Source organism: Hyperoodon ampullatus, assembly GCF_949752795.1.
Source record: "Hyperoodon ampullatus genome assembly, chromosome: 1".
Taxonomy (NCBI): Eukaryota; Metazoa; Chordata; class Mammalia; order Artiodactyla; family Ziphiidae; genus Hyperoodon; species Hyperoodon ampullatus.
In genome coordinates this window covers 95,658,132-95,730,220 of record NC_136914.1, presented here as the reverse complement: position 1 = coordinate 95,730,220, position 72,089 = coordinate 95,658,132, and the positions used below count along the sequence as shown (strand labels likewise).

At 40.2% G+C, this 72,089-nt stretch overlaps 2 protein-coding genes and 1 pseudogene across 3 annotated transcripts; all 3 read left to right on the top strand.

The window, feature by feature from the left end:
• Nucleotides 1-27,289: 27,289 nt before the first annotated feature.
• On the top strand, nucleotides 27,290-29,200 carry LOC307060877 (ectonucleoside triphosphate diphosphohydrolase 7-like; the record flags this gene model as incomplete). The annotated part of the gene is given in 4 exon segments (XM_079715713.1): nucleotides 27,290-27,658; nucleotides 27,660-28,382; nucleotides 28,384-28,717; nucleotides 28,721-29,200. Coding segments are annotated over 4 exon segments (1,791 nt in total). The 5' UTR covers nucleotides 27,290-27,404.
• Nucleotides 29,201-43,620: 14,420 nt separating this feature from the next.
• Nucleotides 43,621-44,729, top strand: LOC307057772 (polyadenylate-binding protein 4-like; the record flags this gene model as incomplete). The annotated part of the gene is given in 2 exon segments (XM_079711032.1): nucleotides 43,621-44,671; nucleotides 44,674-44,729. Coding segments are annotated over 2 exon segments (1,107 nt in total).
• Nucleotides 44,730-64,170: 19,441 nt separating this feature from the next.
• Nucleotides 64,171-70,078, top strand: LOC307057764 (nitric oxide-associated protein 1-like; annotated as a pseudogene). The gene is made up of 5 exons: nucleotides 64,171-65,148; nucleotides 65,389-65,405; nucleotides 65,846-65,982; nucleotides 69,276-69,395; nucleotides 69,845-70,078. The product of its transcript is annotated as a nitric oxide-associated protein 1-like (transcript).
• The last annotated feature ends 2,011 nt before the right edge of the window (nucleotides 70,079-72,089 follow it).

The window sequence follows — 72,089 nt, the reverse complement described above, 5'->3', positions numbered from 1 at the left end:
AAATGTAAACACAGCCCACATTGCCTGAGACTGAGCCTGGATTAGCTGAATTGGTAAAACCTGAAACCAAAAAAAAAGGGAAAGAGGCCTTTTAAAACACAAACTGCTAAAAGGATCTCTTGCCCAAACTCTAGTAAATCACATCCCTTCTGCAATTATTTGTCAAGGGCAAATACAGATCTTAAGTCTTCTCCACAAATAATAAAAGATGTTAGCCATCTGAGAAAGTAAACTTAATTTATTTCAACTTTACTTATAAACTAGTGACTTTTGTATTGTACCTGACTCATGACTAAAGTTTTAATATGAAAACTAAGAGATCTCTGGTTGTGTATATGTCTATATGGGTACATTATAGATATTTTTCTACCTCTAGATGGTATTGCCAAAATTAATTTGTAGAAGAGCTCCACTTAATTGGCCTAAACAAACAAGCACTTATATTAAAATTCTAAAAAATATAATAAGAACCCAAAATTTTTTCAAGTTCTAGGATAATCTTTGATAAATAAAAGCTAATTTTAGGCTTTTTGGTTTAATTAATACAGGTACGTCTTCAGAGTTACAAGCATTAAATATAATGCAGATAAAAAATTTTATTCTACCTAGTTTTCCTAGTCAAACAGGCTTATGTTGTCTCCATTGCAAATTTTGCTAGCAAAAAAAAAAAAAAACGAAAGAAAACCTTAAGATAATGAATAGCTGCTTTAATGACTCATGAAATTTTCATAAGTAAACTAAGTATGACTGTTAAAAACAAGTGAATTAAATAGATGTAAATTAGATAAGAATTTTTAGCTGAGCCTTTTAACAATAATTGTTTTATGATATGTGTATTTTTCTAAATTCTTTGGTAATTTAATTTACAACCTTAGAGTTTTGCTAAGTTAAATTAAATGATGGGAATTCATTGGGTGTCTATATCATTTCCAAATAAGATAAAATACAGAAACATTAACTGCTAAACAAGTTTAAGTTTACCTACTTTTGATGTGTTATGTTTGGGTCTATTAGTAGATATAGCTTGTGCTTTATTGAAATACTGTGCTGTGAAGTGGCATATATTTCTAGAAATTATGAAATGTATTTATGTTTGTCAAGCCGCAAAATGTTAATACAGTTCACAGTTGTTTACTTCTTTATTTCCCCCCGAAATTAAGATTTCAAAGGATTAAGAATTCTAATTAATATATGTAGTTAAAGGTACCAGAAATAAAAAAAGAAGTATTATGTGTTTTGGGCTAAAAAAAGGTAAAGAGGTGCTTTTGTTAAGGAAAAAGAAAGCGATTTTGTCCTAAAGCTGGCTATTTCTAAATGGGAAAGAAAACAAGGGACAAATAAAATGAACATAGAAAATTATAAAAGGTTTATGAAAAAAAGAAACTTTAGGAATTTTATGTGTGATCAGGACTGGCTAAGACTGAAATGAATTTAATTAAGTAAATGAGTTTTAATATCAAAAGTAAACGTGCAAAATTAAAATTTGGTATTTATCTCTGTTAAAAGGACAAAGTTTTCTTCGATTATTGGTCTAGTCTTAATAAGAAATTGTAAAAAAAGTTTTCTTTATCTTTAATCTGTCTAGAAAAACAGATTCTATATTTTGTCTTTATCAGATTTTTGATCACTTAGAAGACACACACACACAAAAATCTAAGTCTTTTCAATATTAAAAGAACTAAGGCTTTTTACAACTATTTAACTTTCTGTATTTGCCAGGGATGTCTTTGCCACTTTGATTAAATGGGCAGCTCAGTATTCTTTCACAGTGACCTATGATCCTATTTGACCAAGTGTTTTAAAAACGTTTGATATTTTTGACAAACTGCACAAAAAAACAAATTCTAAATGAAGTCTTATTGAACTGGAAATAATTTTGGGGTTTTCCAGAGGGCCCCTGGAACACCTCAAAAATTTATTTTCTCTCCTTATAAAAGAGATACTAAATTAATTAGGCTTATTTTGTATGTTAAATTATATAGGAAGCATTGTCAAGTAAATGATGATAAACCTTCTTAGGTCATATTGTATGGGTAAATGTTATTAACATAAATGTTCCAGAAAATAACTGAAATTCCTAAGCTTTGGATATGTCTTAGTATAATGTTAGCCATAATTCTAGTTGTTATCTTAAAATGATACGTGTCTCAGAGATAACTAAATTTCTTTATCAGTTCCATTATAATGAATCAGATCTTCAATAATGGACATTTTCAAGTCTTTTATCATCTACACACAGTTACTGTTTTACTCAGATGCTTTTACAAAAGCTTTCTGCAAATGTGTTTTATCTTGAGGGGAATTCATGGAAAGGAATCTATCAAGTATTCTAGAATATAAGTTTCTGATGACTTTCAAATCATACCTGGGTAAGAATTTACAGAACCCTAATGGAGAAACTGATGGCTTCAAAAAATTTCTAACAAAAGATCAAGTGGAGCAAGAATTAATTATGGGACCAAATAAACTGAGGAAGATAATTATAATTTTTTATGATTTATTAACATTTGAAACATTGCTGATTTAAAAAAATTTTTGTTTCTCCAGATTTAAGGAGACTTTTTTCTCTTTTCTCTTAAGCTGTGACTTAGAACAATTTGGTCCATTATAGGTTTCTAAGCAGCACTGGAACATTTATCTTTTTCTCTCTACTGGATCCCTCCAGAATTCAGAAACTCTCAGTGAGTACTCTTATTTTCTTGGCAATATAGTTATTTGCATAAGTTCAGTAAGAATCTGTTTTTCTTATAACAAAACACAATTGGAAACATTGATTATATAATATTATCAACGCTTTGACTGGAATGTCATACTGGAGAGAGACATGCCTAGACTCAGATATGACCAGACAGCTTTGAGAAACTAAGGTTGACTTTATGTAGCCAATAAAGCCTCTTGGAAAAACAGCCTAGTACCTTACTTTCAGGGTTCCCAGCAGCCTTACCAGGTGAATAAGGAGGGTCATTTCCTGACAGACCCAGGAAATAGTTTATTTTGAGGACCTCATGAAGAGAGGAATTCACCCAAGTCTATACCTATTGCAGGCAAAGTCTGTTGGCTAATGTTTGGCTTGGCTTCTTAGCCTTGAGAGGCTATTAAAAATTCAATCTGAGGGACTTCCTTGGTGGTCCAGTGGTTAAGACTTTGCCTTCCAATGCAAGGGGTGTGGGTTTGATCCCTGGTCAAAGATCAAAGATCAAAGGTCAAAGGGAGCTAAGATCCCACATGCTGCACGGCCAAAAACCAAAAACAAAAACAGAAGCAATATTGTAACAAATTCAATAAAGACTTTAAAAATGATCCACATCAAAAAAATCTTAAAAAAAAAAAATTCAATCTGAGATTCCTTGTAAAAAGTTCCAGCAAAGCAGATTTAAAATAGTCTATATGGTCAATCACTATTCTTGCTGCACTTAATTAAACAACCAGGCCAAGGTTATTGAATCTAGACTTATTTTGCAAACAAATTAGTCTAATTTGGCTATCTTTGGTAAAAACTGGGGGTAATTTGTAGAGAGAAAATTATGTTTCAGCAGAAACTATAATACACACTTGTAGACACCAAATTCTAGTTCTGTTCATTGTCTTTGAGGGTTTTGTTATTTACCTGTAAACTAGACTATATCCTGAATTCTTCAAGTTTCCTCCTATATCAGGCTATTACTCTCCAAATTATCCTTTCCAAATTTGTCCTATTTTTTTTTTTTTTTTTTTTGCGGTACGCGGGCCTCTCACTGTTGTGGCCTCTCCCATTGTGGAGCACAGGCTCCGGAAGCGCAGGCTCAGCAGCCATGGCTCACGGGCCTAGCCGCTCCGCGGCATGTGGGATCTTCTCGGACCAGGGCACAAACCCGTGTCCCCTGAATCGGCGGGTGGACTCTCAACCACTGCGCCACCAGGGAAGCCCAAGCTTGACTTTTAATATGTGAGATTGCCAAGGAAGTTTTAGAAGAGGGAACTGTTAAGGCCCAGGGCAAGCCACCCCAAAATACGCCTCAATGCCATATTAATTATTTTGAATTAACTTTACTTAAGAAAGAGCCGATGCAAGAGTTACACTTTGACCCTCCTCTCTGTCTCCCTGAGAGGAGGAAATAAATCTATCATATGAAAGATGCATTGCATTCCCTGCTTCTTGAGGTAGAAGGATACTCTTACCATCAAACATAGGGAATTCAGAGCTGAAAAGCCTGTATAAACAAACCTTGTTACTTTAATTTAATTTACTACCCCAAGCCAAAGCTCTCTTTAGATTCTTTACTAATTAAGCTCCCAGAGCCTAAGTTTCTTTGTCAATTCCTCACAAATTTATTGTTTCTTTGTCTAAAATGTATAAAATCTGCCTGCTTTGGTCACTTATTAGGTCCCATTTCTGTGAGAACTCCGTGCACAAGAATGAAAATTTCTTTTTCTCCTGTTAATCTGTCTTGTGTCCATTTTAGTTTTAGTCCAGCCACAAGAACTCAAGATGGGTAGAGGGGGAGATTTAATAAATGTGTTTTTATGGTTGTTCGATTTGCAGGGACAATGGTCATATTAAGGTAATCCGAAGTGGACCATGCTGATGGACCAGAAAGGAAATTGGAGAAACCACCTTCAACTGCACACTAGATGAACTTCATTTTTCCCTTTTTCTCTTTTCCTAGTTTCTATGCATGAGATTTTTTTTTTTTTTTTGCGGTACGCGGGCCTCTCACTGTTGTGGCCTCTCCCGTTGCAGAGCACAGGCTCCGGACGCGCAGGCCCAGTGGCCATGGCTCACGGGCCCAGCCGCTCCGCGGCATGTGGGATCTTCCCGGACCAGGGCACGAACCCGTGTCCCCTGCCTCGGCAGGCGGACTCGCAACCACTGCACCACCAGGGAAGCCCTATGCATGAGATTTTTTAACCCATATTTTCTGAGATGAGTCGTGTAAGTGGGCAGTGACTGATAAAACAACAACAAAATCCTTGTTTTTTGGCTTTTGTCCCTTGAGTTAAGCTTATTGCCCAGGTGACCTATGTATTGCATTATTTGGTTGGAATAAAATCAGCATTGTATTCAATTACCACTGTTCCCTGTTGAATATCCATTCTCACTCAGCAGCCTCATCAGCCTCATTCTTCTCAGGCAAATGTGAATTTCACTAAGGAAGTAGAGTCATTTTTGAGGGCAAGGTTTATTCTCCTTCCCCATTTCCCTAAACCTTGGATATATAATATATGTGTAACTGGTACAGTGTTCTGCACAGAGCAAATAATGTGAGACACTGGAGCTGACTTTAGCCAGAGCTGGTAGAGTCCAAGAATCATGCAGGTAAAAATACAAGATTCCATGTCTCTTTTCAATACAATTTTCCTCCAGGGTTAATGCAGGAATTTGCCTTTTCCCTTCTTGTAGAACACTGATTCTCAACCCTGGGTTATTTTCCCCCAGGGGACATTTGCGACTATGTCTGGAAGCATTTTTGGTGTCACAACTTGAAGGGTGGGTGCTCCTGACATATAGCGGGTAGAAGCCAGGGATGCTGCCAAACACATCCAGCTCCCAACAACCAGGAAATTTTCAGTCCAAAATGTCAGTAGTGCTGAGATTGAGACATCCTGTCTTAGAGTTTGATGTAACATAAAGAATAGACATAGGGACTTCCCTAGTGGTCCAGTAGCTAAGACTCTGCGCTCCCAACGCAGGGGGCCCGGATTTGATCCCTGGTCAGGGAACTAGATCCCACATGCTGCAACTGAAAGATCCCTCATGCCACAACTAAGACCTGGCTCAGCCAAATAAATAAATATTAAAAAAAAAAAAGAACAGACATAGCAATAACAAAAGTGACCTAAGTTTAATTTAGAAAGATAGTGTTTTCCAGATAGAGGATTTTGAGTCAAGTCCTGGGTTTAAGTGCATTCCAGGGCCAGGAAACTGTGAGACCATGAGGCAAGAGGTGGCTGGGAGAGTGTGTAGTGAAAAGAACATGGCTTTGGGGGATGGGCTAAACGTGAATTTGAATTCTGATTCCAACACTTACTTGAGCTTCTGTTTTCTTATCTGGAAAAGGGGGATAATGCTCAACCCATGGAGCTGCTGTGAGGAAACTGCTCAGCACAGCACTTGGCACATGGAAACCACTGAAATAGTAGCTACTGTTACTTAAGTACCCCGCTTAGGGAGGAAGAACCTGAGTCCTGAAGAGGCAAACCAACTTGCCCAAGGTTATAGAATACATGCAAAACAGTCTGGACTAGAAGCCTGGTCTCCAAATTCCCAGACCTCTGTTCTTAAATGGAATAGAGGCAATGAAGTGGGAAGTTGTATAACATAAATGTGCCACAATTACATTATGTCCTGTAGTTATTTTTGGCTTAAAAGTTTTATAAAAGTGATGTATGATTTTCAGAAAGTTAAAAAAACTACACAGAGGGCTTCCCTGGTGGTGCAGTGGTTAAGACTCTGCCTGCCCATGCAGGGGACACGGGTTCGAGCCCTGGTCTGGGAAGATCCCACATGCTGTGGAGCAGCTAAGCCCGCGTGCCACAGCTTCTCAACCCTGCGAGTCTAGAGCCCATGCTCCGCACAAGAAAAGCCACTGCAATGAGAAGCCTGCACACTGCAATGAAGAGTAGCCCCTGCTCGCCTCAACTAGAGAAAGCCCATGCGCAGCAACGAAGACCCAACGTAGCCAAAAATAAATAAATAAATTTATTTTTTTAAAAATATACAGAAATATATTTAAAAAGTCAAAGTCTTTCCCATACTAGCCTCCAGAGGTAACCAATATTAACCTTTTGGAACACAGTCTCCGTAAGTATGTGGTGTATATAAAATCACACACACACAGAAACACACCCCTGTCCTGTAAACTTGCTTCTCTCCTTATATTTGTTTTTTACGTCAATATATGTAGTTTGTTCTTTTTAAAAGCTACACTTAAAAGTATTTTATTGTGTCATAAGTTATCCAGCTCTATTGATCTGTATTCAGGTATTAGGAGTCTCGTGGCTGAAACTGGAAGAATCCCAATTCAAACTAGCCTTAGGTAAGGAGGAAATTGGCCCATTTAGTCATATTTGCAGAAGAGTGGGGGGATGGGGGGCCGTTAGCCTCAGAGGGTGCCTGGGACCAGGGCCTCTAACCCATCAGGATTCCCTGTCTCTTCATGTCTCATCTCTGTTTATTTCAGCATAAACAGCTTCCTTCATAGACTAGCTTTACCCCGTGTGGGAGGCAGAATTGGCGGCTCCAGATCATATCCTAGCAGCTTCCTGACCTGAGATGATTCTTTTGTAACAGCTCCAGGTGAAAAACATCTGCCTGAGTCACAGCCCCACCGCCTCACTACCTGAAAAGAAAATGACCCTTTTCTGGGCCAAGACAGATCGGTTCACGCTGGATCACACACCCACCCTTCAGGCCAATTGCTGTAGTCACAGGAAGTAGGGTGATATGTGATTGGTTCAGCTGAGATGAGCACTGGGTGCAATGTTCCCAGAGGGAAAAATTCAAGAAGAAAAAATATCAGTAGATGTTAACTATAGGTTGCTTACAGTTTTTAATGATTATAAAACTATTTCAGAGAATATCCTTATAAATACATTCTTGGCACTTGAATGTTTATATGTATATATACACACGATGAAAATAACTTAAAAATATTTAGAAGAAAATTATGCTCATGTAGCATACACTAATCATCTGTTTTGCCCAGCAACTCTTCCTTCTTCTGCTCCAAAAAAGCACTGTTTCTGCTTCCCACTCTCCTTCTCCACTCCACTCCAGACTTCTGGCTGAATGGAGCTGCCGCCTTCTTACATGATCCTGCATCCTGACCCTGGTGATAGGCTGAAGGGTGTGCACCTGGTCTAAATTAGACCAGTCATGACCAGTAATAATTCCCACTACCCTGTTCACAGAGGTTGGTCTGCAGTGGGTTTCTGACCATTCAGAGTCCTTCCTCAGAGAAGAGCCCTTTTCCTTTTTGGTGGTGGGATTGAGAGTCTCTGTCACTGAAAGCTGCTGGAAGCCATTATCCCTCACTACAAAGAAAGACTGCGGTAGGAGAGCATGAGCCCAACATGCCACGGGGAGCAGAGACCCGAGACCCAGAGAGTTTTGGTGGAGCTCAGCATTCCGGTTCCAGGCCATAGCGTCCCTGGGGCACCCCAGTTGTCTACCTTGCCACGGCTTATGCTTAGTTGGTCAGCTTTTCCTTTGATTCTGTGAACTGGCATGCTGTCCATTCAATATCCCCCCAACACATTGTTTGTTTTTAGTAGTTTATGTTGGGTTGTCATCACATAAACTCGGCTACTAATAAATTCAAGCAATTCAGAAGTGTGTGAGGTGAAAGACTTTCCCTGTTCTAGTCCCATTCTCCTCTCCTAAGTAAACAACTATTGCCTACTACAGTGAGCTTGGAAGACTTTTATGTTCAGGAAAAAACTGGTAATAATGGTATTTCAAAAAGAAACTCATATGTGTAAACTTGTATTATAAGGATTTTATTGCAGTACTGCTTTTATGACACTGAACTATCACTACTTCTGTTTTCCATACAAACTTCTATTATAAAACATATACACATATATATTCTGTAAACTTGCTTTTCTCCCTTGTTTGTTTTCATGTTAATATATGTACCTTCCTCCTTTTAAGAGCTACATAGTATTCCATTATATTATTGTCATAATTTATCTAGTCTCTATTGATCTATATTTGGATTATGAGAACTCCCTTGGTTGAAAGTTGAAAATCCCAACTGAAACTAGTCTAAGCTAAAGAGAGAATTGTGTAGTTGGATCCTGGATATAGCAGAGTGACTAAGCACATGAGCTCAAAGTCAGGTATCTGTGTTCATTAAGCAAGTTACAATTTAACCCAGTTTTCTCACCTGGAAAGTGAGGATGATAATAGTACTTATTTCATAGGGTTGTTGTGAGATGTAAATAAGATACATGTAAGGAGCTCAGAACACCTGAAATGTTGGCTATATTATATAAAACTAGACCTTTAAGGAAAAAAACCCTGTTTTTTGGCCTTATCCCTGGATCCTATAACAATATATCATAGATATTTTCCCAAGTCTGTACTTCATTTTAAAGAGAACCGTATTGTATTCTATAATATGGACATACAATTACCTATTTATACAATACTCTAGTGATGGACATTTCAGGTACTTTTCATTTTCCACCATTACAGATAATGTTGCACATACATATACACATATATCCTTTTTTATTTGTGCAAGCAATCTGTAGGATAAATTCAAAAGACTGGAATCACTTAGTTAGAAGATTTAAAAATTTAAAATATTGAAAGAAACTGCAAAGTTTCTTTCTGAAAAGGTTGTGCCTAATTACACACTCCCTGTGGTGAACTAGTGCCTAGTCTTTTCATTTTGTGCAATGGAAGCAGTGCTGCCCAAATATGCTCACTCAGAGTTGTACTGAAAACTCAGATTTGTATCCATCCTTTGTTGAAGAAATCTGTTTTTTTACCCTCTTAAAAATGTTCTCATTATAAAAGTGATACGTAATCATTAGAGTCACCCAAAGTAAGTGGAGAAAAGAAGAGCCCACCAGTCCATGGAGAGTTCAGAAATAGAAGCTCCCAGAGGACAGAGTTCTTGCCAGTCCTGCTCATCATGGTATCTTCAGTGCCTGGGACAATGCCTAGCACAGCGCATATTTGTTGATTAAAGGAAGAAAAAAATAGCCCGGGAGGCTTCACAAAATAATGACAACAAAACCACTAGCCTCCCTGAATTCCTTCCTTCCCCCGCAAACAGGCAAATAAATACACAACCCACACACCACAAAGGAAACAAGGTTCTGACGCTCGGCCAACAGTGAACTGCAATTTTTTTCCTTCATTATTCTGAAAAAAGGAATGAGACTGAATGTCCAGATGATCTTGAACAAACTCCTGGAGCATATCTCAAACTTGGTTTAGGTCTTTTGTTAAGTATCCAGTTTATATCTGATTATTCCCTCAATTATGCCATGAACATTTGTGGATATCTGTTATGTACTGAGCACTGGGTCTACAGTAATGAATGAAACATAGCCCTGTTCATGCAGAGCCTATAGGATCATACTCTTAAGTTCCTCTGAAAAGCAAACAACTCTCAGTTCTGGAAACTAAAAACCCGATGTCTGCTATAAACTATAAATTCCATGAGGCTAGAACACTTACCTGTCATCTTCTCTACTATATTCCTAGCTTGACATACAGCAGGTGTTTAATACCTATTTGTGGGCTGGCTACCTTAAGTCAGTTCTGTTGGCTTCTGTATTCTACGGCCAGATTTAGGAAGGTAAGAGTATTCTGAACAGCAGGAGAGTCTGAAATTCAGGCGGTAAAGCAGGTTGCAACAGTCAGAAAGAAATCACTCTCATTCAACCTCCAGGGACAGCCACTTCCTCACCAGGTGCGGGACGTGGCTCACCTGGCCACGAGTCTTGACATAAGTGATCTACATCCTAGTTTATTGGAATATTTGATCAACTATTTATTTTTAAGAAAGCACTGTTTGTCTTTTTTTTTTAACGTATAAAGTTATTTTGACACACTGGGTTTTTTTTTTGTTTTTCTTGACTAAACCAAAGACTTTTTCTGTCTGTGAAGCCCAAGTATAAAATACATATTCCTAGAGTTTGAACTAGTACAGACTGAGGTATAACTGGACCAATGTCCTTTACAGACTGAGGAGCAACTGGGTTTAGAGTTGCCCAAAATGGCATTGTCTCTCTGGATCTGATCAGTAGACATCAAGTTGGTAATTATCACTAATCACTGGTTTGGCATTAGCTTTCAGGTTTGTAATTTCCCCTTCTCCCTTGAGAAGTTGGCAAGGATGGCAGAAAGCTGGAGTAGATAGATGAGAGGTAAAACTAACAAATTTCCTTGGAGGATGAGGAATTCTTTCCAATAGTCTCTATCACAGTGAAGGTGTTCAACTGAGATGGTAAGAGAAACCACAGGCCAGAAGGATTAGAGCTGTGAACCTGACACAGGTACTTGTGGCCTTGGTTGGCTTTCTGCATCCTCAGATCTGATGAACTGCAGCTTGAGAAACGTGGGCCCCATCTTTTGCTCTGCCTTCACATGCCCTAGAGTAGAGCGCCCTATGTTACTACTTTTATAAAAAGCTGGTGAGGGCTTCCCTGGTGGCACAGTGGTTGAGGGTCCGCCTGCCGATGCAGGGGACACAGGTTCGAGCCCCGGTCCGGGAAGATCCCACATGCCGCAGAGCGGCTGGGCCCGTGAGCCATGGCCGCTGAGCCTGTGCGTCCAGAGCCTGTGCTCCACAACGGGAGAGGCCACAGCAGTGAGAGGCCTGCGTACCGCAAAAAAAAAAAAGACTGGACCCTTCAGATCATCTCCATTGATGAGTCTAAAATGCAAATCCCACTAAAATATATGGGATAAATATTTTCCACCATGAATTAGATTTGAATATTACATATTTCAAAGAATAAAAGTAGATTTAAAAAGCAGAGCACCAAAAATAGGGCACAGATTACAATCATGTTAACATATAGAAATGTATAATAACAGTGATCAGAGGCTTTGAGGTATTATACTTGACTATTTAATATTCAGCAGACTTTTTTGTGAAATTAAGTTTATACAGTATTATTTTGTATGTATGCATAGTAATGGCCATTTGCAATCACCAATAACTGGATCATTTAAATGACCAAAGTATATAATCCCCCATAATTCTGTAAAGACTGTCTTTACATAAGGAAGTTCTGTTTTTTTCTGTATTGAAAGTGGTAATATGTTAATATACATTTTTTTAAGTGATACACAAGAAGTAGGTGGACTGTGGAATTTTTTCTTATAGAAAAAAGTTAAAGTGACCTGTGGATCAAAAAGATTGAGAACTCTTGTTACAGGTCTCCTTTCCCCTGTTGCTCCCCAAACCCCCAATTGGGATTGATCCTGACCCACACTGAAATATTCTCTTAGTCACAGGGTCTCAAAGGAAAATAAAGGATCAGATAAAGAAGCTAAAGATATGTTGAACTTCCTCCCAGCTCATTCCTGTTCTTGTCCACAGACTGTCTCTGACACCATCGCCCATATTTATATTATATTGTATACACAACTAGATGACACAGACAAGATATAGAAGGAGAGCAATTTAGAGACACAAACGACTCATTCTTATCTACTCCTATAATGCCCAGATCCAAGCCTTTGTTTCTACATTCTCCATAGTTGGGGGAAGCAACATATCTACATGACATTTAGAAATATGACCAATCACATTTGAAAGCACATCTGAAATCACATCTGAAGCATTTGCCAATGACTGGATCATTTACACTGCTAAATTACCATAACTCTCACAGGCTATCTTTAGAGCAAGGAGTTTCATTCTTCTGTCTTGAAATTGAGATAATATTCAATTTAATGTATCTAGTAATTGCATTCACTATAGTATTCTTAATCCATAGAACTGAAATTACAGGCAAAGTTTATGAAGTTCTATGATCTAAAATGCCACCCTTTACATTTTAAATTTTGTGAGAAAAAAAGGCAACTGTTTCTTAGTACTCTAGCATATTCAAAAGTTGATTTTCTTATTGTAGAGAAGAGATCATGTTTACACATTTATGATAAAATTAGATTCCATAGTTCTGTGGCTTTTTTTCCTGTCTCCAAGTAAAACCAGGTTTCCTTATATGGAGAAATAAAAAAATTAAGGAGGAAATACATCAAAAATTAACAAAATTAAATAATTTTACACAAATGTTTCTTCAAGTATATACTACTTTTATAATTATGATAAAATATGCCTTTTAAAAATTCGCTTTCTTAAAAGAAAGAAGAAATATTACATATTAAAAAGCCAGGAAATGAAAGGAAATTTTATTTGAACCAACAAATCTAAGGGCCAGAAAGAGCCCACCAATAATCTTTCACAGACTTTTGCCAAGTGTTCTCCCCGTCACGGAATAATTCCTGGCCAGTGCTGAGCCACCAGGGGGCAGCAGCTCCCTGGGAACTGGCACTTGCCGGCAAATCATGCAGCTCAGCGTGAAACCAGCTCAGTCATGTGTCTCTAGTGCATTGCCACTGGCCTGGGAGAGTCACATTTCACTTGCAAACTGCTTTTAAAGACTCCTGCTTTGATTCTTTGAAGACACTGTTTCTATGAATAACACCGAAAGAACGGTCCAGTTGGAGCTCATGCGGGGTCAAGGACCTAGGTGAAATGCTGACAAATAAACGGTTTTACCCTCTGGAGTAGGGGTTAGGCAAATGCTCTCAGATTGTGGCTGGAAAGGGTGGAATTTGAAAAGCTGCCAGAGGAGGAGGGTGCAAGCTTAGGTGACGTGAGCAAAAAGCTCTGACCCGACAGGCCTAAGAGAAGACGGTTCTTCCGTGGTGGGCAGGTTTACGAAGAAGCTTCCAACCTTTCTTGTCTAGGTTTTCTGCCTCCTGTCCCTCTCTGGTTCAACGTCTTTCATGCTGACTAAAACTTCTGCCCTGGTGACCATATCCATTAATTCAGAAAATCTGTAATATCCAATATTAGCTTGGCTATTTAGTTTCCAAAGTCTTTCCTACTTTATAAACCACTTTCATGTATGTTTATCACCCACTATTTGAAATGCTTTGACTTTTGACCCTGACTTAAATTAACTTTTGTTTTTAACTGGAAATAGAGTCCATATACTGACCAAAAGTAATATAAAAAAAAACAGTGAAAGGTTGGGGACCAAGTGCTAAGGACATTGCATTGGCCTGGCAACACAGAACAAGCTGCAGGATAAATAGTGTGATGTGGGCAGAATGGAAGTGTTAGATTCTGGGGTATGGAGCTCAGGAACGCATTCCTTTCTGAAAAGGAAGGGCAAGGTGGCACTGTAGAAGCATTTGCCACTCAAAGACTTTCACAGGCATCCATGCACGTGAAATTGACAATGAATAGTTGTGAGACAGATGACCCTAACTTGCAATGTCATATGTTAGTCTTTGGAGGAGTGAAGAAATCCTTTGTTTGCCATAACATTGCTTTATTAGGAAAATAAATCATAAGTTGCAACGTCTAGGCCATGGAGAAGAATATCACAAAAGCTGCATGTGTTACATAGTTTTTAGGGCTGTGTTGTTTTACATACTTAATATACATATAATTGGAATTTTTTTGACCTTCGAGAAGGTGTCATTCAACTCTGCCTTAGCAGAGATGACGGGAAGACTGGGACCTCCATCTGTTGGTACATGACCTCTCCTTCTATGTGGTCTCTTCAGTAGGGTAGCCTGACTTATGTGGTGACTCAGTGCTCCCAAAAGTTCAAACATAGAAGATTCCAGGCCTTCTTTAGCCTCAGCTGCATTTTACTGCAACTTTCTGTGAATCTATTTAAAATTCTGTCAAGTGGATTACATATTGGAGTTTCAAGCTGTGATCAGCAGTATGGAAGACAGATCCAAGGCAGAGCTAGGAGTAGGAAGAAAGTTTTTTTATACACAGTATCACTTATCAGGTAGCCTATCTCATACGACTCATTTTTAAAAATGAAATTGAAATACAATCTATACGTGCAAAATCTAGTGTAGAGCTTGAATTTACACACACATACACGCGTGCACACACACACACACCCATCTTCTTTACCACCTGAAGGATGCCACCTGAAGGTATTCATCATTCTGACTGCTATCACTTAGATTTTGTTGACTGGTCCATTTTTATTTATATTCATCAGCACTTTCAGTGCTAGCTTGGGAAAGAGAAAGAAAACAACTCTATTGATATTGCTGCTTGTGAGAACTCTCAAAGCAAGAAAGAAACCAACCTAAGCAGTGGCACTCTTTCTAAAAGGAATCAGGTGTTCTTGCTACTGAAGACCTGCTTTCAGTGAGGTTGAGTGAACAGCGAAGCAGCTCTGATGGCCCAAGCCCTGCGCACCAGGCTTTCACATGCAGTATTTGATTCCACTGCTTTCCAGTGCTGGCTGGTGACCACAATGTCTGTGCCACATTAAATTTACCACTCAGCTTTTTTTTTTTTTTTAATGCACCAGTGTAAAAGGCTGATTGTATAGCTTCCTCTCACTGTGTCACTGTAGGATAAGTCCAGAATTAGGATGGGCTCCAGTAACAGTGTTGATCAGCTTCTCAATGACATCCTCAAGAACTCAGGCTCTTTCCACTCCTCCACTCCATTGTCCTTAGCTTCATCTTAAGGTTGATTTTCCTTAGAGTTGTAAGTTACCTGCCAAGTTATCAGGGCTACAGTGCTTCCTTATTGAGGCATACCTGGAGAGAAAGGTGGTACCAAAGGGGGTTGGGGATGTCCTGGAAGCCATTAGGTATGAAACACCAAGTTAAAGGTACAGGAGGATGCAGATGGTACCTCAGTGAGCGCAGCAAAGTCCCTTGATCTTTTGGTATCATCTGTCATCCTCACAGAGATACACAGCATCTTGCCTGGGGCCTGAAATGTCTGCTCTTCCCAGTACTTTGGAACAAGGAAGAAAGCTTAATAGTAACACAATTGCTGGGGCTGTATTTATTTATGCTGACTAAGGGCTGTCCCCTCTCAGTGGCAGGTGATTGGATGTCGTCCTTGGGAATGAGGTCAAGCTTCAAATTCTCGAATAAATATTTTAAATCCAAAGAGACAGAGATGATGCTAATGGGAATTCTCCACGCTTTAAACTTCCTGCAGCTCACTCATTCACAGGTGCACTTCACTGTGCACAGGATCTATAGCCAGGAAATGCCAGGCAGGGCTGCTTTATTCTCTAAGGGGAAAGGTAACTGCCAGAGCCAAGGGTCCTGAGGCTGGGACTGTGCCCCACCTTTGCTGGGTGATAGGCACCTACGACTGACATCGGTCAGGGTCCTGCCACAGACAGATGCCACACCAACAGAGGTCAATGGAGGAGGAGGGTTTAATATAAGGCTATTTACAAGGTGTGGGTAGGGTTAAGGAAACTTAACAAGGGATGCTGAGACCCCTCAGGGCTAGAACACCCCCTACCCCAGGTCTAAAGAGACAGGGGGAGGGAGTAGTTACAAAGCTCAGAGACAACAGAGAAGAAGGACTGAACAGCTGGGTCCTTCAGTGGAGGAATGCAGCCAATCTGAAGCCCAGCTGGAAGGGAGCCAGGGCACTAAATACCCCAACCCTTCTCTTCTCCCTCCTCTATCTTCTGCTGTTGCCTCCCATTTTCCTAACCCAACTCAAAGAGAGAGCACCAGGGACCCTTGTTGAGAAAGTGGATCTGATGGGAAAAAATGGAAAATACCCAGCACACAACCCTTTCATTCATCATTGCACAATTGGTGTCTGCCCAAGGAGGGGACTTTCTACCCACTGGGTGAAAGGAAACAAAGAAAAAATTAAGTACCAGTGGTACCTCTTGAGAATGCCAACCCAGGCTCCCACATACGGTCAAAGTGGATTTAACCTATTTTCTTTTCTGCCTCTGAACGCCCCGGGGTCCCAGCACTGTTCATCACACAGTAGTCGTGCATGCAGGTTTCACAAAACAATTCTGCTCTATTTCTGGGGGTTACTAGGGTGCCACTGATCATCATCACCATTGCCCAGCCCATATGTCTAATTGTGAGGGTCATATTAGGTTTCAGCTGAAAGTCTATCTTGGGGAAGCTTTCAAGTTAACCCAGGCAACACTGATAAAGATATTAAGAAAAGGTGGTCAACATTCCCACCCAGTCACTGAATACACAAGCCATGATTAAGGTGTTTACCTATAGTGCAGACAAAAGAAATGGTGGCACTTTGAGCAAAGTGGTGAACAAGGGCATCATGAAGGCTGTTACCTACAAATTTCTCTCCATCCCTCAATCATGAAGAAGTGGACTTACCCCCCTGCCTTGAAGCAACTGCTGGTGCTTGAAATCTCAGACTAGAAAAGATCCTGTCCTCAGAAATGCACAGATCCTGTCTTCATTTAAAATTTTAATAATTTGTTCATTTTTTTGCATTAATTTTGATTTGTTAGATTATTGCATTAATGTATTATTCATCTTGATTGCTGAGTTTTTTGGCCACCCCTTACTTGCCTCACTCTAATCCTGGCCCTGCAAGGGCCTTGCTTTATGAAACTTTCTGGTGAAGTTTCTTTGGAGAGCTTACCTATTGCATTGTGATTAGGAATTGGTTTAGAAACTTTTCAGGAATATAGTTAGTTTATAACAGAAGTTACAATTCTTTTTTTTTTTTCTTGGTGTTTTGGAGGCCGTAGGTGCAACCAAATACCTCCAGTACCACAGGGTGGGTCTCCAACTCCAGGGCTATCACTGCTTCTCCCCCAGCTCTAAAACTTTGCCCAAGCCAATGGGCATTTTTTATACAGACCAGAACTTTGTTTAACCCTGGGTGGGAATTAAATTCAAGTTATGTAAAAACAAAAAACATTTTAAAGTCTCCCTATTTTACTTTCATCCTGGACTTTGGTTTCTCAAAGTGCCTTTTTAACAAACTCTGACAGAAATTGATACTGCAGTAAGCTAAAGTCCAAAACAAACAACCATATAGGAGAAAAAAAAGAAAAAAAAAGAGCACCTAGGTTCAGCCAGAGCAGAATGAACAGACTCCCAGGAAGTAAAACCCAGTTCTTTGCACTAAGCTCACCCACCTCCATATCTTATCACTGAAAGTCAAATCCTAGCAGTTAGCCCCTGAACCCCTGTCCCAGGCTTTCCGTTGTTAACGGTCTCTCCTAATTCAGTGCCAACCCCAAGGCTCCAGAGATGCCAGATTTCATCCTGTGTCCCTCCCCCTTGACAGCCTGAGCAGGGGCTTCACACTAACATGGCAGAATAGAAGGTTGGGTGCCAGGACACTCCCCAGCTACTTGAATGTTTGAGGGAGATGCACTGGATTCTCTCAAGCAATAGATCAGTAGGCAGGCCAGCAGGGAAAAAGACAATAACATAATTTGTACTTGTACTTTCTTAAAAGAAAAACAAAAGGGACTTCCCTGGTGGCACAGTGGATAAGACTCCATGCTACCAATGCAGGGGGCCAAGGATCGATCCCTGGTCAGGAAACTAGATCCCACGTGCATGCCGCAAGTAAGAGTTCACATGCCACAAGCAAGGAGCCTGCCAGCCACAACTAAGGAGCCCGCCTGCCTCAACTAAGAAGCCTGCCTGCTTCAACTAAGAAGCCCACGTGCTTCAATTAAGGAGCCGGTGAGCCACAACTAAGGAGTCTGCAAGCCACAACTAAGGAGCCCGCAAGCTGCAACTAAGACCCAGTGCAACCAAATAAATAAAGTGTTTAACAATGTCAAGCCCATCCAGCCCTACCAGCATACCCTAGCTGCCTGTAGCTCTCAGACTGTTTGATACGCTGGTGCTGCCTGCAAGGCCTGGGTATGGAGGACCCTGCTGCACTATGTCTGAGTATCTTCCCACTGCATAAGCCCACTGACTGCCAGCATTTTGCCTCTGGCCTGGTGTACACCCTGGATCTTTGGCCATTTCCATCCTACATCTCCCAGAGCCCAAGCTGCTTTGAGATGGCACAGGGGTGACCTTTGAAACTGGCCCAGGCTGGGCCTGGAACACACCATCCAGACCCAGAATCAGCCTAAAGGACCAAGCTTCCTGGGGCTGGGCAGTGAAGCCTTGTCAAGCACCAAGCTGGCTATTCCCCCAGAGGCAGAGCACGCTGCAGCCCTAGAGGCCAGGATTTGAGTCCCTTGGAACGGGCTGACCTGTCAGATTAACAGCTGCAAACTAGGGGGTGCAGGGAGCCTCTTCCAAGGACCTCCTCCAAGCCAGCCACAGGCTTTGTGTACTGGTCTTGGTACAAACTATTCAAATAGTAAAGCCTTAGGGTGTTCTTGCTTCTCCTGCTAATGCAGGATCCCAGCCCCCTGCAAAGTTCTCCCCTCTCCTCATCTTAAATACTTCTGGATGCCCACAGGGCACTTCTCTTGGGTCTTTAGTATTAAATCAGCTCAATTACAGTGTTATGTCCCTGGACTCTGCTGCCAGCATCCTGCACTGTCCCCTTGCACTACTGAAGTTCAGGGCAAAGCAGGGGGAGAGCACCTTGTCTCTTAGTTTAAATTTTACTCTGTTTTTAGGGTATTTAAGAGTCATGTAGTAAGCCAAAAAATAGCCCCCAAAAGATATCCACGTCAAATCCCTGGAATCCGTGAATGTTATCTTATTGGGGAGAAAAGGTCTTTGCCGATGTGATTAAATGACCCATCTTGAGAGGAGGTGCTTATCCTACTGGGCCCTAAATGCAACCATATGTATCCTTATAAGATAAATACACAGAGGAGAAGAGCCAGACATACAGAGGAGAAGGTAACATGAAGAGAGATTTGGAATGATGAGGCCACAAGCCCAGAAATGCTAAGGCAGCCATCAAAAGATGGAAGAGGCAGGAATGGATTGTTCCCTAGGGCCTCCAGTGGGCGTACAGTCCTGCTGACATCTTGACTTCTGACTTCTGGACTCCAGAACTGTGCCACAATAAATTTCTGTCGTGTTCATCTACCCAGTAATGGTAATTTTTTACAGCAGCCTCAGGAAATGAATAGTGTTGCTTATATTCTCTCACTGTCTGACAGAGGTTTTTGTTTTAATTGAGTGAGTGTTCTTTAACTGAAAGCTCTATTAGTTGTTGCTCCCAGCACTCAGCCATGAATATACGGGGATCCTGGGATGAGACACCAAACTGACTAAAAATTCCTACATGGAAAAAATACCTTAAATACAGTAAAAGACCCTAGAAAAATACTTAAAACAATTATGACAGACAAAGTGCTAATTTTCTTCACATAAGAACTCTTACAAAACGATAAGAAATATACCAACAGAAAAAGAAACAAAATGGATGAAGGCTATGAATAGGCAGTTCACAGAAAAAGCTTTTAAACAAGGGAAGACATGCTCAAAATCATTCATCATTAAAGAAGTGCAAATAAAACCAAAGCATCATTTTTTCACCCATCATATTGGCTAAGAGTTGTACTGCTTGATTCTTTTTACTGCATCTATATTTCTCTGTCAATAAAATATTTTAAACAAACCTACATGTTAAAAATAACATATAACAATAGATTCTGAAACCAGAAACCTGGTTTCAGATCAAGACAAATTTTCTCATTTATTCAAAATCTACCTAAAATCCAGCTTTATTTCAACCCTTCTGAGATCCTTAGGTAAATGAACTCTTCCTGCCATAAGAAGTCCATGAGTATTACACAGAATATGTTTTAAGAGAGGCAAAGCACCCCCTCCATCATCTTTCTCCTCTTCCCTGTGCTGCCATCAAGAAGAAAGTTGGCATGGAAGAAAGCTGGCATCTAGGACTCTTACTGGGTCAAGTCTACTAGCAATTAATGTACGTTAAAATGTCACTCGTTTTGGGTGTGAGAAGACTGAAACTCTTTCAGCATTCTCTTCTCTCCATGCTGCAGAACTGGAAGATGTCAGGGCCCATTCCTAGCTGTGTGTGTGTGTGTGTGTGTGTGTGTGTGTGTGCGAGCCCCAGGTTGCAAAATAGTGAATGGACATAGGGTCTGCTTCTCCCAACACTACCCAAGGCCAGCCCAGCCATCCCTTGTCTCTTCTCTTCCTTCAATCACTGACAGGCCAGAGTCTGTTCTCCTTCCTGCTTCCCTTTTGCACAGACACACACAGTGCTCACTACCCCAGCAGTAGTCTAAGCCAGCTCAGCACTAGGCAGTGAAAACAAGTACCTTCTATCTTGCTGCCTGCCTGCTTCTTTCTGAACACTCTCTGTGTCTTGCTGGATGTATCAGATTGGCTTTTTGCCTGAAGGTTCTGAGTCCTAACCAGACTGGCCAAAAAGGACTGATGCACGCATTTCAGTTCAGATCACCCAAGTTCTTCTCACTGAGTTCCAGGTCCAAGCCCAGCTAGCAATGAAGGCACACCAGCTACTCCTGGGTGTAAAGCATCAATGCAACTTCCAGACCCTATTTGCTAAATGGGGAGGAGACTTGCTTAGACGTGGCTAAGCTGGCCTGCAGCTGAGGGGACTGAGGAACATAGAAGTGGACTTAGATTTGATTTAACCCACTGCCAGGGCATAGCAGGGGCTCAATAAATGTGGACTGAGGTGATGACTGAGGTTGGAAAGACAAAAGAAACACATAGTGAATACTGTTTTTCACAATATAAGAACATGTCATCAAATACTACATTATGAGACGCAGCCGAATTTATTAGGAGATTGTACTAGTTAGGATAAAGACTATGCTACTGCAACAAAAACATCGACAAATCTGACTGGAAGAGGATAGAAGTTTATTTCTCTCTGGTATAACAACAACCATTTAGTCTAGGCTACCAAAACAGCGCTATTCTGCAAGGTCATTCAGAATCAGTGCTTCTTCCACCACTGCTTAGGGCTACAGTCCCCAAGTTGTCCCAAAGTGCCTCAGTGAGCTCACAAGAGCACCATGGGATGTGTCAAATTTTTGAGAAAAACATAGTAATCCTCAATATCTGATATATACCACATAAACTACTAGCTTGAGGTAGTTCAGTGTCAACATGAGAGAGCACTGCTTTCCTTTAGATGACATGAGATATTTCTGAATCTAGGTTTTTGGTGGTTGCTGTGATAAAAAGCAAGTCCTCTAAGAAAATCAATGTGGAACAGGGAATGGGGTAGTGGTGTCCAATCTGATTCCAAGGTTTGAGGAATTGTGCAGTGCCCCATAGGTATATACATTCCATCACCAAGTGACTGCAGTTGTTTAAAGTAAAATATTTTTCTTTCAGTTTATGCATATTACTTGTTACAAATGTCTACTAAATGTTGGGAGACAATTCTCCATGGATCTCTCATGGTTTTGCATCTGTTGTAAGCAGAGGCAATGACTGCCTTTCATCCAGGCTGTCTTTTCAAGGATGCTTGTACAGGTGGCCCTCGAACAACATGGGGGTTAGGGGCACCAACACCAGTGCAGTCAAACATCCATATATAATTTTTCACTCCCCCGCACCTTAACTACCAATAGCCTACTGCTGACCACTTTACCGATAATACAGTCAATTAACACATATTTTATGTTACTTGTATCAATATTATATGCTACACATAAACTATTATACAATAGTACTACTATTATATGATAATAGTACCATTATACAAAATATATGTATACTATATATAATATTATTGTACTCTTACAATAAAGTAAACTAGAGACTATGTCAATACAAGTTAATGTCATCTGTTTATGAGATTATCTGTCAGTACCTAACATCCATATTGTTGTATATATGAAACACTGTAGATACCATATGAATTACTAACTCTAGACATCACAAATGAAAAGATAATGTGTAAAAACAAATTCATATTTATATACAGATATATTTATATACATATATAATATAATAATACAGAAGCAGCAATATGATTACTTCATGGTAAGCTTAGTGTAATTGATACAACTGCTTCACAGTAGCTTAGCTTATACAGTGAATGAATCCTTATAAAAATTTTATGGCATACAGTCATACTCATAATACAGTGTTGGAAACACTGTTACATTTTTAAAAATCCACTTACCTATGGTGACATCCTGATACACAGTTTCTCCGATTAGGAGGGAAGAGAGAGGCATACTGTATGGTAATGTATATAACTTTGAAAGCAAAGTTATAGAACAGTAGGAAAACTAATACATTATTAATTTTATATTAAGTATCACCTTATTCCTATATAAGGTAGGCTAGCCACTTCAATACAAGTCTTGCACATGATGTTCTACATGATGATATTTAGGCAATGATGATGATGATGATAGTGGTGATGACGATGATGATAGTGGTGATGACACAATGTCTCATGGTTCTTGCAGTAGTTATTACATTTTCATAGAAAGACACACACATACATAACAGATAAGTTTATTAACTGTAGCATATGATGACTGTCTACTATTCATTAAGTAGAAGTGGATCATCACAAAGGTCTTCATCCTAGTAGTCTTGATTCGCATTGAGTAGGCTGAGGAGGAAGAGAAAGAGGAAGGGTTGGTCTGTCTCAGGTGTGGAAGAGGTGGAGGAGGTGGGAGGGGAGGCAGGAGAGGTACGCACACGGGTGTAACTTGACAAAAATACATCCTAATTTCTTTTTTTTTTTAATGTAGTATAGAGGAGCTATTTATTTATTTATTTATTTATTCATTTATTTTTGGCTGCATTGGGTCTTCGTTGCTGTGCGCAGGCTTTCTCTAGTTGCGGCGAGCGGGGGCTACTCCATTGCGGTGCACGGGCTTCTCATTGCAGTGGCTTCTCTTGTTGCAGAGCACGAGATCCAGGTGCACGGGCTTCAGTAGCTGTGGCACGTGGGCTTAGTAGTTATGGCTTGCAGGCTCTAGAGCACAGGCTCAGTAGTTGTGGAGCACAAGCTTAGCTGCTCCGCGGCATGTGGGATCTTCCCAGACCAGGGCTGAAACTTGTGTTCCCTGCATTGGCAGGCAGATTCTTAACCACTACGCCACCAGGGAAGTCCTTATATCCTCATTTCTATCTGACTTTTTTGCTTTTATATTTTTCTAAAAATGTTTCTATAAAGTACTAATCCTTCTTCCACTGTGTGCTTTAGTTTCAGCACCAGTATCATAGAATGGTCCATGTTGTAAAAGAAGTCAAAAGCAGTTTTTAATTATCAGAACCCTTCTGCCAGAGTGTCTAATGTCAATTTGTTTTCTGGCACTACTTCTCCCATGTCTTTTTCCTCATTGTCTGGCACTGGTTCAGAAGCACTCCTGTCCAAGTCATCTCTTGTTAAATCCTCTGGTATGATGTCTATCAGCTCTTTTTTTTTTTTTAAAGATTTATTTATTATTTATTTTATTTATGTTTGGCTGCACTGGGTCTTAGTTGCGGCATGCAGGCTCTTTATTGCAGCGCATGAGCTCTTTGTTGTGGTGTGTGGGCTTCTCTCTAGTTGTGGCGTGCGGGTTTTCTCTTCTCTAGTTGTGGTGCACAGGCTCCAGGGTGCGTGGGCTCTGTAGTTGTGGCGCGGGGGTTCCAGAGTGCATGGGCTCTGTAGTTTGCAGCACACGGGCTCTAGCTGAGGCACGTGACCTCATTAGTTGTGGCACGCTGGCTTAGTTGCCCCGCGGCATGTGGGATCTTAGTTCCCTGACCAGGGATTGAACCCTGCATTGTAAGGTGGATTCTTTACCACTGGACCACCAGGGAAGTCCTGTCTATTAGCTCTTGAATTTCTCTAAGATCCCTATCTTGAAACCCTTCACCGCCAACCTTTTTTGCCGTATCTACAATCTCTTTCATGATTTCCTTGATTGGTTCTGGAAGTCGTGTGCATCTGGACACAGTTTTCTCCAGCAGGAATTTATTGTTTGGGGCTTGATGGTCTTCACAGCTTTTCCTATAATAACAACAGCATCTTCAGTGGTATTTCTCTACCATAGCACTGACAATTTTTTCCATGGAGTACCATGTGTAATGAGCCATCAAGGTCCTTAAGATCCCCTGATCTAGAGAATGAATTAGATGTTGTGTTTGGAGGCAAGAAGACCACTTCAGTGCCTTCAGTGTTGAACTCATGGGGTTCTGGGTGGCCAGGGGTATTGTCCAAATCAAATAAACTTTAAAAGGCAGTCCTTTACTGGCAATGTAATTCCTGACTTCAAGGACAAAGCATGGATGGAACCAATCTAGAAAAAGGGTTCTCAATGTCCAGGCTTCCTTGCTGTAGTACAACCAAAACACTGGCATCTGCTGTTTATCTTTCCCCTCAAGGCTCGGGGGGTTAGCAGCTTTATAGATAAGGGCAGTCCTGATCCTAAACCCCTGCTGCATTTGTGCAAAACAGGAGAGTTAGCCTATCCCTTCCTGTCTTAAATCCTAGTATTCGCTTCCCTTCCTTACTAGTAAATGTCCTTAGTGGCATTTTTTTTTTCCAGAATAGGGCACTCTTGTCTACATTAAAAACCTGTTCAGCCTGCTATTGTTTCTCCTCAATGATTTTCTTAATCGTGCCTGGGAACTGGTCTGCTGCCTCTTGGTCATCCTCCTGTTATCTTGACATTTTTTTTTACAGCCAAAACTCTTTCTAAAATTATCAAACCAACCTTTGCTGGCATTAAATTCTCCAGCTTTAGATCCTTCACCTTCCTTTTGCTTGAAGTCATCATATAATGACTGCTTTTTCTCAAATCATATTAGTAGGTATGCCTTTCTTATAGCAATCCTACACCTACAAAAAAGCTACATATTCAATATAAAATAAAAAGTTATTTCACAAAAAGTACCTTTTCATGCATACTGCCATAGGTGTAGTGATGCTTTCATGTATTTCCTTTTCTTTTCTTTTCTTTTTTTTTTTTACAATGGTCTTTATGCTGGATTCATTTATCCTGAAATGGCTGGCAACCGCAGCTACAGATCTCAATCTACAGTATACATCAAGCAATTCAGCTTTTTCTTGAAATGTCAAGACTTTTCTCTGCTTCCTGGGAGCACTTCCAGCATCACTAGTGGCACTTCTAATGAGTCCCATGGAGTTATTCAAGGTTTACAGTATTGCACTAAACACGAAGAAAAATATGCAAGAACTGTAAGAAATCACTTTTTACTGTGATAAGCAGTTTAGTGGAAAGATGAAGTGCTCACGTGGAGACGATTAGTGTCACATGGCATTTTAAGTGGATACCCACAAAACTTGAGCTCACCACAATATTAAAAGGAGGTTAATTATTATAATAGTACAATATGCACTATAGTTAATTTTATGCAGTTTATAATTCAATACTGCATATTTATGTTTGTTTATATTTCTCAACTGCAAATGGGCCACGTACTATCTATAAGTCTTTGCATAAGTTTTGATAAATTGTAACTCTTGTTAATAGATTTGTATATATTTTATGGTAGAAAATGATTAAATAGACTAGTATCTATACATATTTTATACATTCATGACATATCTTTTTCTTATTTTTTTCAATATTTCTAGGCTACATGGTTAGTCTGTGAATTTTTCAAATTGTTGCAAATCTCCAAATAATTTTCCAAAATGTTTATTGAAAATAATCCACATATAAGTGGAACTATGCAGTTCAAACCGGTGTTGTTTAAGGGTCAGTTGTATCTGATAATTTCTTATTTTGCCTTTCTGATAATTATACATACTTCACTCTGTAACCTTTCAGTATCCAGTCCTATATCACTCTGCCTTGATCAGGCTTTCCCAGTTATAAGCCTGACTTCTCACAATTGCCTATCAGACAAATGGCTTCTAGCCTAGCTGTCTAATACAGCAGTAACTAGCTACATGACACTACTGAGCACCTGAAATATGGCCATTCTGAAATATGTTGTTAGTATAAATTACACACTGGACTTCAAAGACAATATCTCACACACACACAAATATAAAATTCTCATTAATTTTTACATTGATTATATGTTGAAATAATATTTTGGATGTATCAGGTCAAATAAAAAATATTATTAAAATTACTTTCATCGATTTCCTTTTTTTAAATATAAATTTATTTATTTATTTATTTTTGGCTGCATTGGGTTTTCATTGCTGCGTGCAGGCTTTCTCTAGTTGGGGGTGCACGGGCTTACCACTGCAGTGGCTTCTCTTGTTGCAGAGCACGGGCTCTAGGCACACGGGCTTCAATAGTTGTGGCACATGGGCTCTAGAGTGCAGGCTCAGTAGTTGTGGCTCATGGGCTTAATTGCTCTGCAGCATGTGGGATCTTCCTGGGCCAGGGATTGAACCTGTGTCCCCTGCATTGGCAGGCGGATTCTTAACCACTGCATCACAAGGGAAGTCCCATCTATTTCCTTTTTACCTTAATACGGCGTCTAGAAATTTTTTAATTGCATATGTTATTCACATTGTATTTCTACTGGATAGCACTAGAAAATATATTCCGTGAAAATATCAAAAATATTTTGGGAAAATATGCAATATAGGACATAATAATTGTTAAAAACATTTCAGGTTTTGAGGTGCCTATATATAAAGGTATAAGTCAAAAAGTAAACAAATTAAGAATTTCCAGTGAATTATCTATATCTAATGTATAATCGTGGAAGTCAACTAAGAAGTGAATTGCCAGTTAGTTGGGAAATGGAAAAATAGATTGGTATTTCTCCACAAAAGTACTTTAAAAAAGTAAAATCACATCTGGACACTTTTATTTTAAAAAAGATCAGGTTTATTTAAGAAAGGAAAAGATTTGGCTTATTACTCAGTTTAAAAACAATAGTAGCCGTGGGGAGCACCTCCGGACCTAGCAGAGCGGAGCTGAGGGAGCCGGCGGGCCGCTCGACCCGCTGCAGACTTCGGAGATGACTGGGATAAGGAGACCACCTTCTCAAGGCAAAAGGAAAAGGAGGTGAAAGGCCTTGAGACCACTGAAGGGAATCCATGGCTAGGATCAGTTTTTCCTACCTCTGCCCAGCCTCCTGGTACTTCACTGTGCCCACAGTGAGCCCATTTCCCCGGCAGTGGGTGGCATTCCTAGGACTCTTCTTCATATCCTGTCTCCTTTTACTTATGTTAATCATGGACTTTCGACATTGGGGTGCTTCATTACCACGAGACAGGCAATATGAAAGGTATTTGGCTCGAGTAGGAGATCTTGAAGCTACTGACACTGAAGACCCAAATCTAAATTATGGACAGCAGTGGCTCTCGGATTTTTGTTTATTTCTGGCCAAGACATAATGGGAATCCTCATGATTTGTTGGACATCAAACAGATGAGAGACCGTAATAGCCAACCAGTGGTTAAAAAAATCAAGCCAGGAATCTCTGCAATGGCAGACACTCCAGAACATGCCAGCGATTACCTTTGTCCTCTGCTGAGCTTTCCTGCTGCTCGTGTGCCTGTGAGGAAGCACAAGGAGACCCCCCTTTACATCCTCTGCACAGCAGGCATGAGGCTTCTCTCCGAGAGGAAGCAGTTGGCTATCTTGGCTGATCTAGTGAAAGATTTACCTCTGGAGTTTGACTTCCTCTTTTCTCAGTCTCAGGCAGAAGTGATCTCTGGGAAGCAGGAAGGGGTTTATGCATGGATTGGAATCAACTTTGTTTTGGGAAGATTCGACCATGAGGATGAATCAGATGCCGAGGCTCCCCAGGAACTGGCAACAGGACGCAGAAGGACAGTAGGGATACTGGATATGGGAGGAGCCTCTCTCCAAATTGCTTATGAAGTTCCTACCTCAACTTCTGTCCTTTCTCCACAACAGGAAGAAGCTGCGAAGATCTTGCTGGCCGAGTTCAACCTGGGCTGTGATGTGCAACACACTGAACACGTGTATAGGGTTTATGTCACAACCTTTCTGGGATTCAGGGGCAACTTTGCCCGGCAGTGCTATGAAGACCTTGTGATGAATGAAACTTAACAAAAACAGGTTGCTGGGCCAGAAGACAGGTCTGAGTCCCGACAATCCATTTCTAGATCCCTGCCTGCCTGTGGGACTCACAGATGTGGTGGAAAGGAACAGCCAGGTCCTTCATGTCCGAGGAAGAGGGGACTGGGTGGCTTGTGGGGCCATGCTGAGCCCCCTGTTGGCTCGCTCCAGCACCAGCCAGGCCTCGCTGAATGGCATCTACCAGTCACCCATTAACTTCAACAACAGCGAGTTCTACAGTTTCTCTGAGTTCTTTTACTGTACAGAGGATGTGTTACGCATCGGTGGCCGCTACCACAGGCCAACATTTGCCAAGGCTGCTTAGGATTACTGTGGCATGGCTTGGTCAGTACTCACTCAGAGATTCAAGAATGGCCTCTTTTCATCACACGCAGATGAGCATCGACTCAAATATCAGTGTTTTAAGTCAGCTTGGATGTACCAAGTTCTTCATGAAGGATTCCACTTTCCCTATGACTACCCAAATCTGCAGACGGCCCAGCTGGTCTATGACCGAGAGGTTCAGTGGACACTGGGAGCCATTTTGTATAAAACACGCTTCTTACCACTCAGGGATCTATGGCAGGAAGGTGCCCAACAGGCCCATGGTAGCTGGTTCCGTCTCTCCTTTGTGTACAGCCACTATCTTTTCTTCGCCTGTATCCTGGTGGTGCTACTGGCCATCATCCTGTACCTTCTGCAGCTACGCCGAATTCACCACCGACAAAGTCGAGCCTCAACCCCATTGGCCTTACTGTGGATCGAGGAGGTGGTGACCATGATTGGGGTACAGGTTGGGCCATGAGGCTGGACAGGTTCTAGGGGAACTCAAGTATTCAGAATTGCTGCCCATTGAATTCCACCACTTTCTGGTACTGGCCTCAGATGCTGCTTTGCCTGACTTTGTGGATATTTGGCCTTGAAATTTCTACTTTAATACCTACTTTAATTCATTCTCAATATCCAGGTCCTCTTCTCTGAGAGAAGCTGTGATTTAGTCTATGAAAAACTAAATGAGAGATTGGTGCTAACAAAGAGAACCAACTTTAGTCCAATTGAAGCATGCTTCTACTCCTTTATCTGAGTGATTTGGTGTGCTCCTGGGATCTAGACTTTTCTCCCCTTGCTTAAAGCTTGAAGTTTGGCATTGGGCACACTGGAAGTCTGGTTGAAACCAAACTTGGAGCATCTGATTCAAAGCTGAAGACATTCTAGCAAATGCAGCAGCCCCTTCTTTCTCTGTAACAGAGATATCACTTATGTGGAGATCCACAGCCTTTAATAGGGATCCAAGATCTTTGCAGTTCAGCAGAACAAATAAGAATTTCCAGGCAACCAAAATAACACAGCTTCTTTGCTTACTCGACAAAGAAGCCATTGTGAGTGTGGTCCAAGATCCCTGACATACTGTTGCTGATGTTAGTTTGTGATTTTAAAAGGTTAGAACCCTTTCTAAATGAATGGTCCATTGACGATTTTAACAATATTTTATCTGATGCCTGGTAAGACCAGGATAGAAAATTTTTCCATGTCTATGTGCCTCACAGGCTGTTTGGGCATTAATTTTTCTTTTTGAACCTTAAGTGTGCTTGTAGGGTTGGAGAAACTGTGATGGGAATTGGAGACCTAGATTTGTCTGGTTTCAGGTCACTGTCCTCTAGGCCTATTTTTATGAGTCCTTATGTGGGAAGATCCCCCAAAAAAAGAGTTCCTTTATTTCACTGCTAAGATCAATATGTATTTTGGGAAGGGATGCATTTGGATTGTTTTTAAAGAAGGAAAGAACAGTATCAGGAGAGTGGACAAAGGCAATAAAATCCAAGCTCTTATTAATGTTTTTCTGAGAAACAGAAGTTCTCTCAGTTTGACTCTTGGAATATTTGAAAAGAAGCAAATCCCAAACTTTGGAATAAACATAAATCTGTTAACCTGGAAAAAAAATAGTAAATCATAAAAGGTTGATCAGAAACATCAAGTTCTCCCAAAGAGTCAGAAGTCAAGAAACAGAAAATGCCCCACATTCTTAGCCCACTTCCTGTCCTTAGAAAACAATCTAAGATGAAACACTGTTTGTGAGCAAAAACAGCATGAGTGACATTCTCAAATGCTTGCCTTCAATCCTTAGAGAATTCCTAATAGAATATAGAATATTATATTACAATATAGCTAATAGAATATAGCTCTATTGTCTTAACAGGAAGACATAAACTGAGCTGTGTCTCCTCAAAAGCCAAATAGTATCTTGTGTTCCAAAGGAAACAGGTGTTCTTTAGTAGGTCTAGAGAGGACTACTGACAGGAAACCCTACCAGAAACAGACAAAATGAGGACCTCTGGTTATCAGAAAATATGAAGTAAAAGAAAACTACTAGACTCCTGAAAAATACAATTTTCCCACTCATAAAATTCCAACAACACTCCCCAACAGAAGATTAAAGAGCCTAGTCCAAGGACACAGGATCCACTTATAGGTTCAACAAACACACACTCAGTGTCAGACACTGCATGTCAGGCACCATTCTCAGAGCTGAAAATACAAAGTCATATTAAGACATGTTCCCTGCCTCTGAAAACTGAATAGTGTAGTGAGTGAGGCAGGCATATAAATCAACAGTTACTATCCGGTATACACATTCTGTCAGAAATTATTTAAGGAAAATATGCCATATATAGTCACAAGGATAGATCTAAATCAGGGGCTCAGCGAACAGCCTGCAGGCCAAATCTGCCCTCATCTGCCATTTGCTTTTGTAAATAAAGTTTTATTGGTTTACGTATTGTCTATGGCTGCTTTTCACTACACAACAGAGTTCAACACACAACAGGTAAGGTAAACAAAGACTAAAATATTTAATATCTGACCCTTAACAGAAAATGTTTGCCAACCTCTGGTCTAAATCAAATTGAGGGGTCAGGTAAGGTATCCTGAAGGAGATGAGAGTTAATGTAAGTTTTGAAGAATAAGTGAGATTTACCTGAAAAAAGTAATAAGCACCCTTTTCCCTATTACCCATTTTTGAGGAGGCATGGGTGACAGGGCATTCCAGGTTGAGGGAATGGGCCCACGGAAAGGTAAAGAGGCCTAAAACAGCATAAAGAACTCAATTTTACCCTAGAGAACACAGAAAAGCTGAAGGCAGCTCTCAGCAAAAACACATGGCATTAACAATGAGTTATCAATCATAAAAAACACAGCCAGTGTTGGTTCTTAGGCTTTCTCTTAGCCCTGCCTGCCCTCAGGTGAAGCATGCTGTTCCTGACTTCAAGGTAGGAATACACCCGAGTCAAAACCCAGGGTCTGCCTGCTTTGGAGCAGCCAAACCTCGATTCTCTGCTTTGCTACGCAGACAGGAGGCCAGCTCTGGGTGAAGTGTGTTACAATTTCTCTCCAAACCTACTTTCACCTAGACAGACCCCAAGGTGTATATCTGAGAGAATCAAAAGCCTGAGCCCTATCCCTCAATACAGTACACTAAAAGCAAAAGCCCTATTTTCAGGGACTATGAGAACTCATACTCTATTTTAATGATTAAAAAAAATTCATCCTAATCCCAGAGTACTTCAACAGCCTCTAAACATAAGAAGATCTAATAGAGGTGTATCACATTTCATGAATGAATCTCTGGAATCAGACAAAGGAGAAATCAGAGATGCTCATTCCCTTTTTAAAAGCACTGTTGTCAGCTTTACAAAAAGATTCTCAATGCATATAGATGCATATATCTAAGGCATTAAAGCAAGGAATACCTTATAATTAAATTTAGCTCAAAACATCAACGATAATTTTGACAATATACTTTACAATTCAAAGGAAACCGGTTCAAGAAAGATACCAATGCAAAGATAACTTTCACTAGTCTTAAACCTCATTTGGAAATCTCACAGATCACATGGTCTTAGTTAATTAAAGACTCTTATTTCAAACATAGTGATGTCCACCTGATGCCACAATTTCCATAGAGTGTTCATAAGTTGTTCAGGATCTTTATGTATTCCAACCCAGCAGCCATTAACAAAAGTCTTGATTGCACTAAAATGCAACACCAAAAGCATTTTGTACTTAGTAACCCTATAATAAGCTATAACTAAAGATTAACAATAGTTTTTTGCATCTATACACACTCAGCAACAGCTGCAGGAGAAATTTCTTCTAAACGTCCATACTCCATTCTTCTAAAAATACCAGAATTGGAGAAGGTTGAGATCCAACTGAAATATAAGCCATCAGAGCTAAATTCTTCACAAGTCCTAGAGCATGGCCCTTGGAATAAATAAAGTATGTATGACTCATACTGATTTAACATGCCTATCCAAATTCTTTTCCAAAAATATTTTTCCTTCAATTTGATCTCAGGATGTACTCTTACTTCCTAAGAACAAAATTATAAATAATATCTTAGGTCTAAACTACACTACATAATTAAATAAAAATTTGCTTCTAAAAATAATTATACCCTACATAATTACTGTCAGACTTTTTATCCTGAACATAAATTCTAATGCATTACCTCTGGAGTCTCAGCAGGACACACCATTCCCCACAATGTATTATGCAACTGTCTTGGTTTTGCTAGCTTGCCATCTCTACCAATGGAAGGATTTAAACAACACAGGTGAGAAAGAGTAGATGCAAAAGTCAGGCAGTTTAATACCTAGAAAACAATAGCAAATCTTTAAAGTTTGGGCATTTCTGTTACTCCCACTATCATGTTTTTGGCAAATACTAGAATGAAGCAAAGTCATATTTTTACATATAATCCACTCAGTGTTCAACTGTCCCCATCCCTCCTTTTTCCATCCTGCCCTGGATAATCTTATTCACCCCTGTAACTTAACTGACCCTTATAGCAGGGACGGCAAATACAGGACATATAGTTCTAACATACCACGTAAATGTTGTGTCTATGGTCTATCTCCAACCACTAGGATGTTACTTCCACAAGGGTGGGGAATTTTATTTGTTTGTTTCATTCTCTGTTGGATTTACAGAATCCATTTGGGTCATGTAACTGTATCAATAAATACTCTAATAACTAAAATATACTCCACTTTCTAACTCTGTGACTAGTGTTTGGTCTACATTTTACCTTGCTTCTCTGTAGTCTTAAAGACTCTGGACAATTCAGGACAACTTTAAGAATATCAATTACTCCTGAGACAAGGATCATCAATGGAAAAAATTGATAAGGAAATGCATATTTATCTAGACTCAACAAACCTTTCCACAAAAATAGTAACTTCACAGTGGAAGAATCTAACAGATGCCACTGTGAAGTTAATATTACCAATAATGGGACAAAATTACACCCTGTGACTCCTGATGTGATGCCCTGGGAAGCACACAATATGATCTCTGTATTTGTCCTGCCAAAAAATGCATAAATTGAATCTAATCATGAGGAAATATTGGAAAAGCCCAAATTGAGGATATTCTACAAAATAAATGGCCTATCCTTTTCAAAAATTTCAGTGTTCTGAAACACTGAAGATAAATACAAGGGAAGATAGGGACTTACCTGGTGGCGCAGTGGTTAAGAATCTGCCTGCCAATGCAGGGGACACGGGTTTGAGCCCTGGTCTGGGAAGATTCCACATGCTGTGGAGCAACTAAGCCCATGCACCACAACTACTGAGCCTGCACTCTACAGCCCGCGAGCCACAACTACTGAGGCTGCATGCCACAACTACTGAAGCTCACGCCCCTAGAGCCCGTGCTCTGCAACAAGAGAAGCCATCGTAACAAGAAGCCTATGCACCGTAACAAAGAGTAGCCCCCGCTCGCTGCAACTAGAGAAAGCCCGCGTGCAGCAACAAAGACCCAAAGCAGCCAAAAATAAATAAATAAAGACAAGGGAAGATAAAAAGAGACTAAAGAGACATAAAAACAACATGCAATACATGATCCTGGACTAGATTTCTGAACCAGAAAAAAAAATGCCATTAAGGACATGATCAGCACAACTGGCAAAAACCTGAATAAGATCACGAAGCTAACAGTGTTGTATCAAAGTTAAATGTGCTGATTTGGATAATTATACTACAATTGTGTAAGTGAATGTCCTGGTTCTTAGGAAATATACACTCAAGTATTTAGGAGTAAAGGGGCATGAATGCCTGAAACTTACTCTCAAGCAGTCCAGAAAAAAATAAATTGTATATATAGATAATAGAATCCTAAAGTAAATGAGGCAAAGGTAACAACTGGTGATTCTGGGTGCAGAGTATAGGAGAGTTATTTGCAACTTTTCTATAAATTAGAAATGATTTCAAAGTAAAAGTTTTTTTTTAAAAAAAGGTATCAACTACTCTTTTTCCCTTTATACTAAATAGCACCAGACTAGTATGCTTTTATGGTTTTCCTTACTACTGTTTCTTCTTGTTGATGTCAATGAACTCTGGCTGCCTCTAGGTTTCATGTCTATTTTACAGAGAATTGTCAGGAGAGAAGGCAAGGCAGAGCTGAAGGCTTGTACTACACAGTAAATAGCATGGGGTTTGCAACAGCTAAACTGATCTTCAGAGCAGCTTTGTACTGTGTTTTAGGATTAGCAACAGTCAATAACTTTAAATCTCATGAAAAATACTATGAATACATTTTGCTTGTGCAATACCATTTCCATCATCTCTGGACCTTCAAAATCATAAATAATATACTCTGAAATATCTCTGTCAGACACAAAATCTAACGCTCTAAAAAAATTAATGATGAAAATGTCTGGGTTAATATATGGTAGGGTTGCCACAATGTGCTGACCAATAGCACTCTTTTTGCACCCTAGGAAAAAAACATCATTAGAATATGAGGACACAGAGATCGTAGCCATATATAAACATCGTAAGAACCATTTTATATACATGTTCATTATATGTATTTCAAAAGAAGCATGCCTCTCATATTTTAAGGAACATCCTATGGCTGCTTTTCAAACCAATGGAACAGGTTTACTCATTTGATGGACAGACTGGTCATTTGGACCTGAGAGAACTTGCATTATCTACTCTCTCTGTCTGCCAAAATCCTCTAGAATTCCCCAAGGCTGTATTTGGAAATGACCTTTGGCTGCAAAACAAAGACCCCCAAGTCCTTTCCCCCAACCAAAAAAATTAAAAACTTTGGAAGAAAGAAATAAATGAGGGCAAAATAAGAGAGAATATGGATAGACAAATGTGGGAAAAGCTAAGCACAAAATGAAAAATAAATATTAACTCTTAGTTGGTCTGTGAGGTATCTCCACATATGAACAATGTTTCAAAATTAACAAACAGCCTCTCTAATATAAGCTTCTCTTTTCCAATTTTTCCCCCTTTAATTGCAACACAGACAGAAATGAAATAAAAGTTACTAGCTTACACTGCATTACACAACACCTGGTTTCTCAGTTTTAATCAAATTTCTTTCCTTCAATATCAAATTCTATCTTCTCTTGGCCCCATAACCCTACATTATCATGGTCCATCTAATAAAAGTTTCTGTTGTCTTCCTCCTCCTACTTCAGGCCTCCTTCCTTAGAAACCTTATCCCATCTCACGGATGTTCAGTAACAACTTTACATAAAGGACAGGCAAATCTTCATCTTGATCTTTTTCCTGTACCGTCAGCCCTCATGTCTCCAATTGCCATTTCATTCTTTCAACTTAGATACCAATTATTCCATTCAGTCTATTATTTGTTTCGTCAAAAAAAAAATTTCTGAATAAGCAAAACATTAAAGCAGAATGCCTACATCATGCACCACCCAAAATCTTTTGTCTAAAAATGAACTTACTAGGTTCTCTCTAAAAACCAATTCTTGGAAGTTCTCTATTTTATCTAGGACCTCAGAGTAAGAACCATAAGAACCATACAATCTTAATCGACTCATTCTCATATTATATCAAACTTATCACTATATCTGGATGATTTTCCTTTCTCTGCCACTAATTAATTCATTTTGCCCATAGCTGCCATGATAATCTCTCTAACATACTGTGTTCTTACTTTTGCCCTCCATAATCCAGGCCAATGCTTATCAACAAAAAATGCACATCACAGTCACCTGGGGATCTTTTCCAAACCCTTGTGCTTGGGCCCCGTTCTACCCCCATTCACAAGTAAAAACCATTTTAATTCTTTAAAACACCTATTCTACACGGGATTTTAACTTCAGGCACTCAAACGTCTCTAATGTTCAAGACTCCTTCTTTATAAAACGTAGAAAAGTGGTATTAGACTCTGCAGAACTGTTTGTAAGAGCACAAGACTGGAAACCTAAATGTCCATCAAAAGAGAAGTGGTTCAAAAAATTATGCTACATCTACACATGGAATATCACAGCTCAAAAACAATGATCAATTGCTGATCTAAATATATTTTTAAAGGATACCAGCAACCTTCAAACAGTGCATATGTTATGCTCCCATTTATAATTTTGTGTTAAGACTATTTCTGGATGGATTCATGAGAAATTATCAAAAACAGCTACCACGGGACTTCCTTGGTGGCGCAGTGGTTAAGAATCGGCCTGCCAATGCAGGGGACACGGGTTCGAGCCCTGGTCTGGGAAGATCCCACATGCTGCGAAGCAACTAAGCCCATGCGCCACAGCTACTGAGCCTGTGCTCTAAAGCCCGCGAGCCACAACTACTGAAGCCTGCACACCTAGAAGCCTGTGCTCTGCAACAAGAGAAGCCACAGCAACAAGAAGCCCACGCACTGCAACCAAGAGTAGCCCCCGCTCACCGCAACTAGAGAAACCCTGCGCGCAGCAATGAACACCCAACGCAGCCATAAATAAACAAACAAACAGCTACCGCTGGGGAAGAAATCTGGGAATCAAAGGAAGACTACTTTTTATAGTGTACCCTTTTTTGTAATTTTTTGAACTATTTTAATGTGCACATATGCCTTATTCAAAAAAATTTAATAAAAAATGTACATGAAATTAAATAAGAGTTGATTACAACAAATTCCCAATATAGTTGTAAAGATTAAATCAAGCAAACTGAGTAACATAATTGGCACATAGCAAATATTCAAGAAATGCTAGCTGTTATTATATTACATTATTATAAACAACATGCCTAGGGTAGGCAGCTACTAAGATAGTGCCCGATGATAGAACTTGGCAAAAATGATAGGATGTTGCTTCCAAGATTAAGGTATAAAAAGATGGTGATTTCCAGGAATTCCCTGGCAATCCAGTGGTTAGGACTCGGCGCTTTCACTGCCAGGGCCTGGGTTCAATCCTTGGTTGGGGAACTAAGATCCTGCAAGCCTCGAGGTGCAGCCAAAAAAAGAAAAAAACAAACAAACAAACAAAAAAGGTGACTTCCATCCTGCCCTTATGCTCTACAAATTTTCCTAGTTACTGTCTCTGCCAAAGTGAGCTGCCACGTTATCAGTTGCTGTATGGAGGGGAGCCAAGCGGCAAGGAACTGATTCCTGCCAACAACCATGCAAACGAGCCTTAAGATGATGACTGCAGCCCAGACAAATAACTTGACTGAAGCCTTGTGAGAGATGCTTAGCTAAAGGACCCAACTAAGCCACATCCAGAAACTGTAAGATGATAAATGTTGCTACTGGAGTGATTTATTACACAGTAGTAAGTAAATAATAAAATGCCTAGCATATAACACTGATAATATGCTCCAGAAAAACTTTTTGACTAAACATGCAGTCTGGTAACTTACAAAACTAGACAACAGGAATAAACCCAAACAATAACATGTAATAGTCCATACCTGTCCTCCTCTTGCCAGCATGCTAACCCAGATAGTGGGTCAAAAGAATTCTCCAGACATGATCTAAACTCTCCTGTGTAGGTGTATTTAGAATCCTTTTTGGCAAACACAAAGGTTGTTTTTGTTGCCATTTTCTCTTGACCAATCAGAACCTATATGGACAATAAAAGTTACAGCCATAAAACCCACAAGGTCCTTGAAGTAGAAAGAAGAGTGAAATCTGCATCTTAATTTAATCTCATCATACAGGCTCACTGAAACATCAATTCTTGAACTTTACAAACTCCATTTTGCAAAAATGCTCCATAGAAACATACAAGTTTAAACAACTGACCAAATTTCTAGTGTGTATTATATACAGCTAAATAAAACTTTGGTTTATATAAATTCACCCCCATAAATAATTCAACTACCACTTTCAGATTATTCTGTAGAAAATACAGAATTTCAACTTTCATAATTTAAATCTTAATGATAATTGTGTAATTTTTTAAAAATAATGCTACTAGGGCTTTCCTGGTGGTGCAGTGGTTAAGAATCCACCTGCCAATGCAGGGGACATGGGATCGAGCCCTGACCCAGGAAGATCCCACATGCCGCGGAGCAACTAAGCCCGTGTGCCACAACTACTGACCCTGCACTCTAGAGCCCACGAGCCACAACTACTGAGCCCACACGCCACATCTACTGAAGCCCGCACACTTCAGAGCCCGTGCTCCGCAACAAGAGAAGCCACCGCTCACCGCAACTAGAGAAAGCCTGTGCACAGCAACGAAGACCCAACACAGCCAAAAATAATAAAAAAGTAAAAATAAAATAAATTTATAAAAATAAAATAATGCTACTATACCTTTTCTGATCCATTAATAATGAAGTAGCCATCAGGATCCAAGAGGCATCCATTTAACTCACAAAGATCATGATCTGCTAAGCCATTTAGTAGACAGTAAATTGAATGCAACATAACTGGAACTTTACCAATAAAAGTTTTCTGATGCTGCATCTGAAGTTGTTCTTCACCTTCTTTAATGACTGTTTCTGTTATACACTGGAGCAGAAGATAAAAGCAGATCACAAGTTAATAGTAAGGTAATTGTTAAAACTCTCAACTGGTTAAAATTGCATCTTTCTAAACTGTATTTCAATATCAGCTGCTGGAATAACTCTTTCTTACGTGAGATTTCTTAATCTGGCTTCACGTGGCAACACTGGTGAAGCAGCACCAACTCTTATGGGCTTGGAGAGGTAAAGTTGTTCAAACTTTAGCAAATATCTTGGCTAAAATGAAACCAAAAAACATGAAGAGGGTAAATAATTTTTTTCCATAAAAGTTTTGATGATTCCATTTAAACCACCATTAACATTTTGAGTAGAAGAAACTCTATAAACTGATTAAATCAATCCACTTTAATATGGGTACTCTCCAAAGTCAACAGCCATATTCCATAGACATTAAGTTTTATACTTCATCACTTTCTTAAGGTGTAAGACAAAAAGTAACATTTATCAAGAGTTAATATATCGCAAGTAAAGACTATACACATATCACACACTCTGAATTTATATGAAACAATTAAAATGGATTTGCACTAATGATCTACACAGACGTTTCATGTGCCCTCTCCTTCATTCAGGTCAGAAGTACAGTTACCAGAAAAAAAAGAAAAGATAAATTTGGATAATTAGAACTATACTCTAATCTCATCAATAGAACATAGAAAAACTAAATGTAACTCTTCAATTAAACATACAGAAAATCCTAATTACTACTCTACATAAAGGACTGAATACTTCTAGCCCTGGCTGACTATAGCTCAGCCCTTAGCAGAAAAAAAAAAAGTTTTCAGTAACATATCTATTTGTTGTCCAATAAAACAAGACCCATGAAAACTTTCCAATTATAAATGGATAGTGTATTTCTCTCTAGATCAATTCTCAGAGGAGGAGAAGATGGGAGTAAGCAGACCATTAAAGGTAAATTGTTGACACCCAAGCTTCCCAAACTGGAGTAGGAAAAAAGCATAGAGAACTGATGGTGATAATGAGTCAAAGGGAAGTCAGCCATCCAACTACTCATTTCTACTATCACCCTAGTCTAGGACATTATTATCTGAAACCCAAGCTATACCAAGATTTTAATCTGACTCCAGCCTCTCTCCACGCCAAGTAAACATGATCTCCAAAGTAACCTTTCTAAAATAATGCTTCATGCACATTCTTTGACAATCTTTCCACAATTCCCCTTGACATCTAATGACATCCAAAGGCTGTGACAATCTGGTTTCATCTTATCTTCCACTAATACCTATCAAAAACAAATCAAACCAAAAATCATATACTGACTGTTATAGTCCCTAAAATCTATCCCCAAGCCAAATACTGATATACCAAGTATTTTTTTTGCTGAAATGATTAAGTATCTTTTCTCTACTAAGACAAGTCCTACCCTGCCCTTCAGAATTAAAGTCCCTCCCATCTCTTCCTCTAGGCTCTGATATACCAGCTTGAGAGATCTCTTCCTCCATAAGTACTTATGACACTGGCACTTTGAAAATGCTACATTATAATATTGTTGTCTCTCTTGTTTTGCAAAGACCATGAAGAGAAAATGCTCTAAGTATAAAAAAGGCATTTTATGCCCATTTTCCAACACAGTGCCAGAAGTGCCAATTATTTTTGTTCTTAACAGCAGAAGTCTGTACAGCACCTCCAGCCAGAATGAGAATAATACATCAGCCCTTACAAGATAAGCTACAGAAAAGAGGGACCGAACTGGCCGGAAGTAATATTCTCTCTTTCTGTCTAATTCTATTTCTGGGGCTCTCCCTACTTCCCCTTGTTTTTCAGTTTTCCCTGTCCCTCAAGGCCCATCATGCTGCCTCTCTACTCAAAAACTAGGGTCAGTCATTATCATTCATGTAAAACTAGATTCTAAAATTATAGCCTTGGGACTTCCCTGTTGGTGCAGTGGTTAAGAATCTACCTGATAATGCAGGGGACATGGGTTTGATCCCTGGTCCGGGAAGATCCCACATGCTGCGGAGCAACTAAGCCCATGTGCCACAACTACTGAGCCTGTGCTCTAGAGCCCGTGAGCCACAACTACTGAGCCCACGTGCCACAACTACAGAAGCCCACATGCCTAGAACCTGTGCTCTGCAACAACAGAAGCCACCTGAATGAGAAGCCCGTGCACCGTAACGAAGAGTAGCCCCTGCTGACTGCAACTAGAGAAAGCCCCCGCGCAGCAACAAATTAATAAATAAATTAAAACAAATAAATAAATAAATAAATTTATATAAAAAATAAGTTAAATAAAATTATAGCCTTACTATGATTTTAACAATGCTAAAAAAATGCATATGTGAAAACAAAGACTACAATGAACTTAGAAAAATTAAAACAACTAATATGATTGATGGTTTTCCTTTATTATATCTTCTATTGTTATGATAATGTATTGCATGCAACAAATAATCAAGGGAAAAAGTCCTTCACATACTTTTTCTTTTATGATTCCTTACACTGTGAAAGAAAAAAGCAATGTAACTATTTCTGGCTTGCTTCTTTTAGTAGTCTATCATATCTCTGAGTTCTGTCTTACTGGCTATTAAATACTTACTATCTGAATAAGGATTAGGGTTTTGCATTACTTGCAAAAATGCATCTCTCCATTAGTAAGAATAAATCAGGAGCTGATTGATGATGCTAGAAGAACACTACTAAAAACACCTACAGACCCTCTTCTTTTTTTTTTTTTTTTTCCGGTACGCAGACCTCTCACTGTTGTGACCTCTCCCATTGCGGAGCACAGGCTCCAGACACACAGGCTCAGCGGCCATGGCTCACAGGCCCAGCCGCTCCGCGGCATGTGGGATCCCCCCGGACCGGGGCACGAACCCCTGTCCCCTGCATCGGCAGGCGGACTCTCAACCACTGCGCCACCAGGGAAGCCCCCCCCTTTTTTTTTTTTTTTAACTGTTAGGCCAGGTGAGTTAAGGACTGAAATTTCAAATCAATACTCTTATTTATGTTACTTTATTAGAATAACCATTTTACTGGTTCTTCAACTTCTCTACTAGCATGCTGTTTCCACCTATATGTCTATAGGTGGAGCATCTTCCACAATTCTTTGAAGAGACATCTGAATAAACTCATCAAAAGCATCCAGCTGTCGTCTGACCAAGCCTTTCTTGTCAAAATGGGAACTGGAAAAACAGTTGAGTTCATAATCAGTTACAACTCAGTGATGTTTTCTAGCATATTTCCCCATTTCCATTATTATTAAATTCAATAAATACTAATCATTAAATACCAACCACTCTATACAAATCATTACAAAAAATACTATGTGGTATCCAAAAAAGGAATAAGTCTAAGAACGCTTTCTCTGTAGAACTTAGTTAAATTTGGGGGAAAGAGACATATTGGTAAAATAATTCAAACAGAACTTAAGAACTATAAGAAAGCCCTAATTTACAAATGTCCTTTATATATCAATTTCATCCAATATGTTTGAAACATTTCTTGAAAAAAGTGTCAGGAGATAAAACTAAAGAAAATGCACAAAGATAAAAATAAGTATGACAACATGAATGGACCTTTAGATAATTATGCTAAGTCAGATGGAAGACAAATACCATATGATTTCACTCATATGTGGAATCTAAAAAAAAACCCCAAAACCCAAACCAACCAACAAACAAAAGAACAGAAAAACAAACTCACAGATATAGGACAGATTAATGGTTACCAGAGGGGAAGGGAGTTGAGGGGTAGTTGAAATGGGTGAAGGGGGTCAACTGTACGATGATGGATGGTAACTAGACTACGGTGGTGATCACTCTGTTCTATATACAGATGTTGAACTATAATGCTGTATTCCTGAAACTTATATAATTTTAAAAAAGGATTAAAAAAAGATAAAATAAGAACTCTAGGTGGGGTCTGCAGGGAGGAGAGCGGCCAGGGTTGGTCAGGGCACATGCGGCCGGCAGCGCCTGCACAACCCGGTACCAGGCGGTTCGGGGCTCTGGGGCCCTGCGCCTGCCGCCCGCATGCTGCTTCCTGGGCCGCCGCCTCAGACGCCACTTGTGGAATTCTTTCCCCCAGCGGCTGTAACTTTAAACCAGCCTGAGCGAGGCCTATTTTTAGTCAGAAACCAGCCACCGGAGAATGGCTGTGGAGAACGCTGAGATGGAGGGCCAGCCCACCACTTGAAGATTCCTCACCAAGTGGCCGGGAAGGACCGGCTTGACCTAGGAATCTTTCTTTGAGATTTCAAGGTTCTGTCGCCCCCTTCCAGGGTTGGCTGGACTGGTTGCTGAGGAGCTTTTGACTGAGGGTGCTGCCCGAGCCTGGGGAGTTGTACATGAATGAACCGCATCGCCTGGCCTCAGAGCGCTGACTCTGAGGCCACCACGCACGAGCCCAGGTCAGCCTCCTGCAGAAGTCACTCCAGGAGCTCCTTAGGGACCAGCTTGTGGTGGTGAGGAGCCAGGAGATGCATGTAGCAGCCAAGTACCGCCAGGCCTCCCTGTACGTGGGTGACCTCCACGCGGACGTCACTGAGGACCTGCTGTTCAAGAAGTTCAGCGCTGTGGGGCCCATGCTGTCCATCCACATCTGCAGGGACCTGGTCACCTGCCACTCTCTGGTCTATGCCTACGTGAACTTTCTGCAGCTGGCAGATGCCCAGAAGGCCCTGGACACCATGAACTTTGACCCGATAAAGGGCAAATCCATCCGTCTCATGTGGTCTCAGCGTGACGCCTACTTGAGGAAATCTGGAATTGGGAAGGTGTTCATCAAGAATCTGGAAAAATCCATTGATAATAAAACCCTTTATGAACACTTTTCATCTTCTGGGAAGATCCTGTCCTCCAAGGTGATGAGTGATGATCATGGCTCCAGGGGCTATGCGTTCGTGCACTTTCAGAACCAGATTGCCGCCGACAGGGCCATCCAGGAGATGAATGGGGCACTGCTTAAGGACTGCAGGCTGTTTGTTGGCAGATTCAAAAGCCGCAAAGATCGGGAAGCCGAGCTCCAAAACAAAGCCAGTGAGTTCACCAATGTTTACATCAAAAACTTAGGAGATGACATGGATGATGAGAGACTGAGGGAAGTTTTCAGCAAATATGGAAAAACTCTGAGTGTTAAGGTGATGACAGATTCCAGTGGGAAATCCAAAGGCTTTGGCTTTGTGAGTTTTGATAGCCATGAGGCTTCCAAAAAGGCTGCTGAAGAAATGAATGGAAAGGACATAAATGGACAACTGCTTTTTGTAGGCCGGGCACAAAAGAAAGCAGAGCGACAGGCTGAGTTAAAGCAAATGTTTGAGCAGCTGAAACAGGAAAGATTTCGGCAGTGCCGGGGGGCAAAGCTCTATATTAAGAACCTGGATGAGACCACTGATGATGAAAAGCTACGGAGGGAATTTTCTTCATTTGGATCAATTAGCAGAGTTAAGGTAATGCAGGAAGAAGGGCGAAGCAAAGGGTTTGGCTTGATCTGCTTCTCCTCTCCTGAGGAGGCCACTAAAGCAACGACTGAGATGGCCGCATCTTGGGCTCCAAGCCGCTCAACATCACCCTGGCCCAGAGGCTATAGGAGAGGGAAACTTAATGCACCAGCCAGTGTTTGTAGCAGCTTGGGGGATGTTAGTGATCTCTACCTGAATCGTCCTCAGTAAATTTCAAATCCCAGTTGATGGCTGCTTAGTTTAGTAAACATTATGATCGAAGGTTTTGTATACAAAGTTATTTATTTTTCTTTGGAGAGAAAATAAGTAAATCTTAGAACCTTGGTTCTTTTTATAGAGGCACACCATCTAATTATAATATGGTATATTTTTCTGATTTTGATGTAGTGCTCATATCAATAAGTATAATTAGATATATTTTTACTGCATTTTGAACCAACTGAAGTGTGGTAATTATTTGCATACTTTTTCTTATTTTAATAATATTGCTAGCTTTAATTTCTTCCATGAAAACATGCCCAAAGTAGTTCTTATACCCAAGGATTGCAAAGTAATTTATTTTTACAAACAGAAATTTTCTAATTTCTCATCTATTTTTTTAAAGAAACCAAAGTTTAAAAATTGCTACTACAAACTCAATATCTAATTTCATTTTGAATTAATGTTTAAAATACTAGGAAATAGTTGAATTTCCCTTCAATTTATATCCCGAAATGGTGTTTTTCTGATGGCTAAAATTAATGATGGAGTTTTTTAATGTTGCCTACAAACCTGCTTTATAGGATATTTTACTGTTCTTTCCATTGGTTGACATAATCCAGGTGCTTGCTGGTTATCAAAATTGTGACTTGAATAGTAAAACCTTAACTTCCACATTTCTTAAGTTATAAGCCTGTATCATTTCAGGTCAAAAAGTTGGCCTAGTCTTAATTCTCTTCATACGTATACAGCATAAAATTATGCCTTAAGTTTTGAACCAGGTACCAACATTATAAAAGTCATATATAGAAAACACACACATTCTGTTTAACAACTGTGTTTTCTAATCTCTGTTATATGTTGTAACATGTAGTGATATTGTCTCAGGGTTCAGAACAGTAAAAGTTTGTTTATGAACTCCACGTCTCCTTTTATTAGACCTTAAGAGCTATGTAACCCACGAAGGCTCACTTTTAGCCTTGATTGATCAGAAGTTCACTAATTGATTTTCTGATAAATTGAAGTTATATCACTTAGGCTGCTTTCCAGCATGATTCTTATTTCAGTCCCATTCCCAGATCTCTTCTTCTCTCCTGCCTTTCCTCTATTACTCAGCTCCTCTATACTTTTTAAAAAGAGTTTTATTATCATGACTTTTACTGTGTGCTGTTTGAAATCCACTTTGGAAATAGATGCAAGAGTTATTTATTTACATTTAAGTAATTACTTTTAAAATTCTGATTCTCTCATACCAAAGGTGTCTAGAAAATAGTTTTGTTGTTGTTTTATTTTTTTTTTTTACTCTGCTTCATTGTTTCCTGTAACCATATATTCAAGTCTTCTGTTTCACATATTACCAGTACAAAAGAAATATTAAAATATTTCTGTGGCAATACTTTAGCTATGAAAGAATGAGAAAATCTGTTTCTGTTTTTTTTGTATGAACTATATGTATATTCATTGCATTGATTTTCTAAATTTAAAATCTCTTTAGACAATGAAAAAATCATGGACAATGAAAAAATTATGGCAACACATAATCCTATTATGCAGACAGATCTTCTGTTAAAATTTCTTGCATCTCCTCGCAAATTTTTCTCTATATTTATACACATGATTTAACAAAAATGGAATCATGCTATAAACCTTGTTTGAAACTACTTTCTTAATTTGACAATACGCCATAGTCAACTTCCATGACCACAAATAATTATTTGCACTATAATTTTAATGACTTTTATCTTTCCTTTAATGTTCGTACCATAATATAACAATTTTCTCTTGATAAACGTATAGGTTGCTAGATTGTTTCCTCCCTTTTTTTTCCTCTATCATAAACAACTTGGAGATAAACACCCTTTGCAAACTCTTATAAGCTCATGTATATAATTATTTTATTCATAAAATGTATGATTCATTGGAATTAATGTTTAATATTTAAATTGCCCAAATGCTGTTCAGAGACTTGTGCCACTTAACATTTCTGTTATGAGTATGGAGGATTGCTCATTTCCATATACTCTAAGAACAAAGGATTTTGTTTAAGTTGTTGTCTGATTCAACATGACATGTAAAAACAAAATATTTCATTGTTATTTTACTCTTTTATTACCTCAAAAGTTAAACAGCATTTCTTGTAAAAACAAAACAAAACAAAACAAAACTCTAATTTGAATGACCGTGAGGATGATGATATCAATGACTAAAATATGGAATGGGTAAGAATTTCAACTTTAGGTTAAAATTATTCTATTCTGAATATGTTAAAGGTAAGATGAGAATAAGTCACTGAAGTGAAAATATTCAGCAAATGACTGATGATAACAAATGGAGCAAGGGTGAGAGATCAGAATTAGTGTAGATAGAGAGAAATAACAGAATGATGCCTTAAAGAAGAACAAAGAATCTAAAAGAGTAGATGTACTGTTTATAAGGAATAGACACTTGTTCATGTCAGGGATGGGGAAGGAGATATACAATGAAGATACAAGTAGATATAAGTGCAAGAGGAATCTCTCCCCTCACCACCACACAGGAAGAGCTGCATAGCTGGACTTAGCTTCTAGCCTCCTCTCCTTAGTAACTAACTCCCCCATCCTCAGACTAATTTTCTGAAACAACATGTGTAGCCCAACTAATCATCAGCCTGCCATTTTGACATCATCAGATCACCACACAGGTTACTGGCCAGCCGGCTGGCTTTGGGTCAAAGTCCCACCCTGATTCAATCCACCATGGCCACCAATATTAGAAGTCAGATCCTATGGTAGAGAACACAGTACACAGTCATCCCTGTACAAGGTATGGCCTCAAGAATGGTGGGGGCAATTTCCTTCAGTAGAGACTGTGAGTTGACAGGAAAGAAAAATTTCTCACAATGATCTGGGTTAGCCATCGATATGTAAGAAGCACCTAGAAGGCACTGTCTGTAAGATAAATAGCAATGGTTTTTATGGACAATTTACAATGAAAAATCTTTACAAAACTATGAACAAGTTTCAGTCCCCCAGGAAGCTGAACCATAGTTACTTTCCCCCAAATCATTAGAACAGTAGTACTTCATTCAAATGCTATTCTTTAAACACCTAAACTCTATGAATAGTTCATATTTATGCTCTCTACCATCATAATTGTACAAGAAATCATCTTACTGAAATCACTGGTGATATTAAGTAATATCATATTCACAATGCTTGGGACAGACCACTTGATGTTAAATAGTGAAAAAACAAAATGTCATCTCACAATAGCCAAAGCACCTATAATCAATTCAAGTATAAGCATCTAATAATTTACTTTGTAACAAATGTTAAATGCAATGACTGGTCAAATAGAGTATTTTATCCTTGAGCAACCTGTCACATACATTGAAAACAATTCTCTTTTGGCTAAGATAAAAATATTCTTTCTCCCTAAAGATTACAGAATATAGGCATACCCTACAGAATATAGGCATTTACTAATAAAATGTCTCTTGGTGTTTAATACTCAAACATCATAGAAAATACAAAATATCTCAGTAAGAAGTTTTTATAGTCATGTTTAATAGGGAAAATAGATATGTACTTACACACCAAAAACTCAATAGATTTTTAACAAAACAATGTTCAAGACAGGTTCACTTATCCTCCAAATACAACTAACTAGTAGAATGTCAGAAGCATGTGTTCTTTGAAAAAGGAGAGAGGGTCAACTGAGAGGATGTGCATCTTGGAGATGGCAAGGCTCAGAGGCATCATAATGTTACTATTTACAAAGCAACTGTCAGTTCGGTAAGAGAGGAGAGTTTTTACATTTTACATCCCGTAGCAGGATGTTACTTTATTTAATTAAAAGTTACTCTTCTTACCTATATGTAACTGACTTTTATTACAGTTAATTATACTCAGAATTGAATGGGAATTTGGGTTGAAATACTACCACCTACTGTAACTTCATCCATTTAAAATAATGAGAAAACAAAGGAATCAAATTAATAGCACCTAATAGGCATCATGTGCCTCCTGATATAATGCACTAAGAGCAGAAAATGCACTGTTTCCAAAAGTAATCATCTGAATCTAATTATGAGGAAACCCAAACTGAGGGGCATTCTAAAAAGTAACTGGCCTGTATTCTTCAAAAACGTCAAGGTAAGGAAAAACAGAAAAAGAGTGAGAAACTGTTGTAGATTATGGGAGACAAAAAAATAAGGCATGAAAACTAACTGCACTATGTGCTCTTATGTTGGATCCAGGATCAAAAAAAATTTTTTTATTTTGTTATAAACAACGTTAGTAGGACAACTGGCAGAATTTGGATATGGTTTCTAGATTAAATAAGATAACTGTATTAATATTAATTTCCTGATTTTGATGAGTTCTGTTATGAGTACGTAAAAGAATGTTCTTATGTAACCAAATTACTCTCAAATGTTTCATATATGTAGAGAGAGAGAAAAAGGAAAAGACAAAGAAAATGTAATATAAGGTTAACATTTATGGAATCTGGGTGAAGTACATACATGATTTCTTTGTGTAACTTTTGTGCAGGTTGGAAATACTTCAAAAGTTAAAGTTAATATTTAAATAAATAAATAAAATGATAAACCAGCTCTCATGTAGCATATTCATATAGAACGTTTAATTTTCAAAAACAGAATTAGCAGGAAATCCCTGTATAGTTATAGTGCTTTTTAAAGTTGATTCAGTTTGGTCTAAAAAGTTACCTGATTACAATCCAGCATGCCTCTTGCCACAAATCGGGGGGGGATTTCATCCTCCTCCTCCTCATCATACTGCATACCTACAGAAAACAAAAATATTCTCACTTTCAGTAAAATGCAACCAGTTAACATCTTGCTCCTATGATATGATGTAGCAGAAACATATAACTATCTCCTAAGTATAAAACAATCCTTTTACCCCACTCTTCTAAAATTTCAATTACATTAACTGAATTGTAATGAAATAATATTCATAGGTCTATGTATACATATCTCTATGTCACACAGGTATTCTCCCAACACACTAAGAGGCTGAATGACAAAGGTTCAGTGTAAATTGTGTGAATTTTAAGTATTCCATCTTCTCCAGAAAGTCCATGTAATTCTCATTAATAGCTAACTATTGATAACTAGGAACAAGGTCATAGTCCTCTGACCAACAGGCTCCTTGGAGACATTTGGGTAAGAGGGTACAGCCAGCAAAGGACTCCAATAGCTGGGCAATACCTTAAGGTGGGCCGTCTATTACAGCAACATTTCATACATGGACAGGGATAACAGGCTGTATTTTCCAAAGATGATCACAACCATATCGCCCATTTCACATGCTCCTTTATAATAATAAAAGTGGTCTTGACACTCCTACTACCAAGATGTGAGAGTCTATCTTTTCTTCCCTTGAATGTGAGTGGATTTTTGACTCTCGTATAACCAAGAGAATACAGCTAAAACAATGCTACGTGACTTTAGAAGCTAGGTCAGGAAAGGCAATGTGGTTCCACCTTGTTTGCTGAGACACTTTCTTCTGGAGCCCTGAGCTGCCATTAAGAAGTTCTACTACTCTAAGGCTGGTATACTTGGGTGAGGAAGCCCAAACCATATGGAGAGGCCACTTACAGATGCTCTAGTCAGCAATCCTAGCCCTTGAGTTTTCCTAGGCTGGATGCCAGACATGTGAGTAAACACTCTAGGATCACCCAACCCCCAGCTGTCAACACTCAGCCTTTGAGACTTCTCAGTTCAACCACTGACATCAGGCAGCAGATGTGCCATTCCTGCTATGCTTTGTCCAAATTCCTGACCCACTGAATCCATGAACATACTAAATTAATTTTTACACGGCCGAATTTTGGGGTAGTTATGCAATAATAGGTACTTAAACAACATGGCATTCGAAAAATTAGTGTGCACTGGTCCTAATATTAGTCTCATCTTCTTATGTAAAAGAATAAGTGTGTTGGGGAGATAAGGATGAGATGGAGGAGTAGAAGGACTTGAGCTCAACTCCTCTCACGAAAACACCAAAATCACAACTAACTGCTGAACAACCACTAACAAAAAAGATGGAAACCTACCAAAAACGATATTCTACATCCAAAGAAAAAGAAGCCACAATGAGACGGCAGGAGGGGCGCTTTCACGATATAATCAATCCCATACCTGCCAGGCGGCCAACCCACAAACTGGAAAATAATTATATCACAGAGGTTCTCCCACAGGAGTGAGAGTTCTGAGCCCCACGTCAGGCTCCCTAGCAGGGGACTGGCAACAGGAAGGAGGAGCCCCCAGAGCATTTGGCTTTGAAGGTCAGCAGGGATTGAGTGCAGGAGCTCCACAGGACTGGGGGAAATACAGACTCCACTCTTGGAGGGAGCACACAAGTTTTCACATGCACTGGGACCCAGGGCAAAGCAGTGACTCCACAGGAGTCTGGGCCAGATGTACCTGCAGGTCTTGGGGTGTCTCCTGGGGAGGAGGGGGTTGGCTGTGGCTCACACCAGGGGCAAGGCCACTGGTGGTAGAGGTCCCAGAGTGAGGTCTCCCGAGGTTGCCACTTTGGCACCAAGACCTGCCCCACCCGAAAGCCTGCAGGCTCCACTGCTGGAACGTCTCAGGCCAAACAACCAACAGGGTGGGAACGCAGCCCTACCCATCAGCAGACAGGCTGCCTAAAGTTGTCCTGAACCAACAGCTGCTTATAAACACACCACTGCGCACCAGAAGGATAAGACCCAGCTCCACACACCAGTGGGCAGGCACCAGTCCCTTCCACCAGGAAGCCTGCACAAGCCCCTGAACCAACCTCACCCACCAGGGGCACACACCAGAAGCAAAAGGAACTACAATCCTGCAGCCTGAGGAACAGAGACCACAAACACAGAAAGTTAGACAAAATGAGATGGCAGAGAAATATGTTCCAGACAAAGAAAACAGACAAAACCCAAAAAGAACTAAGTGAAGTGGAGATACTCAATCTACCTGAAAAAGAATCAGAGTGATGATAGTAAAGATGATCCAAAATCTCAGAAAAAGAATGGAGGCACAGACCGAGAGGATACAAGAAATGTTTAATAAAGAGCTAGAAGATTTAGGGCTTCCCTGGTGGCGCAGTGGTTGAGAGTCCGCCTGCCGATGCAGGGGACACGGGTTCGTGCCCCGGTCCGGGAAGATCCCACGTGCCGTGGAGCGGCTGGGCCCGTGAGCCGTGGCCGCTGAGCCTGCGCATCCGGAGCCTGTGCTCCGCAACGGGAGAGGCCACAACAGTGAGAGGCCCGCGTACCGCAAAAAAAAAAAAAAAAAAAAAAAAAGAGCTAGAAGATTTAAAAAACAAAGACATAGAGATGAACAATACAATAGCTGAAATTAAAAATACACCAGAAGTAATCAATTGCAGAATAAACGAGACTGGAAAACAGATTGGTGGAAATCACTGCTGTGGAACAGAATAAAGAAAGAAGAATGGAAAGAAATGAGGAAAGTCTAAGAGAACTCTGAGACACATTAAATGCACCAACATTCGCATTATAGGGGTCCCAGAAGAAGAGAGAGAAAAAGGGCCTGAGAAAATATTTGAAGAGATAATAGCCGAAAATTTCCCTAACATAGGAAAGGAAACAATCACTCAAGTCCAGGAAGTGCAGAGAGTTCCATACAGGATAAACCCAAGGAGGAACACTCTGAGACACATATTAATCAAACTTATAAAAATTAAAAACAAAGAGAAAATGTTAAAAGCAACAAGGGAAAAGCAACAAATAACATACAAGGGAATCCCCATAAGGCTATCAGCTGTTTTTTCCCCCAGAAACTTTGCAGGCCAGAAGGAAGTGCCATGATATATTTAAAGTGATCAAAGGGGAAAACCTACAACCAAGAATGTTCTACCTAGCAAGGCTCTTGTTCAGATTTGACAAAGAAATCAAAAGCTTTACAGACAAGCAAAAGCTAAGAGAATTCAGCACCACCAAACCAGCTTTACAACAAATGCTAAAGGAACTTCTCTAGATGGGAAAGAAAAGGCCACAACTAGAACCAAGAAAATTACCAATGACAAAGCTCACCAGTAAAGATAAACTTACAGTAAAGGTAGGAAATCATCCACACACAAATATGAAGTCAAAATCAGCAATCATAAGAGAAGAGTACAAATGCAAGAGATTGGAAATGCATTTGCAATTAAGAGACCAGCAACTTAAAGCAATCATACATATAAAAATAGAGAGAGAGACTGCTACATAAAAACCTCACGATAACCACAAACCAAAAATCTACAATAGATACACATACAAAAAAGAAAAAGCTGTAAAACACAACTCTAAACATAGTCATGGGACTTCCCTGGTGGTGCAGTGGTTAAGAATCCGCCTGCCAGTGCAGGGGAAACGAGTTTGAGACCTGGTCCGGGAAGATCCCACATGCTGCAAAGCAACTAAGCCCATGCGCCACAAATAGTGAGCCTGTGCTCTAAAACCCACAAGACACAACTACAGAGCCTGCAAGCCACAACTACTGAAGCCTGCATGCCTACAGCCCATGCTCCAACACAAGAGAAGCCACCGCAATGAGAAGCCTGTGCACCACAACATGAGTAGCCTCAGTGTGCCGCAACTAGACAAAGCCCGCGTGCAGCAACAAAGACCCAACGCAGCCAAAAATAAATAAATAAATAAATAAATTTATATATTTTAAAAAAACATAGTCATCAAATCACAAGAGAAAAGAACAAAAGAAAATGGGAAGAAAAAAGACCTACAAAAACAAATCCAAAACAATTAACAAAATGGTACTAAGAACATACATATCAATAATTACCTTAAATGTAATTGGATTAAATGCTCCAACCAAAAGACACTGAGTGACTGAATGGATACAAAAATGAGACATATATATATGCTGTCTACAAGAGGCTCACTTCAGATCTAAGGACACATACAGACTGAAAGTGAGGGGATGGAAAAAGGTATTCCATGCAAATGGAAAGTAAAAAAAAGCTGGAGTAGCAATACTCATATCAGACAAAACAGACTTTAAAATAAAGACTGTTACAAGAGACAAAGAAGAACACTACATAATGATCAAGGGATCAATACAAGAAAGAGGTATTACAATTGTAAATACATATGCACCCACATACGAGCACCTCAATCACACCCATCCTTCTGAAACTATTCCAAAAACCTGCAGAGGAAGGAACACTCCCAAACACCTTTTATGAGGCCACCATCACCTGATACCAAAACCGGACAAAGATATCACAAAAAAAGAAACTTACAGGCCAATATCAGTGATGAACATAGATGCAAAAATCTCAACAAACCGAATCCAACAATACATTAAAAGGATCATACACCATGATCAAGTGGGATTTATCCCAGGGATGCAAGGATTTTTCAATGTCCACAAATCAATCAGTATGATACGCCACATTACAAATTGAAGAATAAAAACCATACAATCAGCTCAATAGATGAAGAAAAAGCTTCTAACAAAATTCAACACACATTTTTGATATAAACCTTCAGAAAGTGGGCATAGAGGGAAGCTACCTCAACATAATAAAGCCATATATGACAAACCCACAGCTAACATCACACTCAATGGTGAAAACCTGAAAGCATTTCCTCTAAGATCAGGAAGAAGACAAGGATGTCCACTCTCGCCACTTTTATTCAACATAGTTTTAGAAGTCCTAGCCACCGCAATCAGGGTAGAAAAAGAAATAAAATGAATCCAAATTGGAAAAGAAGAAGTAAAACTGTCACTGCTTGCAGTTGACATGATACTATACATAGAAAATCATAAAGATGCTACCAGTAAACTACTAGAGCTCAAGAATGAATTCCGCTACACCAGTCCTTCCCATCAGGAAACCTGCTCAAGCCTCTTAGATAGCCTCATCCACCAGAGGGCAGACAGCAGAAGCAAGAAGAACTACAATCCTGCAGCCTGTGGAACAAAAACCACATTCACAGAAAGACTGAAAAGGCAGAGGGCTATGTACCAGATGAAGGAACAAGATAAAACCCTAGAAAAACAACTAAATGAAGTGGAGATAGGCAACCTTCCCGAAAAAGAATTCAGAATAATGATAGTGAAGATGACCCAGGACCTCGGAAAAAGAATGGAGGCAAAGATCGAGAAGATGCAAGAAATGTTTAACAAAGACCTAGAAGAATGAAAGAACAAACAAACAGAGATGAACCATACAATAACTGAAACGAAAAATACAGTAGAAGAGATCAATAGCAGAATAACTGAGGCAGAAGAATGGATAAGTGACCTGGAAAACAGAATGGTGGAATTCACTGCTGCAGAAAAGAATAAAGGAAAAACACTGAAAAGAAATGAAGACAGCCTAAGACACCACTGGGACAACATTAAATACAACAACATTTGCATTACAGGGGTCCCAGAAGGAGAAGAGAGAGAGAAAGGACCTGAGAGAAAATATCTGAAGAGATTACACTCAAAAACTTCCCTAACATGGGAAAGGAAACAGCCACCCAAGTCCAGGAAGCGCAGAGAGTCCCATATATGATAAACCCAAGGAGAAACACGCTGAGCCATATAGTAATCAAATTGGCAAAAATTAAAAACAAAGAATAATTACTGAAAGCAGCAAGGGAAAAATGACAAATGACATACAAGGGAACTCCCATAAGGTTAACAGCTGATTTCTCAGCAGAAACTCTACAAGCCAGAAGGGAGTGGCATGACATACTTAAAGTAATGAAAGGGAAGAACCTAAAACCAAGATTACTCTACCCGGCAAGGATCTCATTCAGATTCGATGGAGAAATCAAAAGCTTTACAGATAAGCAAAAGCTAAGAGAATTCAGCACCACCAAACCAGCTCTGCAACAAATGCTAAAGGAACTTTTCTAAGTACAAAACACAAGAGGAGAAAAGGACCGACAAAAACAAACCCCAAACAGTTAACAAAATGGTAACAAAAACATATGTATCGATAATTACCTTAAACATGAATGGATTAAATGCTCCAACCAAAAGACACAGGCTCGCTGAATGGATACAAAAGCAAGACCCATCTATATGCTGTCTATAAGAGACCCACTTCAGACCTAGGGACACATACAGACTGAAAGTGAGGGGATGGAAAAAGATATTCCATGCAAATGGAAATCAAAAGAAAGCTGGAGTAGCAATACTCATATCACATAAAATAGACTTTAAAATAAAGAATGTTACAAGAGACAAGGAAGGACATTACATAACGATCAAGAGATCAATCCAAGAAGAAGATATAACAATTATAAATATATATGCACCCAACATAGGAGCACCTCAATACATAAGGCAACTGCTAACAGCTATAAAAGAGGAAGTCGACATTAACACAGTAATAGTGGGGGACTTTAACACCTCACTTACACCAATGGACAGATCATTTAAACAGAAAATTAATATGGAAACACAAGCTTTAAATAGACACAAAAGACCAGACAGATTTGACATTTATAGGACATTCCATTCAAAAACAACAGTTTACACTTTCTTCTCAAGTGCACAAGGAACATTTTCCAGGATAGATCACATCTTGGGTCACAAATCAAGCCTCAGTAAATTTAAGAAAATTAAAATCATATCAAGCATCATTTCTGACCACAACACTGTGAGATTAGAAATCAATTACAGGGAAAAAAATGTAAAATGCACACACACATGGAGGCTAAACAATACGTTACTAAATAACCAAGAGATCACTGAAGAAATCAAAGAGGAAATCAAAAAATACCTAGACACAAATGACAATGAAAACACGACGATCCAAAACTATGGGATGCAGCAAAAGCAGTTCTGGGAGGGAAGTTTATAGCTATACAAGCCTACCTCAAGAAACAAGAAAAATCTCAAATAAACAATCTAACCTTACACCTAAAGGAACTAGAGAAAGAAGGACAAACAAAACCCAAAGTTAGCAGAAGGAAAGAAATCATAAAGATCAGAGCAGAAATAAATGAAATAGAAACAAAGAAAACAATAGCAAAGATCAATAAAACTAAAAGCTGGTTCTTTGAGAAGATAAAATTGATAAGCCATTAGCCAGACTCATCAAGAAAAAGAGGGAGAGGACTCAAATCAATAAAATTAGAAATGAAAAAAGAGAAGTTACAACAGACACCACAGAAATACAAAGCATCCTAAGAGACTACTACAAGCAACTCTATGCCAATAAAATGGACAAACTGGAAGAAATGGACAAATTCTTAGAAAGGCATAACCTTCCAAGACTGAACCAGGAAGAAATAGAAAACATGAACAGACCAAGCACAAGTAATAAAATTGAAACTGTGATTAAAAATCTTCCAACAAACAGAAGTCCAGGACCAGATGGCTTCATAGGTGAATTCTATCAAACATTTAGAGAAGAGCTAACACCCAGCCTTCTCAAACTCTTCCAAAAAATTGCAGAGGAGGGAACATTCCCAAACTCATTCTATGAGGCCACCATCACCCTGATAGCAAAACCAGACAAAAATACTACAAAAAAAGAAAATTACAGACCAATATCACTGATGAATATAGATACAAAAATCCTCAACAAAATACTAGCAAACAGAATCCAACAACACATTAAAAGGATCATACACCATGAAGCGGGATTTATCCCAGAGATGCAAGGATTCTTCAATATACGCAAATCAATCAATGTGAACACCATATTAACAAACTGAAGAAGAAAAACCATATGATCATCTCAATATATGCAGAAAAAGCTTTTGACAAAGTTCAACACCCATTTATGATAAAAACTCTTCAGAAAGTGGGCACAGAGGGAACTTACCTCAACATAATAAAGGCCATATACGACAAACCCACAGCAAACATCATTCTCAATGGTGAAAAACTGAAAGCATTTCCTCTAAGATCAGGAGCAAGGCAAGGATGTCCACTCTCAACACTATTATTCAACATAGTTTTGGAAGTCCTAGCCACAGCAATCACAGAAGAAAAAGAAATAAAAGGAATACAAATTGGAAAAGAAGAAGTAAAACTGTCACTGTTTGCAGGTGACATGATACTATACATAGAAAATCCTAAAGATGCCACTAGAAAACTACTAGAGCTAATCAATGAATCTGGTAAAGTAGCAGGATATAAAATTAATGCACAGAAATCTCTTGCATTTCTATACACTAATGATGACAAATCTGAAAGAGAAATTAAGGAAACACTCCCATTTACCATTGCAATGAAAAGAATAAAATACCTAGGAATAAACCTACCTAGGGAGACAAAAATCTGTAGGCAGAAATCTATAAGACTTGATGAAAGAAATTAAAGATGATACAAACAGATGGAGAGATATACCATGATCTTGAATTGGAAGAATCAATACTGTGAAAATGACTATACTACCCAAAGCAATCTACAGATTGAATGCAATCGCTATCAAATTACCAATGGCATTTTCTACAGAACTAAAACAAAACATCTTAAAATTTGTATGGAGACACAAAAGACCCCGAATAGCCAAAGTGGCCTGGAGGGAAGAAAACAGAGCTGGAGGGATCAGACTCCCTGACTTCAGACTATACTACAAAGCTATAGTAACCAAGCCAATATGGTACAGGCAGAAAAACAGAAATATAGATCAATGGAACAGGATAGAAAGTCCAGAGATAAACCCACGCCCCTGTGGTCAACTAATCTATGACAAAGGAGGCAAGGATATACAATGGAGAAAAGACAGTCTCTTCAGTAAGTGGTGCTGGGAAAACTGGATAGCTACATGTAAAAGAATGAAATTAGAACCCTCCCTAACACCATACACAAAAATAAATTCAAAATGGATTAGAGACCTAAATGTAAGACCGGACACTATAAAACTCTTAGAGTAAAACATAGGAAGAACACTCTTTGACACAAATCACACCAAGATCTTTTTTGATCCACTTCCTAGAGTAATGAAAATAAAAACAAAAATAAACAAATGGGATCTAATGAAAGTTAAAAGCTTTTGCACAGCAAAGGAAACTACAAACAAGACGAAAAGACAACCCTCAGAATGGGAGAAAATATTTGCAAATGAATCAATGGACAAAGGAGTAATCTCCAAAATATATGAACAGCTCATGCAGCTCAGTATTAAAAAAACAACCCAATCCAAAAATGGGCAGAAGACCTAAATAGACATTTCTCCAAAGAAGACATACAGATGGCCAAGAAGCACATGAAAAGCTGCTCAACATCACTAATTATTAGAGAAATGCAAATCAAAACTACAATGAGGTATCACCTCATGCCAGTCAGAATGAGCATCATCAGAAAATCTACAAACAACAAATGCTGGAGAGGGTGTGGAGAAAAAGGAACCCTCTTGCACTGTTGGTGGGAATGTAAATTGATACAGCCACTATGGAGAACAGTATGGAGGTTCCTTAAAAAACTAAAAATAGAATTACCCTATGACCCAGCAACCCCAGTACTGGGCCTATACCCAGAGAAAACCATAATTCAAAAAGACACATGGGGCTTCCCTGGTGGCGCAGTGGTTGAGAGTCTGCCTGCCGATGCAGGGGACACAGGTTCGTGCCCCAGACCGGGAAGATCCCACATGCCGTGGAGCGGCTGGGCCCGTGAGCCGTGGCCGCTGAGCCTGCGCGTCCGGAGCCTGTGCTCCGCAACGGGAGAGGCCACAACAGTGAGAGGCCCGCGTACCGCAAAAAAAAAAAAAAAAAAAAAAAGACACATGCACCCCAATGTTCATTGTAGCACTATTTACAATAGCCAGGACATGGAAGCAACCTAAATGCCCATCGACAGATGAATGGATAAAGATGTGGTACATATATACAATGGAATATTACTCAACCATAAAAAGGAATGAAATTGGGTTATTTGTAGAGACGTGGATGGATCTAGAGACCGTCATACAGAGTGAAGTAAGTCAGAAAGAGAAAAACAAATATCGTATATTAACGCATATATGTAGAACCTAGAAAAATGGTACAGATGAACTGGTTTGCAGGGCAGAAATTGAGACACAGATATAGAGAACAAACGTATGGACACCAAGGGGGGAAAGTGGCGGGGGGGGAGGTGGTGGTGGTCTGATGAATTGGGAGACTGGAATGACATATATACACTAATATGTATAAAATGAATAACTAATAAGAACCTGCTGTATAAAAAAATAAATAAAATAAAATTGAAAAATTTAAAAAAAGAATTACTTCCACTAAAGTTGCAGAATACAAAATTTATACATAGAAATCTCTTGCATTTCTATTCACTAACAATGAAAGATCAGAAAGAAAAGTTAAGGAAACAATCCCATTTACCATCACATCCAAAGAACAAAATAACTAGGAATAAACCTACCTAAGGAAGCAAAAGATCTGTACTCCAAAAACTTTAAGACACTAATGAAAGAAATGGAAGATGACACAAACAGATGTAAAGATATATCCTGTTCTTGGATTGGAAGAATCAATATTATCAAAATGAGTATACTATCCAAGGAAACTTACAGATTCAGTGCAATCCCTATCAAATTACACATTTTTACACATTTTTCACAAAAGTAGAACAAAATTTTTTTAAATTTGTATGGTAACAATGAAGACCCCGAATAGCCAAAGGAATTCTCAGAAAGAAAAATGCCACTGGAGGAGTCAGGCTCCCTGACTTCAGACTATGCTAGAAAGCTACAGTAATCAAAACAGTATGGTACTGGCACAAAAACAAATACAGATCAATTGAACAAGACAGAAAGCCTGTTGGGCATATAAAAATTATATGTTATGCTATGTCTAAAGTTATGTCTAAAAATTATGTAGATACCTTAATTAAAAAATACTTTTTGTGAAAAAATGCTAACAATCATCTGATCTTTCAGAGACTCACTGTAGTAAAATCAAAGATCACTGATCACAGATCACCATAACAAATATAGTAATGAAAAAGTCTGAAATATTGCAAGAATTACCAAAATCTGATACAGAGACATGAAGTGAACAAATGCTATTTTAAAATGGCATCAACAGACTTGCTCAATCCAGGGTTGCCATAAACCTAAATTTGTAAAGAATGCAGTAATTTGAAGCACAAAAAGAGGTGCAAAATAAAACAAGGCACACCTATAAATAGTTGTCAGCTCAAGGCAAATTCAAGTTTTCCTTCCTGGCACTTTCTTCCCAAATATTTTCCATCTGAGGTTAAATTCCCAGATGCAGAACCTATTGATATGGAGGGCTGACTGTACTCAGAAGTCATCCACGTATGGAAACTGAAGCCATGGAGAAGGGATGAAATCATCCAGGGATAATGTGAACAGCAGAAGAGAAAGAGAAAAAAAGCCACAAAGGTAAGAAGAATTGAGAGTGATGTTGCAGACAGAAGGAATGACTTTTCATGAGAAAGTCATCAACAGTGTTGATTACCACAGGGTTTAGATAAGGTTTAAAAAATGTCCATCTGATTTATCGAGAAGTCACTCATTTTCTCAAAATATTGGAAGAAAAAGGAAATGGACCATTCAACTCGCTTTCTTGAGGACAAGAGAGATCTAATATTTCACCCAGAAAGAAGCCAGCTGAAGAAAGAGTGTCTAAAAACTGATGAGGGCATATCAAATAATGATCAAAGGACACAAGCAGGAATGGAATGGAGACTCAATGCTGGAGCAAACTTGATAACTGTGATAACGTTAACTCTTTTCCCACAGGATTATCATACATTGTTAAGAGAATACTAATTAGCATAATCACTACAGTGGTCACTTGGCAGCATTTGGCAAAATGTTAATATTTTGTGTAACATGTATACATTATCTGACCTGACAATTCTATACCTAAAAATTTATCCTACAGATATACTTGTATTGGACAAAATGATATGTACAAGATTACTCATTACAGCATTGTCTGAAGCAGAAAAAGACTGGAAATAACCCAACTATCCATCAAGACACAACTTTAGTTATGGTATATCCAGACAAACTAAGTAGCTGTGAAAAAAAATTAGGATGCTCTCTATGTACTGATATGAAAATCTCCTGGATATAGTAGAAAAATAAAGCAAAAAAATAAAGTGCAGAAAAATGTGAAGTTACTTTTTGTCTGTAAAAAGGGGGAAAACAGAATACTGTATTTGTAGGGACTTCCCTGGTGGCGCAGTGGTTAAGAATCCACCTGCCAGAGACACGGGTTCAATCCCTGGTCTGGGAAGATCCCACATGCCGCAGAGCAACAAAGCCCGTGAGCCACAACTACTAAAGCCCGTGCGCCTAGAGCTCGTGCTCCTCAACAACAGAAGCCAACACAATGAGAAGCCCATACACCTCAACGAAGAGTAGCCCCTGCTCGCCACAACTAGAGAAAGCGTGCGCAACGCAGCCAAAAATAAATAAACTTGTAAAAAAAAATACTATACTTGTATTTCCTTGAATATAAATAAAGCATCTGGAGAGCTAAGAATCTAAGAACAGTGGTTACTTATGACTCTAAAGAACAGTGGTTACTTATGATGGAGAGGGCTGACACAGGAGAGATGGTGGACAAGAATAAGACCTTACACTTTACATGTTCATGGCTTGTGAGCCATGAGAATATACTACCTACTCAAAAATTAAGCTAAAAAAACTTTCAACTTTTTTTCCAACACAGAAGTTAAGAGAATGTAAAAAAAAAAAGAGAATATAATAATGATGCTAATAAATTAGACTCAAGATTAAAAGTGACAGAAGTTTAAACAGTAGAGTTTAAGCTTCTGCTTCTATTTTCTCCACGAAGCAGCTGAGAAAATAAGGAGAAATGTGAGGGGGTGAACACGGTATAAGGAGCTAGAAGAAAACGACGTAGAAATAGAAGCTGTAGAGAATGGAATTGGGAGCTTTAAAAATACATAATGAAAATACACTAGACATGACTAAGAATTCTACATATAGAAAGAAAAAAAAAGATATATTGGTCCTGTTCAGTGAAACACACGCCATCCAGAACTGTGTCATCTTGTGGAAAGACGAAATGGAAAAGTCATCTTTTAAGATAATTTACTTAGGCACGTGACAGCATGAAGGAACGCCAAAACAGACTAATCCCTGCTCCCCTCCTCTCAATACTCTTTGTCCCCGGCGTATTTCCAGAGCCTAGCACAATGCCTGGCACAGGCTGACGCTCAAAAATTCAACTATTCATAAATTCATTAACTCTGGCCTTAAGGGAAATCAAGAAAGGAGCCCTTTGCTTCAAAGTCGGAACAATGGAACCTGTCGCATAGTTCTGCGCCCTATTTTCAACACGGGAAAGGAGTGTCAGATTCACCCAGGGGCAGACAGGGGAGAGAACAAGAGTCACCCTGACCGAGATGATAAAGGCTACGTTCCCTGCACCCTCCACCTCTCAAAATCCCGGATTCGTTCCCGGCCTCGGGAGTGTGGGGAAACGACTAGGGCCATGGTGCGGCGGGCCGGGGTGGAGGCCGCAAATCCTCAGTTCGTCCAGCTACCCACGTTTCCCCGCTTAGATGGGTCGCCGCGGAGTGCTCTGAGTGGTCACCTACCCTCGTGTGCGTCACACATATTGACAAACGGTTCACGAGAAGCTAACTCTCAAAACCACAGAGAGAAAAGCCAAGCGCCCACAACCCCAAGCAGCGTCAAACGAAAACATTTCCGTGTCGGGCGTTCCCAGAATACTCTGCGTCTCACGGCGCGGGAGGGGCAGGGGGCGCGGGAAAAAAAAAAAAAAAGGGCCCAATATTAATTCTGCGCCTGCGCAAAGTGTAGGTTAAGGTTTGCTGACGGCTAGAACTGCACATGCGCAAGTTGTGGGCTGAAGCTTCAAGCGGTTGAAGCAGGGGCTGCTTCTAACACTCTGAAGCTTTGGATGTAGCCAATGAAAGTTTTTGCTTTTTAATGCTGTTGCACAAATACTGACACATGGAAAAAGAGCCAAGAAGATGTATTAATAAAAGTTTTTTACCATTGTAAAGCAATTATACTCTAATAAAGATGTTTTAAAAAAGTTTTTATTGTGGCCATGTCTGCGGCATTCGATTTTCTATTTTTTTTCCAGTTCCAAAGACAAAAAAACATGAAGATTTTTAAAATGTGATTTCTTACCAGCAGATGGTGCCAGCGGCGGCGCGTTGAAGAAGCCTGAAAGTGAACAAACCCTCACTCGCTAGCCTATTCGACCAACCCACCATCCCCGGTGCCTTTATCTCGGTTTCAACTGGGCTCTCAGGCCACAGAGCCTTCCTCGCGAGAACTTACGAGATTAGACGCGAGAGGAGGAGCCGAAGTGAGACGCTGACAAATGACAGCTCTCAGGTAGTCTCTACTGTTTTACGCACATCTGGGGCCACAGGGCACGTGAGAAAAGGTGTCTCAGCCCGTTTTGCCCACGCCCGTGTTTCTCATGCTGCCCACGGGCCTCACTCATAGGCTGCTATGCAGCTTCCTGCGGGGATCCACTCCCACGGTAGCGGGCCATGGCCTCCGGGAGACGCTCCTCGAGAGGAGATGTGAGGCCAACTCCTCCTCCCTGTACCCATCCGGCCTGGGATGTGGGCTTCCCCGTGGCGCGACAGCGACTGGGGATAACCAGGGAAGGGCTGACATGGAGGAGAGTTTTCTGTTCCCCGAGTACGTCCCGGATTCGGAGCCCGCAGTGACCCTCCAAGACCAGCTGCGGGAGCTGCAGCAGCGGCAGGAGGAGGAGCGACGGTGCTGCAGCGGCGGGAGGAGCGGCGGCAGCAGGAACTACGGAACGGGGGGCAGATGCACCCGGACCGTGTGCCAGCGCTGCTGGCTGCCGGTGCTTCACCGGCGCGCCCTTGCGTCTGCAGGTGAGCCGCGAGCAGTACCTGGAGCTGGTGACCGCCGCGCTGCGGCGGCCCAAGCTCGCCCTGGTGCTGTACATGATGAACCTGCTTGATCTGCCCGACGCCCTGCTGCCGCACCTGCCCGCGCCGGTGGGCCCCAAGCAGCTGATCTTGCTGGGAAACAAGGTGAACCTGCTGCCCCTGGATACTCCCGGCTACCGACAGCGGCTCCAGGAGCGACTGTGGAATGACTGTGCCCGCGCCGGGCTCCTGCCGCCCCCTGGCTGCCGAAGGCCACAACACCCCAGCGGGGACCGGCCACGGGACGAGCAGGAGAAAGCGAATCCTTCGCCCAAGTCCAGCACGATGCTCAGAGACGTGCGGCTCATCAGCTTCAAGACTGGCTATGGAGTCGAAGAGTTGATCTCCGCGCTCCAGCGTTCCTGACGCTACCGCGGCGACGTCTACGTGGTTGGCGCCACCAACGCTGGCAAGTGCCCTCTCTTCTACACGCTTCTGGAGTCCGATTACTGCATCGCCAATGGCGCCGAAGCTATCGACCACATGGTCTGGTGAGCCTTAGGGCGCCAGTCCCCATCGTTTTCTGAGACGCTGGAAGTCTGATCGTGGTTCAAGCACCTAATCCTATATCTTTCATTAATGTCCACCAGGGGCTGGCTGGAGCCTTCACTTTAAAAATTATCTAACTACTTTGGTCACATTTCTCTTCTGTGTCAGTTTAGTGCTTGGAAATTCAGTATATGTTGTAGTAACTTTCCAAAAGAAATAATTAGAGTACTTCTGTGTACCAGTCCCTCTTCTCAGCACTGTATGGGAACCAGATGACAAAGTAGTTTCTGTTTTCTTGGAGGTTTCCCTCGTAGCTTTAGTTCTTTGTATATTTCTCCGGAAAATCCTTCTTTCACTTTCTACACCTAGCTCCACCCCTCACTTTCTCTTCATATCTTGAGTTTACTCATGAGATTACTATACAGATTTAACAATTGAATAATTCACTAATGCAATATGATGCGTGGCTTCGCCGAGAAGAAATGTCAAATATGTGGCTTTAAGAAACGTCTGTAGTAATTGCAAAATGGGTGCTTCTATGGCCCTGTTTGTCATAGAAGACAAAACTAAATACCTCATTTCTTCCTTTGAAACCAGTATTTAACTTTGAAAAGCTGTTTTTCTCTGTAGAGAACTTTGGTTGACTTATACACACAGCGATTTTATACTGGTTGGTAGTTTTTCATTGTATAAAATAAGTTCCTTCTTCCTTTCTTAAGGAAAATCAGTGAACGTGGCTTACAGTTGTGGCTTCCAACTTCCTTCCCGTTCACATTACTTCATTGGACAAGGCGGACACGGTATATCAGAAGCACGGGGGTCATACGTTACTCAAGGTGAGGCAACACGCTTTGATGGTTGTATAGTTAGGTTAACACACCCTGTAATAGTCCCACGGCCCTGCTAAAATAGACTTTGTTGGACAGAACCAACTTTGTTACACCCTCAGCTAGCTCTCCCCGACCTTGTTCACCTTGAGGATTTTGGCTATAAAGTGAGGTGGGCGCTTATAGAAAAGTGATCTTGGATTGGACCGATCCTAGAATAGTGACAGAGCTGGGTTTTCTCTAGGTGACACTGTCCAATATTGTAGTGCCATGTGCCTATTTAAATAAGTTAATTAAAATGAAATAAACTTTAAAATTTAGTTCTTCACTTGCACTAGCCACGTTTCAACTGCCCAACGGTCACATCATTGCAGAAGGTTGTACTGGATAATGCGAGTGAAGAGAAGTTACAGATTTTCTCACAACTGGGTGATGCTACTGGCATCTAGTGGGTGGAAGCCAGAGATGATGCTAAACATAATGCAATGCACAAACAGCACCTCACAACACAGAATTATCTGTTCCAAAATATGAGTAGTGCTGAGTTGAGAAGCCTTTGTATGAATGGAAAAGTTCTCCTCCGATGTTCTTAATCCCAGGCACTTAGAGGTTATCATACCTCCTCTCTCCTGCTTTACTTGCTCCTTCCTTTGACCTGTTAAAGAGTGTGTTAGGGCCTCCCTGGTGGCGCAGTGGTTGAGAGTCCGCCTGCCGATGCAGGGGATACGGGTTCGTGCCCCGGTCTGGGAGGATCCCATATGCCGCGGAGCGGCTGGGCCCGTGAGCCATGGCTGCTGAGCCTGCGCGTCCGGAGCCTGTGCTCCGCAACGGGAGAGGCCACAACAATGAGAGGCCCGCATACCACAAAAAAAAAAAAAAAAAAAAAAAAAAAAAAAAAAAAAAAAAAAAAAGAGTGTGTTAAAATTTCTCTGACCTTTAAAAAACAAAACAAAACTCAGTGTCCCGCTCATTCCTCCTCTTTACAATCAAGCTTACTTCTCACATCCCATCCTCTGCAGTCCCTGTTGTGCCCTTTCTATGGCACCGAAATTGTTCCAAGTTCACCAGAGACTGAATGGGGCCTGTTTACAGATCTTTAACCAGACACGGGTACACACTGTTGGCTGGTGTGTAGTGTACGATAGTTAAGATCTCTGGAGCCAGGCTGGGTCCAAATCCTGCTCTGCTCCACCACTTAACGAAGCTGTGTGACTTTAGGTAAGTTTCCTTTACCTCTCTCTGTTGTACCTACACCACGAGGTTGTGGAGAAGATCAAGTGCAAAGGGACTGTTGTCACTGCTACGTAAGTGTTTGTGATGATGAAGATTATGGGACATACCTACTGCAAAAATAGCAGGTACGTCCAATGCAGAGGTGATTTACCATTAATTAATGCTCAAACAACTGAAAATAAGTCAAAACACAAAAATACACACCCGCCCTTCAACAAGGATAAAACCAACCTGACTTGAGAAGTAAATGCTTCTTTCTCTCTGGATTTCCTAAGAAAGCCAGAGTGAAATTAAAACTCCATCGAAATAACTGCCCTAAAGTTAATACTCCAGAGACATGTAGGATTTGCAGGGTAGGGCTCCACCCCCACGCATCTGTGTAGTCTTCAGAGTGGACTCACTGTTACTTCTCAGAACAACACTGAGGCTTCTCTCCCGGTGTAATACAAATGGTTCCTTGGGCTGCTCTGTGGCTCATCCTTGCCTTCTGGTTTTCTTACTCACCTCCCAAGTCAAAGTCACTCCTGCCTCCTAATTATCACTGAGACCAGCCTCATAGTCCAAACTGTAATCTACTTTCTTTAGGCTGTTTTGAGATCCTTAGGTATTTTCCCAGCTCCCAGTTTTACTGCCTTCTGCCCACCCTCACCCCACCACAGCTGTAGTTCTCAACCAGGGTTGACTCTTACCTCAAGGGAACACTTGACAAAGACTGGAGGCGTTTTTGGTTTTCACAACTTGGTGGATGCTGAGTAGAGGCTGCTAAAAATTGTGCAATGCACAGGACAGCCTCCCGAGACAAAGAATTCTTTGGCCCCAAAGGTCAATAGTGCTGAGGTTGCGAAACCCTGCACTATGCAGATTTTTCCAAAATACAAAGCAGGCCACAGTATTCTTTTTTTTTTTTTTTTTTTTTTTTTTTTTTTTTTTTTTTTTTGTGGTATGTGGGCCTCTCACTGTTGTGGCCTCTCCCGTTGCGGAGCACAGGCTCCGGACGCACAGGCCCAGCGGCCATGGCTCACGGGCCCAGCCGCTCCGCGGCATGTGGGATCTTCCCAGACCGGGGCACGAACCCGTCTCCCCTGCATCGGCAGGCGGACTCTCAACCACTGCGCCACCAGGGAAGCCCCACAGTATTCTTTTTTGACTCTTTTCTCTTTCCTGCTTATAATTCCTTGGTAGTTCCACATTACTGAGAGAAGTCTAAACTGATAGCCTCATCACTAATGCACACACACACATAACATACTCTGCACAGTTAAACTACAGTTCTCTGAACTCATTATCCTTTTTCCAATTTCTGTGTCTGTACATAATACTAACCCAGGATACCTTTCCACTGAGTAACTTTAAGCTATTTTTCAAATTCTGCTCTTCATTAATGTTTTCCTTGACCAAACCTCGTTCATTACTTCCTTCACAATCACAGTACTTAGTAGATGCCTCTCATCACGTTTCTTACCTTGTAATTTATTTACTTGCTGTTTCCACCGTCTGATCTCCTCGGGGGTAGGGACCATATAGAACATATTGTAGTAGCTATCTTTGTGTCCTCAGTGCTAAACACAGAGAGATCTGTTAATAAACAGGTAAATTATTATCCAGTTACTTCCAATTCATGGAAACACCTGAATCTTACCCATTATCCATGTACCCTTGAGAGGTGATGAGGCAGGGATTAATCTCTGTGTCCATCCAGGCCTGTAAGAACTAAGGTATTTGGAAGGATGTTGCTTTAATTGCCCAAAATTACTGTGTCTAAAGCTTTATGGAGGACTGTAAAATCAGTAAGCTAATAAAGCAAGATTCTGCTGTCTGGAGGTTACCACCAGATGGATGCCCGCATGGGGTCCTTGTCACTGGGATCTATAGGCTTCATCCCATCACAGAGCTCCCGGGTTTTTCGTTTGACCTAGAAGTGATTTGAGGTTTTTTCAACAGTTGAATGTTTAAAAGGATTTTATTCTTGATACCTGTACAGTATTATCTTATTAGTGCCTTACTTAATATTAGAGTTATCAGGGGTTTAATTTGAACCTCCAAATATCTTCATCTCCTCCCAATGGAAGGTTCCAATGGGTGGAGAAGAAAGAATAGCAGGATTTCCTCCTCTTGTTGCTGAAGATATCACATCAGATGAAGGACTTGGGGAATCTGAAGCAGGGCTGACATCAAGTTCTCCTCTGCAGGTAATTTTACACCAAGCACTTTTTTTCCTTTTTTTAATTTGGCCGCACCGCGCAGCATGTGGGATCTTAGCTCCCTGACCAGGGATCGAACCCGCACCCCCTGTAATAGAAGCATGGAGTCTTATCGACTAGACCGCCAGCGAGGTCCCTACACCAAGCACTTTTGAAAAGGTGAATAAAGTAGCCTTACTGACTTTTAGTATATTTCTATACAGATGTGCCTTAACTGACATAAGCTGAATATTTTAAGAAATACATACTAGATTATTCATAAGATGTAACCTACTCTGAAAATAAATCTGTACCTTTTCACAAATGCATTGTATGCTTTTAAAAAATAGAGTGAAAGACAGCAGTAGCCTCCCTTGGGTTTCCATTTTGAGCTGTGTTTGGTGTTTTTAATAAGATAGTTGCTAACACCGTCTGTGTTCTGCCATGTTCTTGCATAGGCTGGGTAGCAGTAACGCCGCAGTTTAAGGACAAACTGCACCTCCGAGGCTACACACCTCAAGGAACAGTTCTGATGGTCCGGCGCCCACTCTTGCCACATGTAGTTAACATCAAAGGAGAGCGCATCCGGAGAAGCGTGGCCTATAAAACCAAAAAGCCTCCTGCCCTTGTGTACAATCTGCAGAAAAAGAAAAAAAGATAAATATATGAAGCTGACCTGTTCACATTGAAGATTAACAATACAGAACATACTGTATACATTACATTGCACTAAATATTGCTATAATAAAACCTTCCACCACACTTTTTAAGCTACCAAGGACCGTGCTTCTTTTTAATGAATTGAGTTTGTAAACAGAAGTTATTTTTTGCTGGGTACGTATATGTGTGTATCTGTGATTCAGATATACCTAAAAAGGAGTTCTGTTGAATTCAGGTTTCTCCCACTATATTTTTAATGAAACCAGATAGCATTTCTAATTTGGAGGCTAGTTGAGAGAGCAGCTTAGCAGTTGGCCTATGAAAAAATGGCAGAACATCAATGCCTTCAAAATACATGGGCTGAAATGAGATAGAAGCGAGTAAGTGGCTTTGCTCCACAGAGTCATCCAGGGACCCAATTGGGGGAACATGCCGCAGCTTCCATCTCTGGGTCTAAGGTGGTTGCTCAAGTTGTCATCCTTTCGCAATGGGAAAAAGAGAAGAGAGTGAAGAGCATGCAGCTCCCCTACTGAAAAGGGGGAAGTGCTGGAAGTTCCCCACTCACAGCGTCCATTGGTCAACACTTACATGGCCACACACCCCCCATGGGGAAGCTGGAGGATGTAGAGGGAAATGGGGTTTCAGACTTGTATTACTTAAGGGAAGAAGGGGAGAATGGGAACTGGAAAACAAGTAGAAGTTTCCCTTACATAATCTAAAAGGGCCTGAAAATCTTAGAAAAGAATTCACGTTATGTCTTTCTGGCATTCAGAGTTTCTTCTGCAAGGATCAGAGCACTTTAACCATTTCATCAACATTTGCCTGTAAACACTGTATAACATTACATCAGTCAGAAGTCTTCACCTTTATATATTCCTAAATGAGTAAGTGGCACTAGAGCTGTGGACAATGAACTGGCCAGTCAAGTCCCAGATCCCAATGTTGAGATAAACGCTTGTGGAGTAAGCTGGCCTGAAACGCAGATCTATGAGCTTCCTATAGACTCAGGTTTAGCGTGAACTTTTTTTTTTAAATAAATTTATTTTATTTATTTTTGGCTGCACTGGGTCTTTGTTGCTGTGTGCGGGCTTTCTCTAGTTGGGGCAAGCAGGGGCTACTCTTCATTGCGGTGCACAGGCTTCTTATTGCGGTGGCTTCTCTTGTTGTGGAGCACGGGCTCTAGGCACACGGGCTTCAGTACTTGTGACACGTGGGCTCAGTAGTTGTAGCTCGCAGGCTCTAGAGCGCAGGCTCAGTAGTTGTGGTGCATGGGCTTAGTTGCTCCGTGGCATGTGGGATCTTCCTGGACCAGGGCTCGAACCCGGGTTCCCTGCACTGGCAGGCGTATTCTTAACCACTGAGACACCAGGGAAGCCCTAGCATGAACTTCTTAATAGTCCCATGTTCTCTGTCAACGTCTAGCTCCCTTCTCACTAAGTAAGTCATTGTAGGATAAACGGTCAGTGTTTTAAAATGCAACTTGTCAAAACTTTATAGATCTCACTTTCATTGGGTTTCAAAGTGAATACTACTGACATCTTGGTGAAGGTAATTCTTTATGTGCATCCTTCATCCCCAGATATGAAAGGCCAGGAGCAACTTCCCAGCCCCATCCCTCATCGTGATAGTTGAGAAGTACCCCTGACGTTTCCAGACCCACCCTCTAGAGGGCGGTAGCTTCCCCAAGTTCAGAAAATAATTGGTAGTCGATTTCTAGTTTATTTTGGAGAGAGTGAAATAGTTAATTTTACAAGTTAAAATTGTGACCATTATATTTCTATCTACTGTTTATAGTTTGGAGCTAGGCCTGAATCTTTAGATAAAATGAAGAAAATATGGTAAACTTAGCATCTGTGGAAAAATACAGAATCCAAAAACTGATGCTGTATTTACCGTGAAAACTTATAATGTATTTTAGAAAGCGGAATATTTCTCCCTCCTTATCTTCTCTCTAGGCTTTTAGACCTCTCAACCAGCAGATTCCATTTTTAAATGTTCACAACTTATATTCTCAGGTTTTTCTTACCTGTAAAATTCAAGGGT